Raw genomic sequence first — 64,370 nt, forward strand, 5'->3', positions numbered from 1 at the left:
TTCTTCAAGAAACAATGGATCAACAATCAAATAATTTAAATGCCCACTGAACAGACACCCAGACTGCTTCTTCAAGAAACAAAGTGAAGCAATGTTTAATAACCACTCATGAGATTAAATACGTACACCAGTTTTATTGACAAGCTACAATAGTTACACAACAAGTCAAACGTATTTTACAGCAACAAATACCTTCAAAGTAATTCACTATAACATGAAACATTTGCAGTTAGGATGCTGACACCAGAGTAGCATTTCTGGTTTCAATTGACAGTTTGAAGGATTAAACAGGTTCTTATGGAGCACACGGAGGGATAGCTCTTTCCACATGATTCATCGTTCCAGCCGTTTTCATCTTAAGAGGAAACACGAAATAGAAATTACCTCTCGATGTACACGAAAATAGAAAAGTAGGTCACATTTATTTGTTAAACTTGCTCAAAAAAAGTTTAATTTGATGAATGATAATGTACCTCCAAAGTTGATCTGAATACATGGCTCTCTGGCACCATTGTGGTTATTCGGCTCCCCTTCAGCCCAGCTCTCGTGATCAAATTTGGAGCCGTCACTCCAGAACCATAGCCTGTCCTGTGTGGAAGTAGTGAGATCTCAGTATCAAATGTTACATGTATTTTAGAAATTGTTCAGCAAGCACAACACTCATGGTCTTTCCTCCAACAAAACGGTAAAAGCCACCACTACCAAAACGTGCAGACCGACAATGGAACTGTTGGGTGAAAAAAATACACAAGTGTTGATACTACAACCACATTTCTAGAAATCCCAAAAATAGAAAAAGACAGCTAGTAAGTTGTTTCTGCGCCATAGCAAAGAGGAAGAGGCGAAGCGAGAAGGGTAACTAAGCCCAAAATCTGCCTTCTCAAGCGGGTAGCGTTTTTCCTGGTCACCAAGCAACTCGTTTTTGTATGGCCGTCAATAAGATGTCGAATTTCATTAACGAAAAACATAATGGCTTATTTGAGCAAATATACGTTTTGTAATGCTTAGGTTGTTACAAGTACTGATACAAGTAGCACACATGACATGCCAGAAACTGAGAAAACCATTTCTCTCGGAATTGTGTCTGTCCCTCGAATCTGCCCGACATTGCAGACTCTTCACATCGTTAGAGGCCAATGGAGTATCTGGTTCATCTAATGGATCATCTGTGGCAATTGCTCTGGATATTTCGAGATGATCAACTCAAATCTAGACCTACAACCAACAGTATTTATTTTGCTTTTGACAATGACTTCACATGCCTAAATACTTAAAATCACATATCAGTTTAAAGACATGACATTGGGCCATGTTTACTTGAATTATGTTTGGTTAAAAGGTAGGCAAGTAACTTCATGCCTACTGTGCCAAAGCAATTTACAGTTATTAAAATGGGAGTGTGGATATAATGGTAATATCCAAATTCCACGTAGAACTCGAGTTGCGAATGTCAATCTTTCCTCTGCGGTACCTCAAACTGTGGTCATTACCAGCTGAGAAACTGGCGAGTTGATTACTCCTGGCACAGAGTTGTCTGACCAGTGTCTTAACACCTACTCTGAGCTGATGGTTTTATTAGTCTTAAGTATTAAGGCATCTTCACTTTGGGTACCTTTTCCACCTTTGCTTGAACAGCATCAAATCCACCAATCCAGGTAAGAGGGAAACTGCCAGTCGCGATCAACACCACCGCCTGTAGAAATTGGAACTCTTCATAGCTGTGCACAGATGCCAGGTTTGCGCCAAGGTACTTTACAGTGTTGTACACAGGCTTCAGTTTTTCTCCAAGTAACTGACAGTGGCGCTAGAGCAAGCAGTACACAGAGACAAAGACATGTCATAATGGAAGTATTAGTCAGTTGTCCAGTCTGAGAATTTGTCTTCTGGACTCTCAAATATAGGAATTAGTTCATCTCAGTCTTAACCCATGCCTTGAGGGTTCTAATATACAAGAGGGCCCAACTCCACACAATATTGAAAAGCCTATAGAAAATTGCAATTACAGCATATTAAGGGGAGGTTCAGTATTTTACATGAGGCGCCTGTTAAAATAAGGCCAAAGCACCTTTAACTCAAAAAACTAAGTTGACTTCAATTGTAGAAGGTAAGCATTATACCTCTGCATTGGGCCATGTCCTTGCAGTTTTGACAAACATGAAGCAGCGTGAATTAAATTGGAACCAGCCTCTGGGGCATGGGTTTCTTTGGTCTGCTGCAAATCTCACCAAATCATCTGAAAGGAGAAGACAGGGAGGGTTCCGAAATTGCAGCAGACTTTAAAGGATAGTCCAGACTGACCCTTGCATCAAAAATAACATTTGGAGATCAGTCATGCCACACTACAACAAAACATACACAATCAATGATGTAAAGCACAAACTCATTCCACAGAGCGTCTACAGGTTTTCGCTCCTCCCTCGATTGATCAATTTAGGTCACTAATTAGTAAGGAACTCCCCTCACCTGGTTGTCTAGGTCTTCATTGAAAGGTAAGCCAACTGCAGATGCAAGACACTCCGTGGAATGAGTTTGACACTCGTGATTTAAAGTGTGAGGCTGACTCTTACTTGCTATGTTCAAAGTCATTCTGTCACCCAGTGTAAAGGCAGCGCTGAGAAGCAGTAGAAGGGTCAACGTCGCCATGGTGATAGTCTCCTGAGAGACACACACGAGATAAGCCATCAGTGTTTCCCCAACCTCTCCTCAAGTACCCCAGCAAGTCCACTTAACACATTCAACTAATGAAGGGCTAAGGAATACCAGGAATCATCTCTTCCACCACAGAGTAGATTAGCCTGGCACACGGGAATAAGGAGAAGTCTATGCTCTTGGGTTCTCCCCAAAACAGCACCCTAGCTAACTAACCCCGATGCATGGCACACCTAGTAAGTCACCTTTTTGCAAATGAAATTGGCTGGTAAAGTACATTTTTCTAGAGCAGGAGACTCAACTTGCCTGGCATGAGCTACCTTTTTTTAATACACACGTCGCAAGCGACTTCTTTCAAATAGGCTCATTCTTCTCTGCCCTTACAACTCTTCAGTGTACCGTTCTGGCAAAAGACACAGTAAAATGGGTAATAAACTACTAAAGGGGCCCTATAAAAAAAAGCTGTGATTTTAAACCCCAAATTACAGCCATTTTCATAAATGTTCTCAGTTCAATTTCCTGGTTTGCCACTCAATTACAATTGGTAATGGAGAACAAAATGTAATGTTCTGAGTCCATGGCAGTGCTTAAATCACATCAGAATATCATTTATTTTATGTCTGGAAGAAAAGTAACACATGAGAAAGCAATGCGTGGTCGAATGTGCCAGTCTAGCGATGGTTCTGTATTGCCAATTGCTGCTCATTTCATGGCAAGGTTTGCAAATAACAATAGATACAATTTCTATACTTTTGACAAGTATACCTTGCAGTTAATACTTAGTCGTGAAAGAATCTGGCAACCCACTAGGCATCAACTGGCTACACAGGGAGTGAGCGACAGACAGGGCAATATTGCTGGAAATTAATTGGCAGATATGGTTTTAAATGTGACGTTTTAAGCCAATAGTTGACTAACCAGAGGTGGGATAACGTCAAGTCGCGTTGATTTAGTAACTTGCAGTGTCTGATACTTGAGATTTGTTTGACAGTTGTTTGACACGTGAAAAAATCTATTTTAAAAATCTGAATTGTTTGGCAAACTACCATGACCTGTTGGAGACCCCTGTCCTATGTAACGCACTACATTTGAATAGGGTCACATATGCCCAATGGGTACTGGTCATAAGTTACCATTTGGGATGAAAGCAGATACAGTACTAGATGACTATGTTGAACTCTCACCTGTAGTCTGGTCATGTCAGCGCTCTGTTTGTGAGTTGAGTTCTACTGCTTCCTGCTCTCCTTTTTTAAGGACCCATCCAGTCAGACCCCTCCCACTCTCATCCTTTAACCGGTCAAATAATCAACTAATCATCAAGCTTTTATCATTTGAATCAGCTGTGTTGTGTTAGGGCAGAAACCAAAACGTATAGCCACGGGAAGAAGTTTGTTGGTGCAGGGTACTTTTAATGAATGTTATTTTCAATTGGGGTGCTGGAAAAATATATTTGCCTGTGCTACAGGCGCTCTATTGGTCCACTATTATAGCACAACTTTTGTGAAAATGTAACAAATCTATAAAAAGTTAACATATATACATATATACAGTACCAGTCAAAAGTTTGGACACACCTACTCATTCAAGGCTTTTTCTTTATTTTTACTATTTTCTTTGTAGAATAATAGTGAAGACCTCAAAACTGTGAAATAACACATATGGAATCATGAGGTAACCAAAAAAAGTGTTACACGAAACCAAATATATGTTAGATTCTTCAAAGTAGCCACCTTTAAACTTGATGACAGCTTTGTACACCCTTCTCTCAACCAGCTTCACCTGGTATGCTTTTCCAACATTCTTAAAGGAATTCCCACATATGTTGAGCACTTGTTTGCTGCTTTTCCTTAACTCTGCGGTCCAACTCATCCCAAACCATCTCAATTGGGTTGAGGTTGGGTGATTGTGGAGGCCAGGGCGGTCTGATGCAACACTACATCCCTCTACCTTATTGGTCAAACAGCCTGGAGGTATGTTGGGTCGTTGTCCTGTTGAAAAACAAATGATAGTCCCACTAAGCGCAAACCAGATGGGATGGTGTATCGCTGCAGAATGCTGTGGTAGCCATGCTGGTTAAGCGTGCCTTGAATTCTAAATAAAACACAGACAGTGTTACCAGCAAAGCACCATCACACCTCCTACTCCATGCTTCACGGTGGGAACCACACATGCGGAGATCATTCGTTCACCTACTCTGCATCTCACAAAGACACACTAATCAGACCAAAGGACAGATTTCCACCGGTCTAATGTCCATTGCTCGTGTTTCTTGGCCCAAGCAAGTCTCTTGTTCTTATCGGTGTCCTTTAGGAGTGGTTTCTTTGCAGCAGTTTGACATGAAGGCCTGATTCACGCAGTCTCCTCTGAACAGTTGATGTTGAGATGTGTCTGTTACTTCAACTCTGTGAAGCATTTATTTGGGCTGCAATTTCTGAGGCTGGTAACTCTAATGAACTTATCCTCTGCAGCAGAGGTAACTCTGGGTCTTCCTTTCCTGTGGCGGTCCTCGGGAGAGCCAGTTTCATCATAGCGCTTGATGGTTTTTGCGACTGCAATTGAAGAAACTTTCAAAGTTCTTGAAATGTTCCGCATTGACTGACCTTCATGTCTTAAAGCAATGATGGACTGTCATTTCTCTTTGCTTATTTGAGCTGTTCTTGTCAAATAAATGGACTTGGTCTTTTACCAAACAGGGCTATCTACTTTATACCTCCCCTACCTTGCCACAACACAACCTCATGAATCTGGATAAGAGAATGCCAAGAGTGTGCAAAGCTGTCATCAAGGCAAAGGGTGGCTACTTTGAAGAATCTCAAATATAACATAGCTTTTGATTTGTTTAACACTTTTCTGGTTACTACATGATTCCATATGTGTTATGTCATAGTTTTGATGTCGTCATTATTCTACAATGTAGAAAATAGTAGAGAATAAAGAAAAACCCTGGAATGAGTAGGCGTGTCCAAACTTTTGACTGGATATCACCTGCAGGAATAGCCATTTTTGTTAAGCTCATTCCTACCCTGCTCCTGTATTCTTTTCAAACATCGACCAGTAGCATCGATAGTGCCTCTCTCTCTCTTTGCCAGAGTCTACCCCATTATAAGAACCCCAACAATAATTGCTAAAAGCCTATGTAAGCCTGTTGGCTGATTGGCATGTATGAGATGATGGAATTTGCTTTTGGAAAAAAGTTGAGGCTTTTTGACACTGGCTTGAGCGGGTCTTAGCAGAGCATGTGTATGTGAGCATCAACAAGCCTTGTTACCATATACCCTTTGAGAATGAATGAACAAATAGTTACTTCACACAAACATATGTACCAGATTCCTTTTGGGAAATTCATTTGGGTTGTTTTCTTTGCACATTGGAGGACCCCTGCAAAACCAAGCGTGAGGTAATGGCAATGATGTCATGTGTGCTATCCACATCTTGGTGCTCAACTGTGAAACATCATGCGGTGCTGAACAATTTGAATCAGCTTGGCTCGTCTTGTGGAATACTCTGATCAAAACTGATACATTAATGAAATCGTTGCACTAAATGAATTATTTGGAAACTAGAATCTGATTAAGGGAAAGTTACACTTTTCTGTGAGCGCAATCAACCTATTTGTGCATGCCCAACGGAATGAACATTGTGGTGCGGGGACTGCCATATTGTGTTATCATTTTGCCATAAGGTGTAGAGAAATTTTTGCGGTTTTAAAGCCAAATTCCAGTAATTGTACACATTTTGCTATATGAGTGAGAGACTAATACATTCAATGGGGCCCTGTCATGCCAAATACTGTCTCCCTGTGTCACAATGGGATTCGAACAAGTATTAGCGTTCATTGCTATATCGATTAGAATTTGAGATCAGCCTACATTGTGTTCTTTTCTTCGTCGCTATGCAAACAAGGCTGATTTCTGCGACCATTTCTGTTTAAACAAGCTTGGTTTAGCTTGTAACATGGAAACGTACATTCAAACTACTTTTTGGGGTACCTCGTCAACATTACATGAAATCCATGTCTTAAACATTGCTACGTTTCGGGAAATGGCAAAGAAAACGTGTATTCTGCTTGACACATTAAAGTGACTTACCTTACAGATCAAAGTAAGCTGATGTCCACTCCATTCAGATGTAAATCCTTTTGATTCAGTCACTGGCTTGTCTGGCTGTCATGTTTCTTTTAACCTGCCCTCATCTACACTGAAATAATATCCTTTCAGGAGGCCTCTATTATGATTCACCCCCCCCCTCTCATTAATACACCCTTGTGGTTGAATATATATAGTTTTATGTACATATGTGAACTTGTTAGATATTACTGCATGGTTAGAACTAGAAGCACAAGCATTTCTCTACACTCGCATTAGCATCTGCTAACCATGTGTACGTGACAAATAAAATTGGATAGGGAACAGATGGGGTAGGGAAATGTAACACTTAAAATTCACAGAGTGCTCTGACAACAGCATGATCATTTTCTACTTATTTTAAAGCTATATACACACACACTGTTCGTTTACGTTAATGTTTGTGGAGTAAGACAACTTTTTGGGTCCTAAGAGAATTCTATTCTTCAAGAAACAATGGATCAACAATCAAATAATTTAAATGCCCACTGAACAGACACCCAGACTGCTTCTTCAAGAAACAAAGTGAAGCAATGTTTAATAACCACTCATGAGATTAAATACGTACACCAGTTTTATTGACAAGCTACAATAGTTACACAACAAGTCAAACGTATTTTACAGCAACAAATACCTTCAAAGTAATTCACTATAACATGAAACATTTGCAGTTAGGATGCTGACACCAGAGTAGCATTTCTGGTTTCAATTGACAGTTTGAAGGATTAAACAGGTTCTTATGGAGCACACGGAGGGATAGCTCTTTCCACATGATTCATCGTTCCAGCCGTTTTCATCTTAAGAGGAAACACGAAATAGAAATTACCTCTCGATGTACACGAAAATAGAAAAGTAGGTCACATTTATTTGTTAAACTTGCTCAAAAAAAGTTTAATTTGATGAATGATAATGTACCTCCAAAGTTGATCTGAATACATGGCTCTCTGGCACCATTGTGGTTATTCGGCTCCCCTTCAGCCCAGCTCTCGTGATCAAATTTGGAGCCGTCACTCCAGAACCATAGCCTGTCCTGTGTGGAAGTAGTGAGATCTCAGTATCAAATGTTACATGTATTTTAGAAATTGTTCAGCAAGCACAACACTCATGGTCTTTCCTCCAACAAAACGGTAAAAGCCACCACTACCAAAACGTGCAGACCGACAATGGAACTGTTGGGTGAAAAAAATACACAAGTGTTGATACTACAACCACATTTCTAGAAATCCCAAAAATAGAAAAAGACAGCTAGTAAGTTGTTTCTGCGCCATAGCAAAGAGGAAGAGGCGAAGCGAGAAGGGTAACTAAGCCCAAAATCTGCCTTCTCAAGCGGGTAGCGTTTTTCCTGGTCACCAAGCAACTCGTTTTTGTATGGCCGTCAATAAGATGTCGAATTTCATTAACGAAAAACATAATGGCTTATTTGAGCAAATATACGTTTTGTAATGCTTAGGTTGTTACAAGTACTGATACAAGTAGCACACATGACATGCCAGAAACTGAGAAAACCATTTCTCTCGGAATTGTGTCTGTCCCTCGAATCTGCCCGACATTGCAGACTCTTCACATCGTTAGAGGCCAATGGAGTATCTGGTTCATCTAATGGGTCATCTGTGGCAATTGCTCTGGATATTTCGAGATGATCAACTCAAATCTAGACCTACAACCAACAGTATTTATTTTGCTTTTGACAATGACTTCACATGCCTAAATACTTAAAATCACATATCAGTTTAAAGACATGACATTGGGCCATGTTTACTTGAATTATGTTTGGTTAAAAGGTAGGCAAGTAACTTCATGCCTACTGTGCCAAAGCAATTTACAGTTATTAAAATGGGAGTGTGGATATAATGGTAATATCCAAATTCCACGTAGAACTCGAGTTGCGAATGTCAATCTTTCCTCTGCGGTACCTCAAACTGTGGTCATTACCAGCTGAGAAACTGGCGAGTTGATTACTCCTGGCACAGAGTTGTCTGACCAGTGTCTTAACACCTACTCTGAGCTGATGGTTTTATTAGTCTTAAGTATTAAGGCATCTTCACTTTGGGTACCTTTTCCACCTTTGCTTGAACAGCATCAAATCCACCAATCCAGGTAAGAGGGAAACTGCCAGTCGCGATCAACACCACCGCCTGTAGAAATTGGAACTCTTCATAGCTGTGCACAGATGCCAGGTTTGCGCCAAGGTACTTTACAGTGTTGTACACAGGCTTCAGTTTTTCTCCAAGTAACTGACAGTGGCGCTAGAGCAAGCAGTACACAGAGACAAAGACATGTCATAATGGAAGTATTAGTCAGTTGTCCAGTCTGAGAATTTGTCTTCTGGACTCTCAAATATAGGAATTAGTTCATCTCAGTCTTAACCCATGCCTTGAGGGTTCTAATATACAAGAGGGCCCAACTCCACACAATATTGAAAAGCCTATAGAAAATTGCAATTACAGCATATTAAGGGGAGGTTCAGTATTTTACATGAGGCGCCTGTTAAAATAAGGCCAAAGCACCTTTAACTCAAAAAACTAAGTTGACTTCAATTGTAGAAGGTAAGCATTATACCTCTGCATTGGGCCATGTCCTTGCAGTTTTGACAAACATGAAGCAGCGTGAATTAAATTGGAACCAGCCTCTGGGGCATGGGTTTCTTTGGTCTGCTGCAAATCTCACCAAATCATCTGAAAGGAGAAGACAGGGAGGGTTCCGAAATTGCAGCAGACTTTAAAGGATAGTCCAGACTGACCCTTGCATCAAAAATAACATTTGGAGATCAGTCATGCCACACTACAACAAAACATACACAATCAATGATGTAAAGCACAAACTCATTCCACAGAGCGTCTACAGGTTTTCGCTCCTCCCTCGATTGATCAATTTAGGTCACTAATTAGTAAGGAACTCCCCTCACCTGGTTGTCTAGGTCTTCATTGAAAGGTAAGCCAACTGCAGATGCAAGACACTCCGTGGAATGAGTTTGACACTCGTGATTTAAAGTGTGAGGCTGACTCTTACTTGCTATGTTCAAAGTCATTCTGTCACCCAGTGTAAAGGCAGCGCTGAGAAGCAGTAGAAGGGTCAACGTCGCCATGGTGATAGTCTCCTGAGAGACACACGAGATAAGCCATCAGTGTTTCCCCAACCTCTCCTCAAGTACCCCAGCAAGTCCACTTAACACATTCAACTAATGAAGGGCTAAGGAATACCAGGAATCATCTCTTCCACCACAGAGTAGATTAGCCTGGCACACGGGAATAAGGAGAAGTCTATGCTCTTGGGTTCTCCCCAAAACAGCACCCTAGCTAACTAACCCCGATGCATGGCACACCTAGTAAGTCACCTTTTTGCAAATGAAATTGGCTGGTAAAGTACATTTTTCTAGAGCAGGAGACTCAACTTGCCTGGCATGAGCTACCTTTTTTTAATACACACGTCGCAAGCGACTTCTTTCAAATAGGCTCATTCTTCTCTGCCCTTACAACTCTTCAGTGTACCGTTCTGGCAAAAGACACAGTAAAATGGGTAATAAACTACTAAAGGGGCCCTATAAAAAAAAGCTGTGATTTTAAACCCCAAATTACAGCCATTTTCATAAATGTTCTCAGTTCAATTTCCTGGTTTGCCACTCAATTACAATTGGTAATGGAGAACAACATGTAATGTTCTGAGTCCATGGCAGTGCTTAAATCACATCAGAATATCATTTATTTTATGTCTGGAAGAAAAGTAACACATGAGAAAGCAATGCGTGGTCGAATGTGCCAGTCTAGCGATGGTTCTGTATTGCCAATTGCTGCTCATTTCATGGCAAGGTTTGCAAATAACAATAGATACAATTTCTATACTTTTGACAAGTATACCTTGCAGTTAATACTTAGTCGTGAAAGAATCTGGCAACCCACTAGGCATCAACTGGCTACACAGGGAGTGAGCGACAGACAGGGCAATATTGCTGGAAATTAATTGGCAGATATGGTTTTAAATGTGACGTTTTAAGCCAATAGTTGACTAACCAGAGGTGGGATAACGTCAAGTCGCGTTGATTTAGTAACTTGCAGTGTCTGATACTTGAGATTTGTTTGACAGTTGTTTGACACGTGAAAAAATCTATTTTAAAAATCTGAATTGTTTGGCAAACTACCATGACCTGTTGGAGACCCCTGTCCTATGTAACGCACTACATTTGAATAGGGTCACATATGCCCGATGGGTACTGGTCATAAGTTACCATTTGGGATGAAAGCAGATACAGTACTAGATGACTATGTTGAACTCTCACCTGTAGTCTGGTCATGTCAGCGCTCTGTTTGTGAGTTGAGTTCTACTGCTTCCTGCTCTCCTTTTTTAAGGACCCATCCAGTCAGACCCCTCCCACTCTCATCCTTTAACCGGTCAAATAATCAACTAATCATCAAGCTTTTATCATTTGAATCAGCTGTGTTGTGTTAGGGCAGAAACCAAAACGTATAGCCACGGGAAGAAGTTTGTTGGTGCAGGGTACTTTTAATGAATGTTATTTTCAATTGGGGTGCTGGAAAAATATCTTTGCCTGTGCTACAGGCGCTCTATTGGTCCACTATTATAGCACAACTTTTGTGAAAATGTAACAAATCTATAAAAAGTTAACATATATACATATATACAGTACCAGTCAAAAGTTTGGACACACCTACTCATTCAAGGCTTTTTCTTTATTTTTACTATTTTCTTTGTAGAATAATAGTGAAGACCTCAAAACTGTGAAATAACACATATGGAATCATGAGGTAACCAAAAAAAGTGTTACACGAAACCAAATATATGTTAGATTCTTCAAAGTAGCCACCTTTAAACTTGATGACAGCTTTGTACACCCTTCTCTCAACCAGCTTCACCTGGTATGCTTTTCCAACATTCTTAAAGGAATTCCCACATATGTTGAGCACTTGTTTGCTGCTTTTCCTTAACTCTGCGGTCCAACTCATCCCAAACCATCTCAATTGGGTTGAGGTTGGGTGATTGTGGAGGCCAGGGCGGTCTGATGCAACACTACATCCCTCTACCTTATTGGTCAAACAGCCTGGAGGTATGTTGGGTCGTTGTCCTGTTGAAAAACAAATGATAGTCCCACTAAGCGCAAACCAGATGGGATGGTGTATCGCTGCAGAATGCTGTGGTAGCCATGCTGGTTAAGCGTGCCTTGAATTCTAAATAAAACACAGACAGTGTTACCAGCAAAGCACCATCACACCTCCTACTCCATGCTTCACGGTGGGAACCACACATGCGGAGATCATTCGTTCACCTACTCTGCATCTCACAAAGACACACTAATCAGACCAAAGGACAGATTTCCACCGGTCTAATGTCCATTGCTCGTGTTTCTTGGCCCAAGCAAGTCTCTTGTTCTTATCGGTGTCCTTTAGGAGTGGTTTCTTTGCAGCAGTTTGACATGAAGGCCTGATTCACGCAGTCTCCTCTGAACAGTTGATGTTGAGATGTGTCTGTTACTTCAACTCTGTGAAGCATTTATTTGGGCTGCAATTTCTGAGGCTGGTAACTCTAATGAACTTATCCTCTGCAGCAGAGGTAACTCTGGGTCTTCCTTTCCTGTGGCGGTCCTCGGGAGAGCCAGTTTCATCATAGCGCTTGATGGTTTTTGCGACTGCAATTGAAGAAACTTTCAAAGTTCTTGAAAAGCAATGATGGACTGTCATTTCTCTTTGCTTATTTGAGCTGTTCTTGTCAAATAAATGGACTTGGTCTTTTACCAAACAGGGCTATCTACTTTATACCTCCCCTACCTTGCCACAACACAACCTCATGAATCTGGATAAGAGAATGCCAAGAGTGTGCAAAGCTGTCATCAAGGCAAAGGGTGGCTACTTTGAAGAATCTCAAATATAACATAGCTTTTGATTTGTTTAACACTTTTCTGGTTACTACATGATTCCATATGTGTTATGTCATAGTTTTGATGTCGTCATTATTCTACAATGTAGAAAATAGTAGAGAATAAAGAAAAACCCTGGAATGAGTAGGCGTGTCCAAACTTTTGACTGGATATCACCTGCAGGAATAGCCATTTTTGTTAAGCTCATTCCTACCCTGCTCCTGTATTCTTTTCAAACATCGACCAGTAGCATCGATAGTGCCTCTCTCTCTCTTTGCCAGAGTCTACCCCATTATAAGAACCCCAACAATAATTGCTAAAAGCCTATGTAAGCCTGTTGGCTGATTGGCATGTATGAGATGATGGAATTTGCTTTTGGAAAAAAGTTGAGGCTTTTTGACACTGGCTTGAGCGGGTCTTAGCAGAGCATGTGTATGTGAGCATCAACAAGCCTTGTTACCATATACCCTTTGAGAATGAATGAACAAATAGTTACTTCACACAAACATATGTACCAGATTCCTTTTGGGAAATTCATTTGGGTTGTTTTCTTTGCACATTGGAGGACCCCTGCAAAACCAAGCGTGAGGTAATGGCAATGATGTCATGTGTGCTATCCACATCTTGGTGCTCAACTGTGAAACATCATGCGGTGCTGAACAATTTGAATCAGCTTGGCTCGTCTTGTGGAATACTCTGATCAAAACTGATACATTAATGAAATCGTTGCACTAAATGAATTATTTGGAAACTAGAATCTGATTAAGGGAAAGTTACACTTTTCTGTGAGCGCAATCAACCTATTTGTGCATGCCCAACGGAATGAACATTGTGGTGCGGGGACTGCCATATTGTGTTATCATTTTGCCATAAGGTGTAGAGAAATTTTTGCGGTTTTAAAGCCAAATTCCAGTAATTGTACACATTTTGCTATATGAGTGAGAGACTAATACATTCAATGGGGCCCTGTCATGCCAAATACTGTCTCCCTGTGTCACAATGGGATTCGAACAAGTATTAGCGTTCATTGCTATATCGATTAGAATTTGAGATCAGCCTACATTGTGTTCTTTTCTTCGTCGCTATGCAAACAAGGCTGATTTCTGCGACCATTTCTGTTTAAACAAGCTTGGTTTAGCTTGTAACATGGAAACGTACATTCAAACTACTTTTTGGGGTACCTCGTCAACATTACATGAAATCCATGTCTTAAACATTGCTACGTTTCGGGAAATGGCAAAGAAAACGTGTATTCTGCTTGACACATTAAAGTGACTTACCTTACAGATCAAAGTAAGCTGATGTCCACTCCATTCAGATGTAAATCCTTTTGATTCAGTCACTGGCTTGTCTGGCTGTCATGTTTTTCTTTTAACCTGCCCTAATCTACACTGAAATAATATCCTTTCAGGTGGCCTCTATTATGTTTCACCCCCCCCCCCCCCCCCCTCTCATTAATACACCCTTGTGGTTGAATATATATCGTTTTATGTACATATGTGAACTTGTTAGATATTACTGCATGGTTAGAACTAGAAGCACAAGCATTTCTCTACACTCGCATTAGCATCTGCTAACCATGTGTACGTGACAAATAAAATTGGATAGGGAACAGATGGGGTAGGGAAATGTAACACTTAAAATTCACAGAGTGCTCTGACAACAGCATGATCATTTTCTACTTATTTTAAAGCTATATACACACACACTGTTCGTTTACGTTAATGTTTGTGGAGTAAGACAACTTTTTGGGTCCTAAGAGAATTCTATTCTTCAAGAAACAATGGATCAACAATCAAATAATTTAAATGCCCACTGAACAGACACCCAGACTGCTTCTTCAAGAAACAAAGTGAAGCAATGTTTAATAACCACTCATGAGATTAAATACGTACACCAGTTTTATTGACAAGCTACAATAGTTACACAACAAGTCAAACGTATTTTACAGCAACAAATACCTTCAAAGTAATTCACTATAACATGAAACATTTGCAGTTAGGATGCTGACACCAGAGTAGCATTTCTGGTTTCAATTGACAGTTTGAAGGATTAAACAGGTTCTTATGGAGCACACGGAGGGATAGCTCTTTCCACATGATTCATCGTTCCAGCCGTTTTCATCTTAAGAGGAAACACGAAATAGAAATTACCTCTCGATGTACACGAAAATAGAAAAGTAGGTCACATTTATTTGTTAAACTTGCTCAAAAAAAGTTTAATTTGATGAATGATAATGTACCTCCAAAGTTGATCTGAATACATGGCTCTCTGGCACCATTGTGGTTATTCGGCTCCCCTTCAGCCCAGCTCTCGTGATCAAATTTGGAGCCGTCACTCCAGAACCATAGCCTGTCCTGTGTGGAAGTAGTGAGATCTCAGTATCAAATGTTACATGTATTTTAGAAATTGTTCAGCAAGCACAACACTCATGGTCTTTCCTCCAACAAAACGGTAAAAGCCACCACTACCAAAACGTGCAGACCGACAATGGAACTGTTGGGTGAAAAAAATACACAAGTGTTGATACTACAACCACATTTCTAGAAATCCCAAAAATAGAAAAAGACAGCTAGTAAGTTGTTTCTGCGCCATAGCAAAGAGGAAGAGGCGAAGCGAGAAGGGTAACTAAGCCCAAAATCTGCCTTCTCAAGCGGGTAGCGTTTTTCCTGGTCACCAAGCAACTCGTTTTTGTATGGCCGTCAATAAGATGTCGAATTTCATTAACGAAAAACATAATGGCTTATTTGAGCAAATATACGTTTTGTAATGCTTAGGTTGTTACAAGTACTGATACAAGTAGCACACATGACATGCCAGAAACTGAGAAAACCATTTCTCTCGGAATTGTGTCTGTCCCTCGAATCTGCCCGACATTGCAGACTCTTCACATCGTTAGAGGCCAATGGAGTATCTGGTTCATCTAATGGATCATCTGTGGCAATTGCTCTGGATATTTCGAGATGATCAACTCAAATCTAGACCTACAACCAACAGTATTTATTTTGCTTTTGACAATGACTTCACATGCCTAAATACTTAAAATCACATATCAGTTTAAAGACATGACATTGGGCCATGTTTACTTGAATTATGTTTGGTTAAAAGGTAGGCAAGTAACTTCATGCCTACTGTGCCAAAGCAATTTACAGTTATTAAAATGGGAGTGTGGATATAATGGTAATATCCAAATTCCACGTAGAACTCGAGTTGCGAATGTCAATCTTTCCTCTGCGGTACCTCAAACTGTGGTCATTACCAGCTGAGAAACTGGCGAGTTGATTACTCCTGGCACAGAGTTGTCTGACCAGGTTCTTAACACCTACTCTGAGCTGATGGTTTTATTAGTCTTAAGTATTAAGGCATCTTCACTTTGGGTACCTTTTCCACCTTTGCTTGAACAGCATCAAATCCACCAATCCAGGTAAGAGGGAAACTGCCAGTCGCGATCAACACCACCGCCTGTAGAAATTGGAACTCTTCATAGCTGTGCACAGATGCCAGGTTTGCGCCAAGGTACTTTACAGTGTTGTACACAGGCTTCAGTTTTTCTCCAAGTAACTGACAGTGGCGCTAGAGCAAGCAGTACACAGAGACAAAGACATGTCATAATGGAAGTATTAGTCAGTTGTCCAGTCTGAGAATTTGTCTTCTGGACTCTCAAATATAGGAATTAGTTCATCTCAGTCTTAACCCATGCCTTGAGGGTTCTAATATACAAGAGGGCCCAACTCCACACAATATTGAAAAGCCTATAGAAAATTGCAATTACAGCATATTAAGGGGAGGTTCAGTATTTTACATGAGGCGCCTGTTAAAATAAGGCCAAAGCACCTTTAACTCAAAAAACTAAGTTGACTTCAATTGTAGAAGGTAAGCATTATACCTCTGCATTGGGCCATGTCCTTGCAGTTTTGACAAACATGAAGCAGCGTGAATTAAATTGGAACCAGCCTCTGGGGCATGGGTTTCTTTGGTCTGCTGCAAATCTCACCAAATCATCTGAAAGGAGAAGACAGGGAGGGTTCCGAAATTGCAGCAGACTTTAAAGGATAGTCCAGACTGACCCTTGCATCAAAAATAACATTTGGAGATCAGTCATGCCACACTACAACAAAACATACACAATCAATGATGTAAAGCACAAACTCATTCCACAGAGCGTCTACAGGTTTTCGCTCCTCCCTCGATTGATCAATTTAGGTCACTAATTAGTAAGGAACTCCCCTCACCTGGTTGTCTAGGTCTTCATTGAAAGGTAAGCCAACTGCAGATGCAAGACACTCCGTGGAATGAGTTTGACACTCGTGATTTAAAGTGTGAGGCTGACTCTTACTTGCTATGTTCAAAGTCATTCTGTCACCCAGTGTAAAGGCAGCGCTGAGAAGCAGTAGAAGGGTCAACGTCGCCATGGTGATAGTCTCCTGAGAGACACACACGAGATAAGCCATCAGTGTTTCCCCAACCTCTCCTCAAGTACCCCAGCAAGTCCACTTAACACATTCAACTAATGAAGGGCTAAGGAATACCAGGAATCATCTCTTCCACCACAGAGTAGATTAGCCTGGCACACGGGAATAAGGAGAAGTCTATGCTCTTGGGTTCTCCCCAAAACAGCACCCTAGCTAACTAACCCCGATGCATGGCACACCTAGTAAGTCACCTTTTTGCAAATGAAATTGGCTGGTAAAGTACATTTTTCTAGAGCAGGAGACTCAACTTGCCTGGCATGAGCTACCTTTTTTTAATACACACGTCGCAAGCGACTTCTTTCAAATAGGCTCATTCTTCTCTGCCCTTACAACTCTTCAGTGTACCGTTCTGGCAAAAGACACAGTAAAATGGGTAATAAACTACTAAAGGGGCCCTATAAAAAAAAGCTGTGATTTTAAACCCCAAATTACAGCCATTTTCATAAATGTTCTCAGTTCAATTTCCTGGTTTGCCACTCAATTACAATTGGTAATGGAGAACAACATGTAATGTTCTGAGTCCATGGCAGTGCTTAAATCACATCAGAATATCATTTATTTTATGTCTGGAAGAAAAGTAACACATGAGAAAGCAATGCGTGGTCGAATGTGCCAGTCTAGCGATGGTTCTGTATTGCCAATTGCTGCTCATTTCATGGCAAGGTTTGCAAATAACAATAGATACAATTTCTATACTTTTGACAAGTATACCTTGCAGTTAATACTTAGTCGTGAAAGAATCTGGCAACCCACTAGGCATCAACTGGCTACACAGGGAGTGAGCGACAGACAGGGCAATATTGCTGGAAATTAATTGGCAGATATGGTTTTAAATGTGACGTTTTAAGCCAATAGTTGACTAACCAGAGGTGGGATAACGTCAAGTCGCGTTGATTTAGTAACTTGCAGTGTCTGATACTTGAGATTTGTTTGACAGTTGTTTGACACGTGAAAAAATCTATTTTAAAAATCTGAATTGTTTGGCAAACTACCATGACCTGTTGGAGACCCCTGTCCTATGTAACGCACTACATTTGAATAGGGTCACATATGCCCGATGGGTACTGGTCATAAGTTACCATTTGGGATGAAAGCAGATACAGTACTAGATGACTATGTTGAACTCTCACCTGTAGTCTGGTCATGTCAGCGCTCTGTTTGTGAGTTGAGTTCTACTGCTTCCTGCTCTCCTTTTTTAAGGACCCATCCAGTCAGACCCCTCCCACTCTCATCCTTTAACCGGTCAAATAATCAACTAATCATCAAGCTTTTATCATTTGAATCAGCTGTGTTGTGTTAGGGCAGAAACCAAAACGTATAGCCACGGGAAGAAGTTTGTTGGTGCAGGGTACTTTTAATGAATGTTATTTTCAATTGGGGTGCTGGAAAAATATCTTTGCCTGTGCTACAGGCGCTCTATTGGTCCACTATTATAGCACAACTTTTGTGAAAATGTAACAAATCTATAAAAAGTTAACATATATACATATATACAGTACCAGTCAAAAGTTTGGACACACCTACTCATTCAAGGCTTTTTCTTTATTTTTACTATTTTCTTTGTAGAATAATAGTGAAGACCTCAAAACTGTGAAATAACACATATGGAATCATGAGGTAACCAAAAAAAGTGTTACACGAAACCAAATATATGTTAGATTCTTCAAAGTAGCCACCTTTAAACTTGATGACAGCTTTGTACACCCTTCTCTCAACCAGCTTCACCTGGTATGCTTTTCCAACATTCTTAAAGGAATTCCCACATATGTTGAGCACTTGTTTGCTGCTTTTCCTTAACTCTGCGGTCCAACTCATCCCAAACCATCTCAATTGGGTTGAGGTTGGGTGATTGTGGAGGCCAGGGCGGTCTGATGCAACACTACATCCCTCTACCTTATTGGTCAAACAGCCTGGAGGTATGTTGGGTCGTTGTCCTGTTGAAAAACAAATGATAGTCCCACTAAGCGCAAACCAGATGGGATGGTGTATCGCTGCAGAATGCTGTGGTAGCCATGCTGGTTAAGCGTGCCTTGAATTCTAAATAAAACACAGACAGTGTTACCAGCAAAGCACCATCACACCTCCTACTCCATGCTTCACGGTGGGAACCACACATGCGGAGATCATTCGTTCACCTACTCTGCATCTCACAAAGACACACTAATCAGACCAAAGGACAGATTTCCACCGGTCTAATGTCCATTGCTCGTGTTTCTTGGCCCAAGCAAGTCTCTTGTTCTTATCGGTGTCCTTTAGGAGTGGTTTCTTTGCAGCAGTTTGACATGAAGGCCTGATTCACGCAGTCTCCTCTGAACAGTTGATGTTGAGATGTGTCTGTTACTTCAACTCTGTGAAGCATTTATTTGGGCTGCAATTTCTGAGGCTGGTAACTCTAATGAACTTATCCTCTGCAGCAGAGGTAACTCTGGGTCTTCCTTTCCTGTGGCGGTCCTCGGGAGAGCCAGTTTCATCATAGCGCTTGATGGTTTTTGCGACTGCAATTGAAGAAACTTTCAAAGTTCTTGAAATGTTCCGCATTGACTGACCTTCATGTCTTAAAGCAATGATGGACTGTCATTTCTCTTTGCTTATTTGAGCTGTTCTTGTCAAATAAATGGACTTGGTCTTTTACCAAACAGGGCTATCTACTTTATACCTCCCCTACCTTGCCACAACACAACCTCATGAATCTGGATAAGAGAATGCCAAGAGTGTGCAAAGCTGTCATCAAGGCAAAGGGTGGCTACTTTGAAGAATCTCAAATATAACATAGCTTTTGATTTGTTTAACACTTTTCTGGTTACTACATGATTCCATATGTGTTATGTCATAGTTTTGATGTCGTCATTATTCTACAATGTAGAAAATAGTAGAGAATAAAGAAAAACCCTGGAATGAGTAGGCGTGTCCAAACTTTTGACTGGATATCACCTGCAGGAATAGCCATTTTTGTTAAGCTCATTCCTACCCTGCTCCTGTATTCTTTTCAAACATCGACCAGTAGCATCGATAGTGCCTCTCTCTCTCTTTGCCAGAGTCTACCCCATTATAAGAACCCCAACAATAATTGCTAAAAGCCTATGTAAGCCTGTTGGCTGATTGGCATGTATGAGATGATGGAATTTGCTTTTGGAAAAAAGTTGAGGCTTTTTGACACTGGCTTGAGCGGGTCTTAGCAGAGCATGTGTATGTGAGCATCAACAAGCCTTGTTACCATATACCCTTTGAGAATGAATGAACAAATAGTTACTTCACACAAACATATGTACCAGATTCCTTTTGGGAAATTCATTTGGGTTGTTTTCTTTGCACATTGGAGGACCCCTGCAAAACCAAGCGTGAGGTAATGGCAATGATGTCATGTGTGCTATCCACATCTTGGTGCTCAACTGTGAAACATCATGCGGTGCTGAACAATTTGAATCAGCTTGGCTCGTCTTGTGGAATACTCTGATCAAAACTGATACATTAATGAAATCGTTGCACTAAATGAATTATTTGGAAACTAGAATCTGATTAAGGGAAAGTTACACTTTTCTGTGAGCGCAATCAACCTATTTGTGCATGCCCAACGGAATGAACATTGTGGTGCGGGGACTGCCATATTGTGTTATCATTTTGCCATAAGGTGTAGAGAAATTTTTGCGGTTTTAAAGCCAAATTCCAGTAATTGTACACATTTTGCTATATGAGTGAGAGACTAATACATTCAATGGGGCCCTGTCATGCCAAATACTGTCTCCCTGTGTCACAATGGGATTCGAACAAGTATTAGCGTTCATTGCTATATCGATTAGAATTTGAGATCAGCCTACATTGTGTTCTTTTCTTCGTCGCTATGCAAACAAGGCTGATTTCTGCGACCATTTCTGTTTAAACAAGCTTGGTTTAGCTTGTAACATGGAAACGTACATTCAAACTACTTTTTGGGGTACCTCGTCAACATTACATGAAATCCATGTCTTAAACATTGCTACGTTTCGGGAAATGGCAAAGAAAACGTGTATTCTGCTTGACACATTAAAGTGACTTACCTTACAGATCAAAGTAAGCTGATGTCCACTCCATTCAGATGTAAATCCTTTTGATTCAGTCACTGGCTTGTCTGGCTGTCATGTTTCTTTTAACCTGCCCTCATCTACACTGAAATAATATCCTTTCAGGAGGCCTCTATTATGATTCACCCCCCCCCTCTCATTAATACACCCTTGTGGTTGAATATATATCGTTTTATGTACATATGTGAACTTGTTAGATATTACTGCATGGTTAGAACTAGAAGCACAAGCATTTCTCTACACTCGCATTAGCATCTGCTAACCATGTGTACGTGACAAATAAAATTGGATAGGGAACAGATGGGGTAGGGAAATGTAACACTTAAAATTCACAGAGTGCTCTGACAACAGCATGATCATTTTCTACTTATTTTAAAGCTATATACACACACACTGTTCGTTTACGTTAATGTTTGTGGAGTAAGACAACTTTTTGGGTCCTAAGAGAATTCTATTCTTCAAGAAACAATGGATCAACAATCAAATAATTTAAATGCCCACTGAACAGACACCCAGACTGCTTCTTCAAGAAACAAAGTGAAGCAATGTTTAATAACCACTCATGAGATTAAATACGTACACCAGTTTTATTGACAAGCTACAATAGTTACACAACAAGTCAAACGTATTTTACAGCAACAAATACCTTCAAAGTAATTCACTATAACATGAAACATTTGCAGTTAGGATGCTGACACCAGAGTAGCATTTCTGGTTTCAATTGACAGTTTGAAGGATTAAACAGGTTCTTATGGAGCACACGGAGGGATAGCTCTTTCCACATGATTCATCGTTCCAGCCGTTTTCATCTTAAGAGGAAACACGAAATAGAAATTACCTCTCGATGTACACGAAAATAGAAAAGTAGGTCACATTTATTTGTTAAACTTGCTCAAAAAAAGTTTAATTTGATGAATGATAATGTACCTCCAAAGTTGATCTGAATACATGGCTCTCTGGCACCATTGTGGTTATTCGGCTCCCCTTCAGCCCAGCTCTCGTGATCAAATTTGGAGCCGTCACTCCAGAACCATAGCCTGTCCTGTGTGGAAGTAGTGAGATCTCAGTATCAAATGTTACATGTATTTTAGAAATTGTTCAGCAAGCACAACACTCATGGTCTTTCCTCCAACAAAACGGTAAAAGCCACCACTACCAAAACGTGCAGACCGACAATGGAACTGTTGGGTGAAAAAAATACACAAGTGTTGATACTACAACCACATTTCTAGAAATCCCAAAAATAGAAAAAGACAGCTAGTAAGTTGTTTCTGCGCCATAGCAAAGAGGAAGAGGCGAAGCGAGAAGGGTAACTAAGCCCAAAATCTGCCTTCTCAAGCGGGTAGCGTTTTTCCTGGTCACCAAGCAACTCGTTTTTGTATGGCCGTCAATAAGATGTCGAATTTCATTAACGAAAAACATAATGGCTTATTTGAGCAAATATACGTTTTGTAATGCTTAGGTTGTTACAAGTACTGATACAAGTAGCACACATGACATGCCAGAAACTGAGAAAACCATTTCTCTCGGAATTGTGTCTGTCCCTCGAATCTGCCCGACATTGCAGACTCTTCACATCGTTAGAGGCCAATGGAGTATCTGGTTCATCTAATGGGTCATCTGTGGCAATTGCTCTGGATATTTCGAGATGATCAACTCAAATCTAGACCTACAACCAACAGTATTTATTTTGCTTTTGACAATGACTTCACATGCCTAAATACTTAAAATCACATATCAGTTTAAAGACATGACATTGGGCCATGTTTACTTGAATTATGTTTGGTTAAAAGGTAGGCAAGTAACTTCATGCCTACTGTGCCAAAGCAATTTACAGTTATTAAAATGGGAGTGTGGATATAATGGTAATATCCAAATTCCACGTAGAACTCGAGTTGCGAATGTCAATCTTTCCTCTGCGGTACCTCAAACTGTGGTCATTACCAGCTGAGAAACTGGCGAGTTGATTACTCCTGGCACAGAGTTGTCTGACCAGTGTCTTAACACCTACTCTGAGCTGATGGTTTTATTAGTCTTAAGTATTAAGGCATCTTCACTTTGGGTACCTTTTCCACCTTTGCTTGAACAGCATCAAATCCACCAATCCAGGTAAGAGGGAAACTGCCAGTCGCGATCAACACCACCGCCTGTAGAAATTGGAACTCTTCATAGCTGTGCACAGATGCCAGGTTTGCGCCAAGGTACTTTACAGTGTTGTACACAGGCTTCAGTTTTTCTCCAAGTAACTGACAGTGGCGCTAGAGCAAGCAGTACACAGAGACAAAGACATGTCATAATGGAAGTATTAGTCAGTTGTCCAGTCTGAGAATTTGTCTTCTGGACTCTCAAATATAGGAATTAGTTCATCTCAGTCTTAACCCATGCCTTGAGGGTTCTAATATACAAGAGGGCCCAACTCCACACAATATTGAAAAGCCTATAGAAAATTGCAATTACAGCATATTAAGGGGAGGTTCAGTATTTTACATGAGGCGCCTGTTAAAATAAGGCCAAAGCACCTTTAACTCAAAAAACTAAGTTGACTTCAATTGTAGAAGGTAAGCATTATACCTCTGCATTGGGCCATGTCCTTGCAGTTTTGACAAACATGAAGCAGCGTGAATTAAATTGGAACCAGCCTCTGGGGCATGGGTTTCTTTGGTCTGCTGCAAATCTCACCAAATCATCTGAAAGGAGAAGACAGGGAGGGTTCCGAAATTGCAGCAGACTTTAAAGGATAGTCCAGACTGACCCTTGCATCAAAAATAACATTTGGAGATCAGTCATGCCACACTACAACAAAACATACACAATCAATGATGTAAAGCACAAACTCATTCCACAGAGCGTCTACAGGTTTTCGCTCCTCCCTCGATTGATCAATTTAGGTCACTAATTAGTAAGGAACTCCCCTCACCTGGTTGTCTAGGTCTTCATTGAAAGGTAAGCCAACTGCAGATGCAAGACACTCCGTGGAATGAGTTTGACACTCGTGATTTAAAGTGTGAGGCTGACTCTTACTTGCTATGTTCAAAGTCATTCTGTCACCCAGTGTAAAGGCAGCGCTGAGAAGCAGTAGAAGGGTCAACGTCGCCATGGTGATAGTCTCCTGAGAGACACACGAGATAAGCCATCAGTGTTTCCCCAACCTCTCCTCAAGTACCCCAGCAAGTCCACTTAACACATTCAACTAATGAAGGGCTAAGGAATACCAGGAATCATCTCTTCCACCACAGAGTAGATTAGCCTGGCACACGGGAATAAGGAGAAGTCTATGCTCTTGGGTTCTCCCCAAAACAGCACCCTAGCTAACTAACCCCGATGCATGGCACACCTAGTAAGTCACCTTTTTGCAAATGAAATTGGCTGGTAAAGTACATTTTTCTAGAGCAGGAGACTCAACTTGCCTGGCATGAGCTACCTTTTTTTAATACACACGTCGCAAGCGACTTCTTTCAAATAGGCTCATTCTTCTCTGCCCTTACAACTCTTCAGTGTACCGTTCTGGCAAAAGACACAGTAAAATGGGTAATAAACTACTAAAGGGGCCCTATAAAAAAAAGCTGTGATTTTAAACCCCAAATTACAGCCATTTTCATAAATGTTCTCAGTTCAATTTCCTGGTTTGCCACTCAATTACAATTGGTAATGGAGAACAACATGTAATGTTCTGAGTCCATGGCAGTGCTTAAATCACATCAGAATATCATTTATTTTATGTCTGGAAGAAAAGTAACACATGAGAAAGCAATGCGTGGTCGAATGTGCCAGTCTAGCGATGGTTCTGTATTGCCAATTGCTGCTCATTTCATGGCAAGGTTTGCAAATAACAATAGATACAATTTCTATACTTTTGACAAGTATACCTTGCAGTTAATACTTAGTCGTGAAAGAATCTGGCAACCCACTAGGCATCAACTGGCTACACAGGGAGTGAGCGACAGACAGGGCAATATTGCTGGAAATTAATTGGCAGATATGGTTTTAAATGTGACGTTTTAAGCCAATAGTTGACTAACCAGAGGTGGGATAACGTCAAGTCGCGTTGATTTAGTAACTTGCAGTGTCTGATACTTGAGATTTGTTTGACAGTTGTTTGACACGTGAAAAAATCTATTTTAAAAATCTGAATTGTTTGGCAAACTACCATGACCTGTTGGAGACCCCTGTCCTATGTAACGCACTACATTTGAATAGGGTCACATATGCCCGATGGGTACTGGTCATAAGTTACCATTTGGGATGAAAGCAGATACAGTACTAGATGACTATGTTGAACTCTCACCTGTAGTCTGGTCATGTCAGCGCTCTGTTTGTGAGTTGAGTTCTACTGCTTCCTGCTCTCCTTTTTTAAGGACCCATCCAGTCAGACCCCTCCCACTCTCATCCTTTAACCGGTCAAATAATCAACTAATCATCAAGCTTTTATCATTTGAATCAGCTGTGTTGTGTTAGGGCAGAAACCAAAACGTATAGCCACGGGAAGAAGTTTGTTGGTGCAGGGTACTTTTAATGAATGTTATTTTCAATTGGGGTGCTGGAAAAATATCTTTGCCTGTGCTACAGGCGCTCTATTGGTCCACTATTATAGCACAACTTTTGTGAAAATGTAACAAATCTATAAAAAGTTAACATATATACATATATACAGTACCAGTCAAAAGTTTGGACACACCTACTCATTCAAGGCTTTTTCTTTATTTTTACTATTTTCTTTGTAGAATAATAGTGAAGACCTCAAAACTGTGAAATAACACATATGGAATCATGAGGTAACCAAAAAAAGTGTTACACGAAACCAAATATATGTTAGATTCTTCAAAGTAGCCACCTTTAAACTTGATGACAGCTTTGTACACCCTTCTCTCAACCAGCTTCACCTGGTATGCTTTTCCAACATTCTTAAAGGAATTCCCACATATGTTGAGCACTTGTTTGCTGCTTTTCCTTAACTCTGCGGTCCAACTCATCCCAAACCATCTCAATTGGGTTGAGGTTGGGTGATTGTGGAGGCCAGGGCGGTCTGATGCAACACTACATCCCTCTACCTTATTGGTCAAACAGCCTGGAGGTATGTTGGGTCGTTGTCCTGTTGAAAAACAAATGATAGTCCCACTAAGCGCAAACCAGATGGGATGGTGTATCGCTGCAGAATGCTGTGGTAGCCATGCTGGTTAAGCGTGCCTTGAATTCTAAATAAAACACAGACAGTGTTACCAGCAAAGCACCATCACACCTCCTACTCCATGCTTCACGGTGGGAACCACACATGCGGAGATCATTCGTTCACCTACTCTGCATCTCACAAAGACACACTAATCAGACCAAAGGACAGATTTCCACCGGTCTAATGTCCATTGCTCGTGTTTCTTGGCCCAAGCAAGTCTCTTGTTCTTATCGGTGTCCTTTAGGAGTGGTTTCTTTGCAGCAGTTTGACATGAAGGCCTGATTCACGCAGTCTCCTCTGAACAGTTGATGTTGAGATGTGTCTGTTACTTCAACTCTGTGAAGCATTTATTTGGGCTGCAATTTCTGAGGCTGGTAACTCTAATGAACTTATCCTCTGCAGCAGAGGTAACTCTGGGTCTTCCTTTCCTGTGGCGGTCCTCGGGAGAGCCAGTTTCATCATAGCGCTTGATGGTTTTTGCGACTGCAATTGAAGAAACTTTCAAAGTTCTTGAAATGTTCCGCATTGACTGACCTTCATGTCTTAAAGCAATGATGGACTGTCATTTCTCTTTGCTTATTTGAGCTGTTCTTGTCAAATAAATGGACTTGGTCTTTTACCAAACAGGGCTATCTACTTTATACCTCCCCTACCTTGCCACAACACAACCTCATGAATCTGGATAAGAGAATGCCAAGAGTGTGCAAAGCTGTCATCAAGGCAAAGGGTGGCTACTTTGAAGAATCTCAAATATAACATAGCTTTTGATTTGTTTAACACTTTTCTGGTTACTACATGATTCCATATGTGTTATGTCATAGTTTTGATGTCGTCATTATTCTACAATGTAGAAAATAGTAGAGAATAAAGAAAAACCCTGGAATGAGTAGGCGTGTCCAAACTTTTGACTGGATATCACCTGCAGGAATAGCCATTTTTGTTAAGCTCATTCCTACCCTGCTCCTGTATTCTTTTCAAACATCGACCAGTAGCATCGATAGTGCCTCTCTCTCTCTTTGCCAGAGTCTACCCCATTATAAGAACCCCAACAATAATTGCTAAAAGCCTATGTAAGCCTGTTGGCTGATTGGCATGTATGAGATGATGGAATTTGCTTTTGGAAAAAAGTTGAGGCTTTTTGACACTGGCTTGAGCGGGTCTTAGCAGAGCATGTGTATGTGAGCATCAACAAGCCTTGTTACCATATACCCTTTGAGAATGAATGAACAAATAGTTACTTCACACAAACATATGTACCAGATTCCTTTTGGGAAATTCATTTGGGTTGTTTTCTTTGCACATTGGAGGACCCCTGCAAAACCAAGCGTGAGGTAATGGCAATGATGTCATGTGTGCTATCCACATCTTGGTGCTCAACTGTGAAACATCATGCGGTGCTGAACAATTTGAATCAGCTTGGCTCGTCTTGTGGAATACTCTGATCAAAACTGATACATTAATGAAATCGTTGCACTAAATGAATTATTTGGAAACTAGAATCTGATTAAGGGAAAGTTACACTTTTCTGTGAGCGCAATCAACCTATTTGTGCATGCCCAACGGAATGAACATTGTGGTGCGGGGACTGCCATATTGTGTTATCATTTTGCCATAAGGTGTAGAGAAATTTTTGCGGTTTTAAAGCCAAATTCCAGTAATTGTACACATTTTGCTATATGAGTGAGAGACTAATACATTCAATGGGGCCCTGTCATGCCAAATACTGTCTCCCTGTGTCACAATGGGATTCGAACAAGTATTAGCGTTCATTGCTATATCGATTAGAATTTGAGATCAGCCTACATTGTGTTCTTTTCTTCGTCGCTATGCAAACAAGGCTGATTTCTGCGACCATTTCTGTTTAAACAAGCTTGGTTTAGCTTGTAACATGGAAACGTACATTCAAACTACTTTTTGGGGTACCTCGTCAACATTACATGAAATCCATGTCTTAAACATTGCTACGTTTCGGGAAATGGCAAAGAAAACGTGTATTCTGCTTGACACATTAAAGTGACTTACCTTACAGATCAAAGTAAGCTGATGTCCACTCCATTCAGATGTAAATCCTTTTGATTCAGTCACTGGCTTGTCTGGCTGTCATGTTTCTTTTAACCTGCCCTCATCTACACTGAAATAATATCCTTTCAGGAGGCCTCTATTATGATTCACCCCCCCCCTCTCATTAATACACCCTTGTGGTTGAATATATATCGTTTTATGTACATATGTGAACTTGTTAGATATTACTGCATGGTTAGAACTAGAAGCACAAGCATTTCTCTACACTCGCATTAGCATCTGCTAACCATGTGTACGTGACAAATAAAATTGGATAGGGAACAGATGGGGTAGGGAAATGTAACACTTAAAATTCACAGAGTGCTCTGACAACAGCATGATCATTTTCTACTTATTTTAAAGCTATATACACACACACTGTTCGTTTACGTTAATGTTTGTGGAGTAAGACAACTTTTTGGGTCCTAAGAGAATTCTATTCTTCAAGAAACAATGGATCAACAATCAAATAATTTAAATGCCCACTGAACAGACACCCAGACTGCTTCTTCAAGAAACAAAGTGAAGCAATGTTTAATAACCACTCATGAGATTAAATACGTACACCAGTTTTATTGACAAGCTACAATAGTTACACAACAAGTCAAACGTATTTTACAGCAACAAATACCTTCAAAGTAATTCACTATAACATGAAACATTTGCAGTTAGGATGCTGACACCAGAGTAGCATTTCTGGTTTCAATTGACAGTTTGAAGGATTAAACAGGTTCTTATGGAGCACACGGAGGGATAGCTCTTTCCACATGATTCATCGTTCCAGCCGTTTTCATCTTAAGAGGAAACACGAAATAGAAATTACCTCTCGATGTACACGAAAATAGAAAAGTAGGTCACATTTATTTGTTAAACTTGCTCAAAAAAAGTTTAATTTGATGAATGATAATGTACCTCCAAAGTTGATCTGAATACATGGCTCTCTGGCACCATTGTGGTTATTCGGCTCCCCTTCAGCCCAGCTCTCGTGATCAAATTTGGAGCCGTCACTCCAGAACCATAGCCTGTCCTGTGTGGAAGTAGTGAGATCTCAGTATCAAATGTTACATGTATTTTAGAAATTGTTCAGCAAGCACAACACTCATGGTCTTTCCTCCAACAAAACGGTAAAAGCCACCACTACCAAAACGTGCAGACCGACAATGGAACTGTTGGGTGAAAAAAATACACAAGTGTTGATACTACAACCACATTTCTAGAAATCCCAAAAATAGAAAAAGACAGCTAGTAAGTTGTTTCTGCGCCATAGCAAAGAGGAAGAGGCGAAGCGAGAAGGGTAACTAAGCCCAAAATCTGCCTTCTCAAGCGGGTAGCGTTTTTCCTGGTCACCAAGCAACTCGTTTTTGTATGGCCGTCAATAAGATGTCGAATTTCATTAACGAAAAACATAATGGCTTATTTGAGCAAATATACGTTTTGTAATGCTTAGGTTGTTACAAGTACTGATACAAGTAGCACACATGACATGCCAGAAACTGAGAAAACCATTTCTCTCGGAATTGTGTCTGTCCCTCGAATCTGCCCGACATTGCAGACTCTTCACATCGTTAGAGGCCAATGGAGTATCTGGTTCATCTAATGGATCATCTGTGGCAATTGCTCTGGATATTTCGAGATGATCAACTCAAATCTAGACCTACAACCAACAGTATTTATTTTGCTTTTGACAATGACTTCACATGCCTAAATACTTAAAATCACATATCAGTTTAAAGACATGACATTGGGCCATGTTTACTTGAATTATGTTTGGTTAAAAGGTAGGCAAGTAACTTCATGCCTACTGTGCCAAAGCAATTTACAGTTATTAAAATGGGAGTGTGGATATAATGGTAATATCCAAATTCCACGTAGAACTCGAGTTGCGAATGTCAATCTTTCCTCTGCGGTACCTCAAACTGTGGTCATTACCAGCTGAGAAACTGGCGAGTTGATTACTCCTGGCACAGAGTTGTCTGACCAGGTTCTTAACACCTACTCTGAGCTGATGGTTTTATTAGTCTTAAGTATTAAGGCATCTTCACTTTGGGTACCTTTTCCACCTTTGCTTGAACAGCATCAAATCCACCAATCCAGGTAAGAGGGAAACTGCCAGTCGCGATCAACACCACCGCCTGTAGAAATTGGAACTCTTCATAGCTGTGCACAGATGCCAGGTTTGCCAAGGTACTTTACAGTGTTGTACACAGGCTTCAGTTTTTCTCCAAGTAACTGACAGTGGCGCTAGAGCAAGCAGTACACAGAGACAAAGACATGTCATAATGGAAGTATTAGTCAGTTGTCCAGTCTGAGAATTTGTCTTCTGGACTCTCAAATATAGGAATTAGTTCATCTCAGTCTTAACCCATGCCTTGAGGGTTCTAATATACAAGAGGGCCCAACTCCACACAATATTGAAAAGCCTATAGAAAATTGCAATTACAGCATATTAAGGGGAGGTTCAGTATTTTACATGAGGCGCCTGTTAAAATAAGGCCAAAGCACCTTTAACTCAAAAAACTAAGTTGACTTCAATTGTAGAAGGTAAGCATTATACCTCTGCATTGGGCCATGTCCTTGCAGTTTTGACAAACATGAAGCAGCGTGAATTAAATTGGAACCAGCCTCTGGGGCATGGGTTTCTTTGGTCTGCTGCAAATCTCACCAAATCATCTGAAAGGAGAAGACAGGGAGGGTTCCGAAATTGCAGCAGACTTTAAAGGATAGTCCAGACTGACCCTTGCATCAAAAATAACATTTGGAGATCAGTCATGCCACACTACAACAAAACATACACAATCAATGATGTAAAGCACAAACTCATTCCACAGAGCGTCTACAGGTTTTCGCTCCTCCCTCGATTGATCAATTTAGGTCACTAATTAGTAAGGAACTCCCCTCACCTGGTTGTCTAGGTCTTCATTGAAAGGTAAGCCAACTGCAGATGCAAGACACTCCGTGGAATGAGTTTGACACTCGTGATTTAAAGTGTGAGGCTGACTCTTACTTGCTATGTTCAAAGTCATTCTGTCACCCAGTGTAAAGGCAGCGCTGAGAAGCAGTAGAAGGGTCAACGTCGCCATGGTGATAGTCTCCTGAGAGACACACACGAGATAAGCCATCAGTGTTTCCCCAACCTCTCCTCAAGTACCCCAGCAAGTCCACTTAACACATTCAACTAATGAAGGGCTAAGGAATACCAGGAATCATCTCTTCCACCACAGAGTAGATTAGCCTGGCACACGGGAATAAGGAGAAGTCTATGCTCTTGGGTTCTCCCCAAAACAGCACCCTAGCTAACTAACCCTGATGCATGGCACACCTAGTAAGTCACCTTTTTGCAAATGAAATTGGCTGGTAAAGTACATTTTTCTAGAGCAGGAGACTCAACTTGCCTGGCATGAGCTACCTTTTTTTAATACACACGTCGCAAGCGACTTCTTTCAAATAGGCTCATTCTTCTCTGCCCTTACAACTCTTCAGTGTACCGTTCTGGCAAAAGACACAGTAAAATGGGTAATAAACTACTAAAGGGGCCCTATAAAAAAAGCTGTGATTTTAAACCCCAAATTACAGCCATTTTCATAAATGTTCTCAGTTCAATTTCCTGGTTTGCCACTCAATTACAATTGGTAATGGAGAACAAAATGTAATGTTCTGAGTCCATGGCAGTGCTTAAATCACATCAGAATATCATTTATTTTATGTCTGGAAGAAAAGTAACACATGAGAAAGCAATGCGTGGTCGAATGTGCCAGTCTAGCGATGGTTCTGTATTGCCAATTGCTGCTCATTTCATGGCAAGGTTTGCAAATAACAATAGATACAATTTCTATACTTTTGACAAGTATACCTTGCAGTTAATACTTAGTCGTGAAAGAATCTGGCAACCCACTAGGCATCAACTGGCTACACAGGGAGTGAGCGACAGACAGGGCAATATTGCTGGAAATTAATTGGCAGATATGGTTTTAAATGTGACGTTTTAAGCCAATAGTTGACTAACCAGAGGTGGGATAACGTCAAGTCGCGTTGATTTAGTAACTTGCAGTGTCTGATACTTGAGATTTGTTTGACAGTTGTTTGACACGTGAAAAAAATCTATTTTAAAAATCTGAATTGTTTGGCAAACTACCATGACCTGTTGGAGACCCCTGTCCTATGTAACGCACTACATTTGAATAGGGTCACATATGCCCGATGGGTACTGGTCATAAGTTACCATTTGGGATGAAAGCAGATACAGTACTAGATGACTATGTTGAACTCTCACCTGTAGTCTGGTCATGTCAGCGCTCTGTTTGTGAGTTGAGTTCTACTGCTTCCTGCTCTCCTTTTTTAAGGACCCATCCAGTCAGACCCCTCCCACTCTCATCCTTTAACCGGTCAAATAATCAACTAATCATCAAGCTTTTATCATTTGAATCAGCTGTGTTGTGTTAGGGCACGGGAAGAAGTTTGTTGGTGCAGGGTACTTTTAATGAATGTTATTTTCAATTGGGGTGCTGGAAAAATATCTTTGCCTGTGCTACAGGCGCTCTATTGGTCCACTATTATAGCACAACTTTTGTGAAAATGTAACAAATCTATAAAAAGTTAACATATATACATATATACAGTACCAGTCAAAAGTTTGGACACACCTACTCATTCAAGGCTTTTTCTTTATTTTTACTATTTTCTTTGTAGAATAATAGTGAAGACCTCAAAACTGTGAAATAACACATATGGAATCATGAGGTAACCAAAAAAAGTGTTACACGAAACCAAATATATGTTAGATTCTTCAAAGTAGCCACCTTTAAACTTGATGACAGCTTTGTACACCCTTCTCTCAACCAGCTTCACCTGGTATGCTTTTCCAACATTCTTAAAGGAATTCCCACATATGTTGAGCACTTGTTTGCTGCTTTTCCTTAACTCTGCGGTCCAACTCATCCCAAACCATCTCAATTGGGTTGAGGTTGGGTGATTGTGGAGGCCAGGGCGGTCTGATGCAACACTACATCACTCTACCTTATTGGTCAAACAGCCTGGAGGTATGTTGGGTCGTTGTCCTGTTGAAAAACAAATGATAGTCCCACTAAGCGCAAACCAGATGGGATGGTGTATCGCTGCAGAATGCTGTGGTAGCCATGCTGGTTAAGCGTGCCTTGAATTCTAAATAAAACACAGACAGTGTTACCAGCAAAGCACCATCACACCTCCTACTCCATGCTTCACGGTGGGAACCACACATGCGGAGATCATTCGTTCACCTACTCTGCGTCTCACAAAGACACACTAATCAGACCAAAGGACAGATTTCCACCGGTCTAATGTCCATTGCTCGTGTTTCTTGGCCCAAGCAAGTCTCTTGTTCTTATCGGTGTCCTTTAGGAGTGGTTTCTTTGCAGCAGTTTGACATGAAGGCCTGATTCACGCAGTCTCCTATGAACAGTTGATGTTGAGATGTGTCTGTTACTTCAACTCTGTGAAGCATTTATTTGGGCTGCAATTTCTGAGGCTGGTAACTCTAATGAACTTATCCTCTGCAGCAGAGGTAACTCTGGGTCTTCCTTTCCTGTGGCGGTCCTCGGGAGAGCCAGTTTCATCGTAGCGCTTGATGGTTTTTGCGACTGCAATTGAAGAAACTTTCAAAGTTCTTGAAATGTTCCGCATTGACTGACCTTCATGTCTTAAAGCAATGATGGACTGTCATTTCTCTTTGCTTATTTGAGCTGTTCTTGTCAAATAAATGGACTTGGTCTTTTACCAAACAGGGCTATCTACTTTATACCTCCCCTACCTTGCCACAACACAACCTCATGAATCTGGATAAGAGAATGCCAAGAGTGTGCAAAGCTGTCATCAAGGCAAAGGGTGGCTACTTTGAAGAATCTCAAATATAACATAGATTTTGATTTGTTTAACACTTTTCTGGTTACTACATGATTCCATATGTGTTATGTCATAGTTTTGATGTCGTCATTATTCTACAATGTAGAAAATAGTAGAGAATAAAGAAAAACCCTGGAATGAGTAGGTGTGTCCAAACTTTTGACTGGATATCACCTGCAGGAATAGCCATTTTTGTTAAGCTCATTCCTACCCTGCTCCTGTATTCTTTTCAAACATCGACCAGTAGCATCGATAGTGCCTCTCTCTCTCTTTGCCAGAGTCTACCCCATTATAAGAACCCCAACAATAATTGCTAAAAGCCTATGTAAGGCTGTTGGCTGATTGGCATGTATGAGATGATGGAATTTGCTTTTGGAAAAAAGTTGAGGCTTTTTGACGCTGGCTTGAGCGGGTCTTAGCAGAGCATGTGTATGTGAGCATCAACAAGCCTTGTTACCATATACCCTTTGAGAATGAATGAACAAATAGTTACTTCACACAAACATATGTACCAGATTCCTTTTGGGAAATTCATTTGGGTTGTTTTCTTTGCACATTGGAGGACCCCTGCAAAACCAAGCGTGAGGTAATGGCAATGATGTCATGTGTGCTATCCACATCTTGGTGCTCAACTGTGAAACATCATGCGGTGCTGAACAATTTGAATCAGCTTGGCTCGTCTTGTGGAATACTCTGATCAAAACTGATACATTAATGAAATCGTTGCACTAAATGAATTATTTGGAAACTAGAATCTGATTAAGGGAAAGTTACACTTTTCTGTGAGCGCAATCAACCTATTTGTGCATGCCCAACGGAATGAACATTGTGGTGCGGGGACTGCCATATTGTGTTATCATTTTGCCATAAGGTGTAGAGAAATTTTTGCGGTTTTAAAGCCAAATTCCAGTAATTGTACACATTTTGCTATATGAGTGAGAGACTAATACATTCAATGGGGCCCTGTCATGCCAAATACTGTCTCCCTGTGTCACAATGGGATTGAACAAGTATTAGCGTTCATTGCTATATCGATTAGAATTTGAGATCACAGCCTACATTGTGTTCTTTTCTTCGTCGCTATGCAAACAAGGCTGATTTCTGCGACAATTTCTGTTTAAACAAGCTTGGTTTAGCTTGTAACATGGAAACGTACATTCAAACTACTTTTTGGGGTACCTCGTCAACATTACAACATGAAATCCATGTCTTAAACGTTGCTATGTTTCGGGAAATGGCAAAGAAAACGTGTATTCTGCTTGACACATTAAAGTGACTTACCTTACAGATCACAAAGTAAGCTGATGTCCACTCCTTTCAGATGTAAATCCTTTTGATTCAGTCACTGGCTTGTCTGGCTGTCATGTTTTTCTTTTAACCTGCCCTCATCTACACTGAAATAATATCCTTTCAGTAGGCCTCTATTATGATTCACCCCCCCCCCCCCCCTCTCATTAATACACCCTTGTGGTTGAATATATATATATATATATAATCTAGTGTAGGTCCAAGGATACAACAATGAATAACCTGGAACAAATAAATGCCATCAAAGGATACCTTACAGCTTCCAATAATGAACACCTTGTGAAACCCAACCTGTCAATATATTTTCATACATAAACTTGAATCGTTTTTGGTACAGTTGTGTCATGAATTTTTTTCCACTGATTTTCTGTACACTCTGTACACATTCTGGTTTGTGGAATATAGAGGAGGTGGTTGCTGTGTGGGTGGGAGGTTCTGCCTGTCCCTTGTTCTCAACAGGCAGCCAGTTTCAGAAGGGGGACTGCAAAGTCCAGGCACTGCTGTTCTCTTGAGAACAGGAGCAGAGTTAAAGGGAACAGGGTAGGAGACAGACACATAAACAAGCAAACACACAGGTTACACTGAGAAAATGTAATGGATTGGTGCAGTGTTAGAAATGGGAGATATGTACTTCAACACTTTTGGAAGGTATAGCCTAACTGGTCCCACTCAGAGCACAGCAAACCAAACTGATCCGAACTCACTGGTTCTGGTGGATGGGATACCTCCTGGGGGACTCGGCCAGTCGATGGTCCTAAAGTCATTTGTAGAGGTAAATTGAAGAGGTACATTTTTATACGCTTAGCATAACTACAATTTCTTGCTTTTCTCAAATGTCAACCAAAACTTTACGTAGTTTGTCTATCGAGCTTCCCTGTAGGGCGTCAGGGCTACACTTCAGATCAGCATTAGGGAAACTAAAAGTAACTTCAGGTTGTTTTGTATGCAAATAGTAAAAACGCTAAATAGTATAAAGTGAATATAAATATTCACTTTAACAGATGGTGACCCCAGCTAGGAGCAAAAGAGCAGAGAGGTTTTCCCCAGGTCTCGCCTTCCTTTCATCCTTTTCTCCTTCTGTTTCTCCGGCGCCTTGTCAAGTCTCACCTTGATTGATAACAGGAATAAATACAATCATATACATTTCATAGGAAGGTGGTCCTCGAAGGCGTTCTGATCTGGTTCAAAAACTTCCACCACATCAGGTGGGGTTTCAGGGATCTGAAAGTACATTATACAAACATTTGAAAGACTACAGTATATGCAATAACAATTGCATTGTTTACCTCAGTCAACAGCTGCGGCTCCCGTTTGTACTCGGTGGAGGCCTGGATGCTGCTGTTGTGTGCAAAGAGACACTCACCTTCAGGTTGTTCTCACATCCTTCCTGGTACCAATCAAGGGACTTGCCCATGGCGGTCTTGAGGGTCTGGTTGGTCCAGTCCCCAAACCTGGAGGAGGGGGTAGGAAAGCGATATTGAAATATGTCTAATTATGTACCATGGAAAAAACAGAAAGAAATTGTAAAAAAATAACCATTCCAGCGCTCATGACCTCGGTCACTCAAGATGACCGTGGGTGTTGATGTCCACCATCGCCTTGGAGGTGGCCTCGCCAGTCTCGTCCTTGATGGGTATCATACAAAACAAAAATCTATTTTCGGTTCCAAGCACCTTTAATGGTTCACAGGAGGGAATTTAGAGTTAAGCACGTACTCTTCTTTCCCTTACTGACCCTAATGGGTATTGCCTCCACCCACTTGGTAAAGTGACGGCCTTCAGTTTAATACCATGATCACGGTGATGTAATTATACTAGCTAGCTGTGCACGGAGGGAGTAAACACGTCACACTGCGCATCAACGGATTCCATATGGAATGCATTTCTAAAGCCCTTTTTAGGTCAGATTTCACACAAAGTGCTTCTACAGAAAACCAGCCTAGAACCCCAAACAGCAAGCAATACAGATGTAGAAGCCCGGTGATCCGCAGGCAGAACAGTTGAAACCAGTCTAATACATTTGGCTCTAATAAATTCCATCTTGTACTCACACGTCTATACCCAGCGAGAGTTTGGAAACGCAAAGCTACATTCTGGGATTCGAACCACCAAACGGCTGCCCCACTACTTGGTATGTGTTATTTCTTACATTGTTACCCCAGGAAATCTTAAGTTTAATTACATGCAGCGGGGAGGAACTATTGGATATAAGAGCAACGTCAACTCCCCAACATTACGACTTTCCCGAAACGGCTCCTCTGTTTGGTCCACCACTCAGGACAATGGATCGGATCCCAGCCGGCGACCCAAAACAACGGCGCCGTAGCGGAGCGGTCTTCTGGTCAAATCGCGCACCGCTCCCGAGCATACTACTCGCCAATGTCCAGTCTCTTGACAACATGGACAGCAAGAGTCGGTACAGCCACCTGGTTTCTTCACGCATCGCGCCGACAGAAACAAACATCTCTCTGGCAAGAAGGGCGGGGGTGTATGCCTTATGATTAACGAGACATGGTGTGATCATAACATACAGGAACTCAAGTCCTTTTGTTCACCTGACTTAGAATTCCTTACAATCAAATGCCAACCGCATTATCTACCAAGAGAATTCTCTTCGATACCCCACCCAAGCAGACACATCGACGGCCTTGAAAGAACTTCATTGGACTCTATGTAAACTGGAAACCACATATCCTGAGGCTGCATTTATTGTTGCTGGGGATTTTAACAAGGCTAATCTGAAACCAAGGCTCCCTAAATGCTATCAGCATATCAAATGCGCGACCCGGGCTGGCAAAACCCTGGATCATTTCTATTCTAACTTCCGCGACGCATACAAAGCCCTCCCCCGCCCTCATTTTGGAAAATCTGACCACGACTCCATTTTGTTGCTGCCAGCCTATAGACAGAAACACCCGTGCTCAGGTCTGTTCAAAGCTGGTCCGACCAATCAGATTCCAAACTTCAAGATTGCTTCGATCACGTGGACTGGGATATGTTCCGCATAGCGTCGGACAACAACATTGATGAATATGCTGATTCGGTGTGCGAGTTTATTAGCAAGTGCATAGGTGATGTTGTACCCACAGTGTCTATTAAAACCTTCCAACCAGAAACCGTGGATTGATGGCAGCATTCGTGCAAAACTGAAAGCGCGAACCACTGCTTTTAAATCTGGGCAAGGCGACCGGAAACATGACCGAATACAGTGTAGCTATTCCCGCCGCAAGGCAAACAAACAAGCTAAGCGTCAGTATAGAGACAAAGTAGTCGCAATTCAACGGCTCAGACACAAGAGGTATGTGGCAGGGGCTACAGTCAATCACGGACTGCAAAAACAAAACCGGCTCCGTCGCGAACCACGATGTCTTGCTCCCAGACAAACAACTTCTTTGCTCGCTTTGAGGACAATACAGTGCCACCGACACGGCCCGCTCCCAAAACCTGCGGGCTCTCCTTCACCGCAGCCAACGTGAATAAAACACTTAAACGTATTACCGGGCCAGATGGCATCCCTAGCCGCATCCTCAGAGCATGCGCAGACCAGCTGGCTAGTGTGTTCACGGACATATTCAAGCAATCCTTTCCATGTCTGCTGTGCCCACATGCTTCAAGAGGGCCACCATTGTTTCTGTTCCCAAGAAAGCTAAGGTAACTGAGCTAAATGTCTATCGCCCCGTAGCACTCACTTGCGTCATCAGCTTTGAGAGACTAGTCAACGACCATATCACCTCCACCCTATCCCCACTCCAATAGGTTCACAGACGCAATCGCACTGCCCTAACCCATCTGGACAAGAGGAATACCTATGTAAGAATGCTGTTCATCGACTACAGCTCAGCATTTAACACCATAGTACCCTCCAAACTTGTCATTAAGCGCGAGACCCTGGGCCTCGACCCCACCCTGTGCAACTGGGTCCTGGACTTCCTGACGGGCTGCCCCCAGGTGGTGAGGGTAGGAAACATTTTCTCCACCCCTCAACACTGGGGCCCCACAAGGGTGCGTTCTCAGCCCTCTCCTGTTGACTGCGTGGCCATGCACTCAAACTCAAGTTTGTAGACAACACTACAGTGGTAGCCTTGATTACCAACAACGAGACTGCCTACAGGAAGGTGGTGAGGGCCCTCCGAGTGTGGTGTCAGGAAAATAACCTCAAACTCAATGTCAAAACAAAGGAGATGCTTGTGGACATCAGGAAACAAAAGAGGGAGCAGCCCCCTATCCACAGCGACGGAACAGTAGTGGAAAGTTCCTCGGTGGACACATTACGGACAAACTGAAATCCACCCACACAACAGCGCCTCTTCAACCTCGGGAGGCTGAAGAAACTCGGCTTGTCACCAGAAACTCACACAGACGCACAATCGACAGCATCCTGTATCATCGCATGGTACGGCAACTGCGCCGCCCACAACCGTAAGGCTCTCCAGAGGGTAGTGAGGTCTGCACAACGCATCACCGGGGGCAACCTACCTGCCCTCCAGGACACCTACACCACCCCATGTCACAGGAAGGCCAAAAAGATCAAGGACAACCTGTTCACCCCACTATCATCCAGAAGGCGAGGTCAGTACAGGTGCATCAAAGCGGGGACAGAGACCGAAAACCAGCTTCTCTCAAGGCCATCACTGTTAAACAGCCATCTCTAGCCACTTTATATAATGTTTACACCCGACATTACTCATAGGTATATACACTGTACTCTAAACCATTTTCTGCATCTTGCCTATGCCGGTCGGCCACCCATATTGTTTTATGTACATATGTGAACTTGTTAGATATTACTGCATGGTCAGAACTAGAAGCACAAGCATTTCTCTACACTCGCATTAGCATCTGCTAACCATGTGTATGTGACAAATAAAATTGGATAGGGAACAGATGGGGTAGGGAAATGTAACACTTAAAATTCACAGAGTGCTCTAACAGCATGATCATTTTCTACTTATTTAAAGCACACTCTTCGTTTACGTTAATGTTTGTGGAGTAAGACAACTTTTTGGGTCCTAAGAGAATTCTATTCTTCAAGAAACAATGGATCAAAGAATTTAAATGCCCACTGAACAGACACCCAGACTGGATCTTCAAGAAACAAAGTGAAGCAAAGTTTAATAACCACTCATGAGATTAAATAAGTACACCAGTTTTATTGACAACAAGCTACAATAGTTACACAACAAGCCAAACGTATTTTACAGCAACAAATACCTTCAAAGTAATTCACTATAACATGAAACATTTGCAGTTAGGATGCTGACACCAGAGTAGCATTTCTGGTTTCAATTGACAGTTTGAAGGATTAAACAGGTTCTTATGGAGCACACGGAGGGATAGCTCTTTCCACATGATTCATCGTTCCAGCCGTTTTCAGCTTAAGAGGAAACACGAAATAGAAATTACCTCTCGATGTACACACGAAAATATAAAAGTAGGTCACATTTATTTGTTAAACTTGCTCAAAAAAAGTTTAATTTGATGAATGATAATGTACCTCCAAAGTTGATCTGAATACATGGCTCTCTGGCACCATTGTGGTTATTCGGCTCCCCTTCAGCCCAGCTCTCGTGATCAAATTTGGAGCCGTCACTCCAGAACCATAGCCTGTCCTGTGTGGAAGTAGTGAGAACTCAGTATCAAATGTTACATGTATTTTAGAAATTGTTCAGCAAGCACAACTCATGGTCTTTCCTCCAACAAAACGGTAAAAGCCACCACTACCAAAACATGCAGACTGACAATGGAACTGTTGGGTGAAAAAAATACACAAGTGTTGATACTACAACCACATTTCTAGAAATCCCAAAAATAGAAAAAGACAGCTAGTAAGTTGTTTCTGCGCCATAGCAAAGAGGAAGAGGCGAAGCGAGAAGGGTAACTAAGCCCAAAATCTGCCTTCTCAAGCGGGTAGCGTTTTTCCTGGTCACCAAGCAACTCGTTTTTGTATGGCCGTCAATAAGATGTCGAATTTCATTAACGAAAAACATAATGGCTTATTTGAGCAAATATACGTTTTGTAATGCTTAGGTTGTTACAAGTACTGATACAAGTAGCACACATGACATGCCAGAAACTGAGAAAACCATTTCTCTCGGAATTGTGTCTGTCCCTCGAATCTGCCCGACATTGCAGACTCTTCACATCGTTAGAGGCCAATGGAGTATCTGGTTCATCTAATGGGTCATCTGTGGCAATTGCTCTGGATATTTCGAGATGATCAACTCAAATCTAGACCTACAACCAACAGTATTTATTTTGCTTTTGACAATGACTTCACATGCCTAAATACTTAAAATCACATATCAGTTTAAAGACATGACATTGGGCCATGTTTACTTGAATTATGTTTGGTTAAAAGGTAGGCAAGTAACTTCATGCCTACTGTGCCAAAGCAATTTACAGTTATTAAAATGGGAGTGTGGATATAATGGTAATATCCGAATTCCACGTAGAACTCGAGTTGCGAATGTCAATCTTTCCTCTGCGGTACCTCAAACTGTGGTCATTACCAGCTGAGAAACTGGCGAGTTGATTACTCCTGGCACAGAGTTGTCTGACCAGTGTCTTAACACCTACTCTGAGCTGATGGTTTTATTAGTCTTAAGTATTAAGGCATCTTCACTTTGGGTACCTTTTCCACCTTTGCTTGAACAGCATCAAATCCACCAATCCAGGTAAGAGGGAAACTGCCAGTCGCGATCAACACCACCGCCTGTAGAAATTGGAACTCTTCATAGCTGTGCACAGATGCCAGGTTTGCGCCAAGGTACTTTACAGTGTTGTACACAGGCTTCAGTTTTTCTCCAAGTAACTGACAGTGGCGCTAGAGCAAGCAGTACACAGAGACAAAGACAAGTCATAATGGAAGTATTAGTCAGTTGTCCAGTCTGAGAATTTGTCTTCTGGACTCTCAAATATAGGAATTAGTTCATCTCAGTCTTAACCCATGCCTTGAGGGTTCTAATATACAAGAGGGCCCAACTCCACACAATATTGAAAAGCCTATAGAAAATTGCAATTACAGCATATTAAGGGGAGGTTCAGTATTTTACATGAGGCGCCTGTTAAAATAAGGCCAAAGCACCTTTAACTCAAAAAACTAAGTTGACTTCAATTGTAGAAGGTAAGCATTATACCTCTGCATTGGGCCATGTCCTTGCAGTTTTGACAAACATGAAGCAGCGTGAATTAAATTGGAACCAGCCTCTGGGGCATGGGTTTCTTTGGTCTGCTGCAAATCTCACCAAATCATCTGAAAGGAGAAGACAGGGAGGGTTCCGAAATTGCAGCAGACTTTAAAGGATAGTCCAGACTGACCCTTGCATCAAAAATAACATTTGGAGATCAGTCATGCCACACTACAACAAAACATACACAATCAATGATGTAAAGCACAAACTCATTCCACAGAGCGTCTACAGGTTTTCGCTCCTCCCTCGATTGATCAATTTAGGTCACTAATTAGTAAGGAACTCCCCTCACCTGGTTGTCTAGGTCTTCATTGAAAGGTAAGCCAACTGCAGATGCAAGACACTCCGTGGAATGAGTTTGACACTCGTGATTTAAAGTGTGAGGCTGACTCTTACTTGCTATGTTCAAAGTCATTCTGTCACCCAGTGTAAAGGCAGCGCTGAGAAGCAGTAGAAGGGTCAACGTCGCCATGGTGATAGTCTCCTGAGAGACACACACGAGATAAGCCATCAGTGTTTCCCCAACCTCTCCTCAAGTACCCCAGCAAGTCCACTTAACACATTCAACTAATGAAGGGCTAAGGAATACCAGGAATCATCTCTTCCACCACAGAGTAGATTAGCCTGGCACACGGGAATAAGGAGAAGTCTATGCTCTTGGGTTCTCCCCAAAACAGCACCCTAGCTAACTAACCCCGATGCATGGCACACCTAGTAAGTCACCTTTTTGCAAATGAAATTGGCTTGGTAAAGTACATTTTTCTAGAGCAGGAGACTCAACTTGCCTGGCATGAGCTACCTTTTTTTAATACACACGTCGCAAGCGACTTCTTTCAAATAGGCTCATTCTTCTCTGCCCTTACAACTCTTCAGTGTACCGTTCTGGCAAAAGACACAGTAAAATGGGTAATAAACTACTAAAGGGGCCCTATAAAAAAAGCTGTGATTTTAAACCCCAAATTACAGCCATTTTCATAAATGTTCTCAGTTCAATTTCCTGGTTTGCCACTCAATTGCAATTGGTAATGGAGAACAAAATGTAATGTTCTGAGTCCATGGCAGTGCTTAAATCACATCAGAATACCATTTATTTTATGTCTGGAAGAAAAGTAACACATGAGAAAGCAATGCGTGGTCTAATGTGCCAGTCTGGTTCTGTATTGCCAATTGCTGCTCATTTCATGGCAAGGTTTGAAAATAACAATAGATACAATTTCTATACTTTTGACAAGTATACCTTGCAGTTAATACTTAGTCGTGAAAGAATCTGGCAACCCACTAGGCATCAACTGGCTACACAGGGAGTGAGCGACAAGGCAATATTGCTGGAAATTAATTGGCAGATATGGTTTTAAATTAGACATTTTAAGCCAATAGTTGACTAACCAGAGGTGGGATAACGTCAAGTCGCGTTGATTTAGTGACTTGCAGTGTCTGATACTTGAGATTTGTTTGACAGTTGAACACGTGAAAAAAAAAATTGTTTGGCGAACTACAACAACCTGTTGGAGACCCCTGCCCTATGTAACGCACTACATTTGAATAGGGTCACATATGCCCGATGGGTACTGGTCATAAGTTACCATTTGGGATGAAAGCAGATACAGTACTAGATGACTATGTTGAACTCTCACCTGTAGTCTGGTCATGTCAGCGCTCTGTTTGTGAGTTGAGTTCTACTGCTTCCTGCTCTCCTTTTTTAAGGACCCATCCAGTCAGACCCCTCCCTCTCTCATCCTTTAACCAGTCAAATAATCAACTAATCATCAAGCTTTTATCATTTGAATCAGCTGTGTTGTGTTAGGGCAGAATCCAAAAACGGTTTGCCACAGGAAGAAGTTTGGTTGTGCAGGGTACTTTTAATGAATGTTATTTTCAACTTTAATGAATGTTATTTTCAATTGCCTGTAGCCCATATCTTTGCCTGGGCTACAGGTGCTCTATTGGTCCACTATTATAGCACAACTTTTGTGAAAATGTAACAAATCTATAAATAGTTAACATATATACATATATACAGTACCAGTCAAAAGTTTGGACACACCTACTCATTCAAGGCTTTTTCTTTATTTTTACTATTTTCTTTGTAGAATAACAGTGAAGACATCAAAACTGTGAAATAACCCATATGGAATAATGAGGTAACCAAAAAAAGTGTTACACAAAACCAAATATATGTTAGATTCTTCAAAGTAGCCACCTTTTAACTTGATGACAGCTTTGTACACTCTTGGCCTTCTCTCAACCAGCTTCAACTGGTATGCTTTTCCAACATTCTTAAAGGAATTCCTACATATGCTGAGCACTTGTTTGCTGCTTTTCCTTTACTCTGCGGTCCAACTCATCCCTAACCATCTCAATTAGGTTGAGGTTGGGTGATTGTGGAGGCCAGGTCGGTCTGATGCAGCACTACATCACTCTACCTTATTGGTCGAATAGCCCGTACACAGCCTGGAGGTATGTTGGGTCATTGTCCTTTTGAAAAACAAATGATAGTCCCACTAAGCGCAAACCAGATGGGATGGTGTATCGCTGCAGAATGCTGTGGTAGCCATGCTGGTTAAGCGTGCCTTGAATTCTAAATAAAACACAGACCTCATGAATCTGGATAAGAGAATGCCAAGAGCGTGCGAAGCTGTCATCAAGGCAAAGGGTGGCTACTTTGAAGAATCTCAAATATAACATAGATTTTGATTTGTTTAACACTTTTTTGGTTACTACATGATTCCATATGTGTTATGTCATAGTTTTGATGTCGTCATTATTCTACAATGTAGAAAATAGTAGAGAATAAAGAAAAACCCTGGAATGAGTAGGTGTGTCCAAACTTTTGACTGGATATCACCTGCAGGAATAGCCATTTTTGTTAAGCTCATTCCTACCCTGCTCCTGTATTCTTTTCAAACATCGACCAGTAGCATCGATAGTCCCTCTCTCTCTCTCTGCCAGAGTCTACCCCATTATAAGAACCCCAACAATAATTGCAAAAAGCCTATGTAAGCCTGTTGGCATGTATGAGATGATGGAATTTGCTTTTGGAAAAAGTTGAGGCTTTTTGACACTGGCTTGAGCTGGTCTTAGCAGAGCATGTGTATATGAACATCAACAAGCCTGGTTACCATATACCCTTTGAGAATGAATGAACAAATTGTTCATTCACACAAACATATGTACCAGATTCCTTTTGGGAAATTAATTTGGGTAGTTTTCTTTGCACATTGGAGGACCCCTGCAAAACCAAGCGTGAGGTAATGGCAATGATGTCATGTGTGCTATCCACATCCTGGTGCTGAACTGTGAAACATCATGCGGTGCTGAACAATTTGAATCAGCTTGGCTCGTGTCTTGTGGAATACTCTTTGATCAAAACTGATACATTAATGAAATCGTTGCACTAATGAATTATTTGAAACTAGAATCTGATTAAGGGAAAGTTACGCACTTTTTTCTGTGAGTGCAATCAACAACCTATTTGTGCATGCCCAACGGAATGAACATTGTGGTGCGGGGACTGCCATATTGTGTTATCATTTTGCCATAAGGTGTAGAGAAATTTTTGCGGTTTTAAAGCCAATTTCCAGTAATTGTACACATTTTACTATATGAGTGAGAGACTAATATATTCAATGGGGGCCTGTCATGCCAAATACTGTCCCCCCACAATGGGATTCGAACAAGTATTAGCGTTCATTGCTATATCGATTAGAATTTGAGATCACAGCCTACATTGTGTTCTTTTCTTCGTCGCTATGCAAACAAGGCTGATTTCTGCGACAATTGCGCTGTTTAAACAAACTCTGTTTAGCTTGTAACATGGAAACGTTCATTCAAACTACTTTTTGGGGTACCTCGTCAACATTACAACATGAAATCCATGTCTTAAACGTTGCTGCGTTTCGGGAAATGGAAAAGAAAACGTGTATTCTGCTTGACACATTAAAGTGACTTACCTTACAGATCAAAGTAAGCTGATGTCCACTCCATTCAGATGTAAATCCTTTTGATTCAGTCACTGGCTTGTCTGGCTGTCATGTTTTTATTTTAAAATGCCCTCATCTACACTGAAATAATATCATTTCAGTAGTCCTCTATTATGATTCATCCCCCCCTCTCATTAATACACCCTTGTGGTTGAATATATATATATATATATATATATATAATCTAGTGTAGGTCCAAGGATACAACAATGAATAACCTGGAACAAATAAATACCATCAAAGGATACCTTACAGCTTCCAATAATGAACACCTTGTGAAACCCAACCTGTCAATATATTTTCATACATTAACTCAAATCAAATCAAATCAAATTTTATTTGTCACATACACATGGTTAGCAGATGTTAATGCGAGTGTAGCGAAATGCTTGTGCTTCTAGTTCCGACAATGCAGTAATAACAAGTAATCTAACTAACAATTCCAAAACTACTGTCTTGTACACAGTGTAAGGGGATAAAGAATATGTACATAAGGATATATGAATGAGTGATGGTACAGAGCAGCATAGGCAAGATACAGTAGATGGTATCGGGTACAGTATGTACAAATGAGATGAGTATGTAAACAAAGTGGCATAGTATAGTATAAAGTGGCTAGTGATACATGTATTACATAAGGATACCGTCGATGATATAGAGTACAGTATATACGTATGCGTATGAGATGAATAATGTAGGGTAAGTAACATTTATATAAGGTAGCATTGTTTAAAGTGGCTAGTGATATATTTACATCATTTCCCATCAATTCCCATTATTAAAGTGGCTGGAGTTGAGTCAGTGTCAGTGTGTTGGCAGCAGCCACTCAGTGTTAGTGGTGGCTGTTTAACAGTCTGATGGCCTTGAGATAGAAGCTGTTTTTCAGTCTCTCGGTCCCAGCTTTGATGCACCTGTACTGACCTCGCCTTCTGGATGATAGCGGGGTGAACAGGCAGTGGCTCGGGTGGTTGATGTCCTTGATGATCTTTATGGCCTTCCTGTGACATCGGGTGGTGTAGGTGTCCTGGAGGGCAGGTAGTTTGCCCCCGGTGATGTGTTGTGCAGACCTCACTACCCTCTGGAGAGCCTTACGGTTGAGGGCGGTGCAGTTGCCATACCAGGCGGTGATACAGCCCGCCAGGATGCTCTCGATTGTGCATCTGTAGAAGTTTGTGAGTGCTTTTGGTGACAAGCCAAATTTCTTCAGCCTCCTGAGGTTGAAGAGGCGCTGCTGCGCCTTCTTCACGATGCTGTCTGTGTGAGTGGACCAATTCAGTTTGTCTGTGATGTGTATGCCGAGGAACTTAAAACTTGCTACCCTCTCCACTACTGTTCCATCGATGTGGATAGGGGGGTGTTCCCTCTGCTGTTTCCTGAAGTCCACAATCATCTCCTTAGTTTTGTTGACGTTGAGTGTGAGGTTATTTTCCTGACACCACACTCACTCCTCCCTGTAGGCCGTCTCGTCGTTGTTGGTAATCAAGCCTACCACTGTTGTGTCGTCCGCAAACTTGATGATGGAGTTAGTCTCTCAAAGCACTTCATGATGACGGATGTGAGTGCTACGTGGCGGTAGTCGTTTAGCTCAGTTACCTTAGCTTTCTTGGGAACAGGAACAATGGTGGCCCTCTTGAAGCATGTGGGAACAGCAGACTGGTATAGGGATTGATTGAATATGTCCGTAAACACACCGGCCAGCTGGTCTGCGCATGCTCTGAGGGCGCGGCTGGGGATGCCGTCTGGGCCTGCAGCCTTGCGAGGGTTAACACGTTTAAATGTCTTACTCACCTCGGCTGCAGTGAAGGAGAGACCGCATGTTTTCGTTGCAGGCCGTGTCAGTGGCACTGTATTGTCCTCAAAGCGGGCAAAAAAGTTATTTAGTCTGCCTGGGAGCAAGACATTCTGGTCCGTGACTGGGCTGGATTTCTTCCTGTAGTCCGTGATTGACTGTAGACCCTGCCACATGCCTCTTGTGTCTGAGCCGTTGAATTGAGATTCTACTTTGTCTCTGTACTGGCGCTTAGCTTGTTTGATAGCCTTGCGGAGGGAATAGCTGCACTGTTTGTATTCGGTCATGTTACCAGACACCTTGCCCTGATTAAAAGCAGTGGTTCGCGCTTTCAGTTTCACACGAATGCTGCCATCAATCCACGGTTTCTGGTTAGGGAATGTTTTAATCGTTGCTATGGGAACGACATCTTCAACGCACGTTCTAATGAACTCGCACACCGAATCAGCGTATTCGTCAATGTTGTTATCTGACGCAATACGTAACATCTCCCAGTCCACGTGATGGAAGCAGTCTTGGAGTGTGGAGTCAGCTTGGTCGGACCAGCGTTGGACAGACCTCAGCGTGGGAGCCTCTTGTTTTAGTTTCTGTCTGTAGGCAGGGATCAACAAAATGGAGTCGTGGTCAGCTTTTCCGAAAGGGGGGCGGGGCAGGGCTTTATATGCGTTGCGGAAGTTAGAGTAACAATGATCCAAGGTCTTTCCTCCCCTGGTTGCGCAATCAATATGCTGATAAAATTTGGGGAGTCTTGTTTTCAGATTAGCCTTGTTAAAATCCCCAGCTACAATGAATGCAGCCTCCGGATAAATCGTTTCCAGTTTGCAGAGAGTTAAATAAAGTTCGTTCAGAGCCATCGATGTGTCTGCTTGGGGGGGGATATATACAGCTGTGATTATAATCGAAGAGAATTCTCTTGGTAGATAATGCGGTCTACATTTGATTGTGAGGAATTCTAAATCAGGTGAACAGAAGGATTTGAGTTCCTGTATGTTTCTTTCATCACACCATGTCACGTTGGCCATGAGGCATACGCCCCCGCCCCTCTTCTTACCAGAAAGATGTTTGTTTCTGTCAGCGCGATGAATGGAGAAACCCGTTGGCTGCACCGCTTCGGATAGAGTCTCTCCAGTGAGCCATGTTTCAGTGAAGCAAAGGACGTTACAGTCTCTGATGTCCCTCTGGAATGCTACCCTTGCTCGGATTTCATCAACCTTGTTGTCAAGAGACTGGACATTGGCAAGAAGAATGCTAGGGAGTGGTGTGCGCTGTGCCCGTCTCCGGAGTCTGACCAGAAGACCGCCTCGTTTCCCTCTCTTTCGGAGTCGTTTTTTTGGGTCGCTGCATAGGATCCACTCCGTTGTCCTGTTTGTAAGGCAGAACACAGGGTCCGCGTCGCAAAAAACATATTCTTGGTCGTACTGATGGTGAGTTGACGCTGATCTTATATTCAGTAGTTCTTCTCGACTGTATGTAATGAAACCTAAGATGACCTGGGGTACTAATGTAAGAAATAACACGTAAAAAAACAAAAAACTGCATAGTTTCTAGGAACGCGAAGCGAGGCGGCCATCTCTGATCGTTTTTGGTACAGTTGTGCCATGATTTTTTCCCCCACAGATTTTCTGTACCCTGAAATGGCAATCATAGACTAAAATACTGAATTCTGGTTTGTGGAATATAGAGGAGGTGGTTGCTGTGTGGGTGGGAGGTTCTGCCTGTCCCTTGTTCTCAACAGGCAGCCAGTCTCGGAAGGGGGACTGCAAAGTCCAGGCACTGCTGCTCTCTTGAGAACAGTAGCAGAGTTAAAGGGAACAGGGTAGGAGACACATAAACATAAACAGGGTAGGAGACACATAAACAAGCAAACACACAGGTTACACTGAGAAAATGTAATGGATTGGTGCAGTGTTAGAAATGGGAGATATGTACTTCAACACTTTTGGAAGGTATCAGCGTTAGGGAAACTAAAAGTAGCTTCAGGTTGTTTTGTATGCAAATTGTTGAGATTTTAAATATTCACTTTAACGGATGGTGACCCCAGCTAGGAGCGAAAGGGCAGCGAGGTTTTCCCCAGGTCTTGCCTTCCTTTCGTCCTTCTTCCAAACCAAGTCATTTGCCCAGACGTCGTAGCACTTGGTCCCCTTCTCGATTCTGTTCCTGTAGCTCTCCTCCTGCGCCTTATCCAGTCTCACCTTGATTGAGAACAGGAATAAATACAATTATATTTCCTAGGAAGGTGGTCCTCCATGGCGTTCTGATCTGGTTCGAACACATCAGGTGGAGTTTTAGTGATCAGAAAGTACGTTATACAAAAATTTGAAAGACTACAGTGTGTGCAAAAACAACTACATTGTTTACCTCAGTCAACAGCTGCGGCTCTCGTCTGTACTCGGTGGAGGCCTGGATGCTGCTGTTGTGTGCAAAGAGACTTACCTTCAGGTTGTTCTCCCATCCTTCCTGGTACCAATCACGGGACTTGCCCAAGGTAGTCTTGAGGGTCTGGTTGGTCCATTCACCAAACCCGGAGCAGGGGTTAGGAAAGCGATATCCATTGACAATGTAACATATTGAAATATTTACCATGGAAAAACAAAGAAATTGTGAAAAAAACAAAACAAAAAAACATTCCAGCGTTCATGACCTCAGTCTCTCAAGGATGACCGTGGGTGTTGATGTCCACCATTGTCTTGGAGGTGGCCTCGCCAGTCTCGTCCTTGATGGGTATGATACAAAACTCAAATCAATTTTCGGTTCCAAGCATCTTTAATGGTTTACATTAGGGAATTGAGTTAACTTCTTGACCATACTTGAGACGCAGACGTCTCAAGTAGGCACCTGGAAATGCAAATGCGCTACGCTAAATGCTAAATGTACTCGTTACAACTCAAACCTTGATCAAAATTCACAAGCAGGGTATTGAATTAAAGCTACACTCGTTGTGAACCTAGCCAGCAAGTCAGATTTTTAAAATGCTTTTCGGCGAAAGCATGAGAAGCTATTATCTGATAGCATGCACCCCCCAAAATGCCAGCACGACACGTAAACAACAGATTTTGCGGTAGCCGGCGCTACCCAAAACGCAGAAATAAAATATAAAACATTCATTACCTTTGACGAGCTTCTTTCTTGGCACTCCTATATGCCCCATAAACATCACTATTGGGTCTTTTTTTCGTTTAAATCTGGAGACTGGGAAAATGGATGCCAGATAGATGGATTTTCCAACAATTAATTCAATTGAAAATGACGACAATGGCGACATCGTGTGGAATTTGTATGAATTGCAGGCAGGTCGATATTACATTTTGTTCTCTTTTAACAACTCGTGGAAGTGACTTATGGAAATTATTTTTAGCTTTCAGAGAGCAGTTTTTCTTGCGTTTTTCAATGAAACACACGATCTGTTATAGTCACAGCCGTGATTTAACCAGTTTTAGAAACTTCAGAGTGTTTTCTATCCACACATACTAATCATATGCATATACTATATTCCTGGCATGAGTAGCAGGACGCTGAAAAGTTGCGCGATTTTTAACAGAATGTTCGAAAAAGGAGGGGGTAGAAGTAAGAGGTTTTAAGCATGTACTCTTCCTTCCCTTACTGATCCTAATGGGTATTGCCTACACCCACTTGGTAAAGTGATGGCCTTCAGTTCAATACCATGATCATGGTGATGAAATTATACTAGCTAGCTGTGCACGGAGGGAGTAAACACGTCACACTGAGCATCATGGGATTCCATATTAAATGCATTTCTAAAACCCTTTTTACATCAGAAGATTTCACAAAGTGCTTATACAGAAACCCAGCCTAGAACCCCAAACAGCAAGCAATGCAGATGTTGAAGCATGATTGGCTAGGAAAAAAACTCCCTAGAAAGGCAGGAACCTAGAGAGTACATGAGGGGTGGCCAGTTCTCTTCTGGCTGTGCCGGGTGGAGATTAGAGTACATGGCCATTAAGGCCAGATCGTTCAAGCTGTTATTATTTGACCAGCATTATTTATTGTATATTATTCATTATTATTATATTATTTGACCAACGTCAGTTGGCTTTTCATAGCCGAGCATCGAGGTCGAGAGAGAGAGTCGAAAACAGCACGTCCGATGAACAGGTTCCATAGCTGCAGGCAGAACAGTTGAAACCAGTCTAATACAGTTGGCTCTAATAAACACAAAGCTACATTCTGAGATTCTAAAAACCAAACGACTGCCCCACAGGGAACGGATGGGGTAGGGAAATGTAACACTAATATTCACAGACAGCGCTCTGACATCCACATGAAAGTTTTCCATTTATTTTAAAGCTATATACACAGACTGTTCGTTTACGTTAATGTTTGTGGAGTAAGACAACTTTTTGGGTCCTAAGAGAATTCTATTCTTCAAGAAACAATGGATCAATAATGTCAATTAATTCAAATGCCCACTAAACAGACACCCAGACTGCATCTTCAAGAAACAAAGTGAATCAATTATGGTAATATCATTGATGTTTAATAACGATTCATGAGATTAAATACGTACATCCGTTTTGACAACAAGCCACAATAATTACACAACAATTACACAACATGTATGTATTACAAGTCAAACATATTTTACATAAACAAATACCTTCAAAGTAATTCACTATAACATGAAACATTTGCAGTTAGGATGCTGACACCAGAGTAGCATTTCTGGTTTCAATTGACAGTTTGAAGGATTAAACAGGTTCTTATGGAGCACACGGAGGGATAGCTCTTTCCACATGATTCATCGTTCCAGCCGTTTTAATTGGCTCGAACGATGAATTGCGTCACGCAGCATGGTTAAAACAAACAAAAAATAGGAGTAACTTATTTGTTATATGTCGCAAACGGATGGATCACCAGGATTCCAGATTTAAACTCCATACAAACTTCAAACATGGCCAGACCAATATGGAATAAGTACCAGCTTCATCTGGAATGCTTTTCCAATCATCTTGAAGGAGTTCCCACATATGCTGAGTACTTGTTGGCTGCTTTTCCTTAACTCTGTGGTCCAACTCATCCAAAACCAAGTCAATTGGGTTGAGGTCGGGGGATTGTGGAAGCCAGGTCATCTGATGCAGCACTCCATCACTCTCCTTTTTGATCAAATAGACCTTACACAGCATTGAAGTGCGTTTGGTCATTGTCCTGTTGAAAAACAAATGATAGTCCCATCGGATTGAATGGTGTATCGCTGCAGAATGCTGTGGTAGCCATGCTCTTTAAGTGTGCCTTGGATTCTAAATAAATCAGTGTCACCCGCAAAGCACCCCCACCCCATCACCCCTCCATGCTTCACGGTGGGAACCACACATGCGGAGACCGTTCACCTACTCTGCGTGTCATTGAGCGAATGTCCATGACTTGTAGACAATGACACTGAAACAAACGATTGTTTGAATTAAGAATCTTTATTGTATCTCTTCAAAGTAAAATCAAGAATCCTGAAACCAAAAAGCGAATGTTGGATTGAGTAGCGCATTCCATTTGCCAACAATACTTTGACAAGTCCAGTGTTTGTTGCACACTAGTTACTAAAACAATGTATCTACCGTGTATAAATCTGCCCATTTAAACGTACATGCTCTAGCAATGTGAATATAAATATTATTAGAATAACGATCAAAGTATTGGTTGAGTATAATCATATGATTTAATCTTTCTCTGTGTTTGTCTGAAGCGCCGCGCTGTCTGTTCCCGCCGTGCTGGTGTGCATTACGCATGAGGTAAATTAGTCTACGAGTCATCGAGGAACATGTATTGGTTGACAGGAATAACCAAAGTGTAGGCTGGGCAGGTAACAGGTTGGCTAGAGTAGAGTTTTGGCAAAGAGTAGCTGCCCAAACAGTCTATACTGATTTATTTCAAGTCTTTGTCAATGCCCCGTTTTCTGTACATAGTTTATAGGCTAATTAGTCCTGCACCTGTTAATATTGTAAATAAAACCCTCTAAGAAAGGTGAGCACCAGAACATTCAGTCTGTCTCCTCACTGTCTGATCTGCCGCTTGGGTTAGTGATTCACAATGGGTATGACAAAGACATGGCGGTTGGAACCAAAAATCTAAAATTTGGACTCATCAGACCAAAGGACAGATTTTCACCGGTCTAATGTCCATTGCTATTGTTATTTGAGCTGTTCTTGCCATAATATGTACTTGGTCTTTCACCAAATAGGGTTACCTTCTGTATACCACCCCTACCTTGTCACAACACAACTGATCGCCTTTAACACATTAAGAAGGAAAGAAATTCCACCAATCAATTTTTGGACAAGGCACACCTGTTAATTGAAATTCATCCCAGATTGTTGAGAGAATTACAAGAGTGTGCAAAGCTGTCAAGGCAAAGATGGGAACACTTTTTTGGTAACTAGATTATTCCATATGTGTTATTTCATAGTTTTGATGTCTTCACTATTATTCTACAATATAGTAAAAAAAAAAAAAAAAAAAACATGGAATGAGGTGTGTTCTAACCTTTGACATTCAGATTTTTCAGGTGATGCTGCAGCACCTTCAGCATGAATTCTTCCCAGGTTTCCATTTAAAAAATGGATATAATTTGTTATTAAAAAAAAATAAACATGGGTTGCATGTTGCGCCACATTGTTTATGAAGATTCTCTTGAGCACTGGTGCACGATTAAACGTTGTACTTAATTCCAATTGAAACTAATGAAGATTGTCTAAAGTGGATTATAGTGGCTTGGAAACATGATGACATTTCAGAAGGAAACAAATAATTAGTAGGAAAACCTTTGTCATCATTGTGATGTCATTAGATTGACTTTAGATGCAGTATAACTGCTGAACAAAAATATAAAGGCAACATGTAAAAGCATTGCATGTTTCATGACCTGAAATAAAATATCCCATTTTCCATAAACCCAAGTTTATTTCTCAAATTTTTGCACACATTTCTTTACATTTCCGTTTATGAGCGTTTCTCCTTTGCCAAGAAAATCCATCCACCTGACCGGTGTGGTATATCAATAAGCTGATTAAACAGCATGATCATTACACAGGTGCAGCTTGTGCTGTTGACAATGAAAGGCCACTCTCTAAAATGTGAAGTTTTGTCACACAATACAATGCCACAGATGTCTCAAGTTTTGAGGGAGCGTGCAATTGGCATGCTGACTGCAGGAATGTCCACCAGAGCTGTTGCCAGAGAATTGAATGTTAATGTAAAGCCGGGTGGCCTCACTACCGCAGACCACGTGTAACCACCCCAGCCCAGGACCTCCACATCCGTCTTCATCACCTCCGGGATCGTCGGAGCCCAGCCACCGGAGAGCTGATGAAACTGTGTGTTTGTACAAACACAGAATTTCAGTACAAACTGTCTGAAACCGTCTCAGGGAAGCTCATCTGCATGCTCGTCGTCCTTACCAGGGTCTTGACCTGACTGTAGTTTGGCATCGTAACCGACTTCAGTGGCCAAATGCTCACCTTCGATAGCCGCTGGCACACTGGAGAAGTGTGCTCTTCACGGAAGAATCTTGGTTTCAACTGTACCGGGCAGATGGCAGACAGCGTGTATGGCGTTTGTGTGGGCGAGTGGTTGGCGGATGTCAATGTTGTCAACAGAGTGGACCATGGTGGCGTTGGGGTTATGAACACAATTGCATTTTATCGATGGCAATTTGCAAAGAGATACCGTAATGAGATCCTGAGGCCCATTTCCAAGATGGCGTAGCAGTCAGACGTCTTTTGTCCTTCGTCTTGTCGTGTCCCATGTATTTACCTTTTTTATATATTTTTCTAAATCTCGAATTCAAAACACTCAACCCGCCTTACCCAATGTGGTGCGGATCTGTTTTAAAGTATTTTTGTAACCTCGAATCCGGAATCCCCCAACAGAAGCTAGCCAGCTCACTAGCTACTAGCTAGTAGTCAGCTAACCACTGCTAGCGGTCATCAGCTAACCATTAGCTCTGAAAACTCTCGCCAGTTTGTTCAACGCGACTCAAACCAGAGCATACCGGACCTATTTTCTCTCCATATCCCCGGATTCCTACTGCAAGCTCTGGACATTTTCCCCTGGATCATCGCAGCGAGCTATTTGCCCTCCGAGTGACTACTGGCTAACGTTGGTCCCGGAGCAAGCACCAATTAGCCTGGAGCTAGCTGCTAGCCGCGGCCCCCTAGCCGCTGCCCGCAATCTGTCTAGAGCACATATGTCAGAGTCAAGGCCCGCGGGCCACATCCGGCCCGCAAGAAGGTTTTTTACGGCCCCTGGGATGATCTTGATTTATTATTAGAACCGGCCCGCAGCAAGCCGGCAGCCCGCAGATCTTTTACACGCACCAATACTACATTTCCCACAATGCAAAGGTGACGCACCGAGCAGTAGGCTGCTTCATTTCAATATTTATTGGCACAGCAGTCGTCAGCATCACAGTAAAATTAACTTTCAGATACCCATCAAAAATGGCAAAACGGAAGGTGGATACTGAGAACCGGGGGTTTCAAACAAGGTGGGAGTCGGAGTATATGTTCACGAAGGTAGCTGGAAAACCTGTGTGTCTTCTGTGTGGAGAAAGTGTGGCGGTACTGAAAGAGTATAATCTGAGACGACATTATGAAACGAAACACGCGGACACACACGCGGACGCAACTGTCAAGGCCAGTTTTATTTTGGCAGAAGAGATCGCTAAATCAGCCCGGCCATTTACGGAGGGGGATTTCATCAAAAACTGCATGATTAAAGTTTGTGACGAAGTTTGCCCAGAAAAAAGGCAACTCTTTTTAAATGTGAGTCTGAGCAGAAACACCATTGCCGAGAGAGTAGACCAGTTGTCCATCAATCTAAAAGAGCAGCTTGTGAAAAAGGGAAAAGATTTTATTGCATATTCCTTGGCTGTGGATGAGAGCACCGACATTTCTGACATTGCCCAGTTGTCAATTTTCATCCGCGGAGTGGACTCCAACCTAAGCGTGACAGAGGAGTTTTTGGCTTTACGTCCTATGCATGGCACAACTACGGGGCATGATTTGTATGAAGAGGTGTCAAGATGTGTAAATGAGATGGAGCTGCCTTGGGAAAAACTCGTGGGTTTGACAACCGACGGAGCACCTGCGATGTGTGGACACAGGAGCGGACTGGTGGCGAAGATAAGGGAAAAGATGCAAGAGGAAAACGCGACAGGTGAGCTGACAGCTTATCATTGTATCATACACCAGGAAGCGTTGTGCGGTAAAGCCTTGAAAATGGAGCATGTAATGAGCATCATCACGCGCACAGTTAACTTTATCAGAGCCAAAGGTTTGAATCACCGCCAGTTCAAGGCATTTCTGACGGAGTTAGAAACGGAGCATGGTGATTTGCCTTATCACACAGAGGTGCGATGGCTAAGCCAGGGAAAGGTGCTTCAAAGATGTTTCGAGCTTCGTGAGGAGATTTGTCTGTTCTTGGACAGCAAAGGGAAAGACACAACACAACTCCGAGACGAAATGTTTCTGTGTGAAATGGCTTTTCTGTGTGACATTACGAGTCATCTGAATGCAATAAACTTGCAGCTGCAGGGTCGGGATCGTGTCATCTCTGATATGTACAGTACAGTGAAGGCATTTAAAACCAAACTGACTCTGTGGGAGACGCAGATGCGGAAAGAAAATTTGAGCCACTTTCCCAGCTGCCAGACCATGAAAGAGAAGCTCTCTACCAGTGCGTTCCCGAGCACACAGTTGGCTGATAAAATAGGTATGCTTGCCGCTGACTTTCGACGCCGATTTGCTGACTTTGAAGCACAAAAAAGCAGGTTGGAACTGCTCGGTAACCCATTTGCTGTTGACGTGGAAAGCTCACCACCAAACCTCCAAATGGAGTTGATTGACCTCCAATGCAATGATGCACTGAGGGCAAAATATGCGGCAGTGGGTGCTGCGGAGTTCGCCCGTTTCCTCCCCGGCACAATGCCCCAGCTGCGCATCCAGGCTGCTCAAACGTTGTCTATGTTTGGCAGCACATACCTGTGTGAACAACTGTTTTCTTTGATGAACCTGAACAAAACATCACACAGAAGTCGACTTACTGCTGAACACCTCCACTCAATTCTGAGGATTTCTTCAGCTCAGAGCCTTACCCCGAACATTGATGAACTTGTGGAAAAGATGGGACACCACCAAGTATCACCCTCAACCTCAAACAAGTGAACATTACTGTGCAATCACATATTTAGAGTTTTTACTCAGTTCAAGTTTAAAAGTTAAAATTTAATATTTGTTTTCACTGCATGTTACTTCTCCTTAAACAAAGTGTTGTTTTTGATTAATAGATTTTTGCACTTTATTTTTTTGTATTTCAATCCAATTATATTTTAAAAATATTTCAGTTGAGTGGATGATAGAAAATTGCTATTATTGTTTTTTCTTTGAAGTAAATTTAGCCCACTTTTGCTAAAATAGAAAATATAGTCTACTGATGGTGCCTTGAATACCGGTTTCTTTCATTTAATGTTCATGTTATGGGGATATTTATATAAAGGAAATTTGTCTTTTGTGTCTGTTGAAAATTAAAGATTACTGACAGAGCCATAAGAAAATATTGCTTTATTTATCTGATCATATTGTAATATATTTGTTAGGTTTTCAGTAGGTTCAATTAGGTTCACTAGACTATATGCGTCATTTAAAAAATTTTCAATGAACATTCGAACAGTCCGGCCCTCGTCTTGTAGCTGATTTTTTTATTTGGCCTTCCGTCCATTTGACTTTGACACCCCTGGTCTAGAGCATATTGGACTGTTAGCTGTATAGATAGGCCAATTTCTTGGGCCACTATACCCATTTTTCCAATTGGACTTGGACCCCTCTGCTACTCGGAACCCTACTAATCCATCACGAAGGGTCTATCAACGTCACCGCACACGGAGGCTAAAACAGACGTTCCTCCGTCGAGACGTCCCTCTAAGGCCCTTCTGATAGCTTGATAGCCCTGGCCTGCTAGCTGTCTGAATCACTGTCTCCAGCCAGCCCAACCACTCACTGGACCCCTATTGATCACCCGGCTACGCATGCCTCTCCCTAATATCAATATGCCTTGTCCATTACTGTCCTGGCTAGTGATGATTGTCTTATTTCACTGTAGAGCCTCTAGCCCTGCTCAATATGCCTTAACCTACCATTTAGTTCCACCTCCCACATATGCAGTGACATCACCTGGTTTAAACCTCTCTAGAGACTATATATCTCTCATCGTTACTCAATGCCTAGGTTTACCTCCAATGTTTTCACATCCTACCATACCTCGGTCTGTACATTATGCCTTGAATCTATTCTATTACGCCCAGAAACCTGCTCCTTTTACTCTCTGCTCTGAACGCACTAGACAACCAGTCCTGATAGCCTTTAGCCGTACACTTATCCTACTCCTCCTCTGTTCCTCTAGTGATGTAGAGGTTAATCCAGGTCCTGCAGTGCCTAGCTCCACCCCTACTCCCCAGGTGCTCTCATTTGTTGATTTCTGTAAACGTAAAAGCCTTGCTTTCATACATGTTAACATTAGAAGCCTCCTGTTCACTACTTTAGCACACTTGCCAACGGATGTCCTAGCTGTGTGTGAATCGGATGTCCTAGCCGTGTGTGAATCCTGGTTTAGGAAGACCACCAAAACCCCTGAAATTTCCATCCCTAAATATAACATTATTGACAAGATAGAACTGCTAAAGGGGCCAATGTTTCAATCTACTGCAGAGATAGCCTGCAGAGTTCTGTCTTACTAGCCAGGTCTGTACCCAAACAATTCAAGCTTCCACTTTTAAAAATCCACCTTTCCAGAAACCAGTCTCTCACCGTTGCCGCTTGCTATAGACCACCCTCTGCCCCCAGCTGTGCCCTGGACACCATATGTGAATTGATTGCCCCTATCTATCTTTGGAGCTCATTCTGCTAGGTGACCTAAACTGTGACATGCTTAACACCCCGGCAATCCTACAATCTAAGCTTGATGCCCTCAATCTCACACAAATTATCAATGAACCCACCAGGTACAACCTCAAATCTGTAAACACGGGCACCCTCATAGATATCATCCTAACCAACTTGCCCTCCAAATACACCTCTGTTGTTTTCAACCAAGATCTCAGTGATCATTGCCTGCATCCGTAATGGGTCTGCGGTCAAACGACCACCCCTCATCACTGTCAAACACTCCCTAAAACACTTCAGCAAGCAGGCCTTTCTAATCGACCTGGCCCGGGTATCCTGGAAGGATATTGACCTCATCCCGTCAGTAGAGGATGCCTGGTTATTCTTTAAAAGTGCCTTCCTCACCATCTTAAATAAGCATGCCCCATTCCAAAAAAATTGAACCAGGAACAGATATAGCCCTTGGTTCTCTCCAGACCTGACTGCCCTTGACCAGCACAAAAACATCCTGTGGTGTTCTGCATTAGCATCGAACAGCCCCCGTGATATGCAACTTTTCAGGGAAGTTAGGAACAATTATACACAGGCAGTTAAGTTAGGAAAGCTAAGGCTAGCTTTTTCAAGCAGAAATTTGCATCCTGTAGCACAAACTCAAAAAGGTTCTGGGACACTGTAAAGTCCATGGAGAATAAGAGCACCTCCTCCCAGCTGCCCACTGCACTGAGGCTAGGAAACACTGTCACCACCAATGAATCCATTATGATTGAGAATTTCAAGAAGCATTTTTCTACGGCTAGCCATGCTTTCCATCTGGCTATCCCTACCCTGATCAACAGCCCTCCACCCCCCACAGCAACTCGCCCAAGCCTCCCCCACTTCTCCTTCACCCAAATCCAGATAGCTGATGTTCTGAAAGAGATGCAAAATCTGGACCCCTACAAATCATCTGGGCTAGACAATCTGGACCCTCAATTTCTAAAATGATCTTCCGAAATTGTTGCAACCCCGATTACTAGCCTGTTCAACCTCTCATTCGTATCGTCTGAGATTCCCATAGATTGGAAGGTTGCCGAGGTCATCCCCCTCTTCAAAGGGGAGACACTCTAGTCCCAAACTGCTACAGACCTATATCTATTCTACACTGCCTTTCTAAGGTCTTCGATAGCCAAGTTAACAAACAGATTACCGACCATTGGGTGTACCCCTGCCACACTCAATGTCCTAAACGATATCATAACCGCCATCGATAAGAGACATTACTGTGCAGCCGTATCATCGACCTGGCTAAGGCTTTCGGCTCTGTCAATCACAACATTCTTATTAGCAGACTCAACAGCCTTGGTTTCTCAAATGATTGCCTTGCCTGGTTCACTAACTACTTCTCAGATAGAGTTCAGTGTGTCAAATCGGAGATCCTGCATTCCGGATCTCTGGCAGTCTCTATAGGGGTGCCACAGGATTCAATTCTAGGGCTGACTCTTTTCTCTGTATACATCAATGATGTTGCTCTTGCTGCTGGTGAGTCTTTGATCCACCTCTATTCAGACGACACCATTCTGTATACCTCTGGCCCTTCTTTGGACACTGTGTTAACTAACCTCCAGGCGATCTCCAACGCTATACAACTCTCCTTCCGTGGCATCCAACTGCTCTTAAATGCAAGTAAAACTAAATGCATGCTCTTCAACCGATCGCTGACCGCACCTGCCCGCCCGTCCAGCATCACTACTCTGGACTAGAGGTCGACCAATTAATCGGAATGGTCGATTAATTAGGGCCGATTTTAAAAAAAATATATATTTTTTTACACCTTTATTTAATCTTTATTTAACTAGGCAAGTCAGTTTACAACACATTCTTATTTTCAATGACGGCCTAGGAACGGTGGGTTAACTGCCTCGTTCAGGGGCAGAAAGACAGATTTTCACCTTGCCAGCTCGGGTGATCCAAACTTGCAACCTTACAGTTAACTAGTCCAACGCAATAACGACCTGCCTCTCTCTCTCTCTCTCGTTGCACTCCACAAGGAGTGTTACGCAAATACAGTAAGCCAAGGTAAGTTGCTAGCTAGCATTAAACTTATCTTGTAAAAAACAATCAATCATAATCACTAGTTAACTACACATGGTTGATGATATTAATAGATATTATCTAGCGTGTCCTGTGTTGCATATAATCTGACTGAGCATACAAGCATACAAGTATCTAAGTATCTGACTGAGCGGTGGTAGGCAGAAGCAGGCGAGTAAACATTCATTCAAACAGCACTTTCGTGCGTTTTGCCAGCAGCTCTTCCTTGTGCGTCAAGCATTGCTCTGTTTATGACTTCAAACCTATCAACTCCCGAGATGAGGCTGGTGTAACCGAAGTGAAATGGCTGGCTAGTTAGCAGCACTAATAGCGTTTCAAACTTCACTCGCTCTGAGCTTTGGGGTGGTTGTTTCCCTTGCTCTGCGTGGGTAACGCTGCTCCGCTGTGGTGGCTGTTGTCGTTGTGTTGCTGGTTCGAGCCCAGGGAGGAGCGAGGAGAGGGACGGAAGCTATACTGTTACACTGGCAATACTAAAGTGCATATAAGAACATTCAATAGTCAAAGATTAATGAAATACAAATGGTATAGAGGGAAATAGTCCTATAATAACTACAACCTAAAACTTCTTACCTGGGAATATTGAAGACTCATGTTAAAAGGAACCACCAGCTTTTATATGTTCTCATGTTCTGAGCAAGGAACTGAAACGTTAGCTTTCTTACATAGCACATATTGCACTTTTACGTTCTTCTCCAACACTTTGTTTTTGCATTTAAACCAAATTGAACATGTTTCATTATCTACTTGAGGCTAAATAGATTTTATTGATGTATTATATTAAGTTAAAATAAGTGTTAATTCAGTATTGTTGTAATTGGCATTATTACAAATACAATACAATTTTTTAAAATTTCTTTTTAAATCGGCCGATTAATCGCTATCGGCTTTTTGGCCATCCAATAATCGGTATCAGCGTTGAAAAATCATAATCGGTCGACCTCTCCTCTGGACGGTTCTGACTTAGAATATGTGGACAACTACAAAAACCTAGGTGTCTGATTAGACTGTAAACTCTCCTTCCAGACTCATATTAAACATCTCCAATCCAAAATGAAATCTAGAATCGGCTTCCTATTTCGCAACAAAGCATCCTTCACTCACGCTGCCAAACATACCCTCGTAAAACTGACCATCCTACCGATCCTCGACTTCGGCGGTGTCATTTACAAAATCGCCTCCAACACTCTACTCAACAAATTGGATGCAGTCTATCACAGTGCCATCCATTTTGTCACCGAAGCCCCATATACTACCCACTACTGCGACCTGTACGCTCTCGTTGGCTGGCCCTCACTTCATATTCGTCGCCAAACCCACTGGCTCCAGGTCATCTACAAGTCTCTGCTAGGTAAAGCCCCGCTTTATCTCAGCTCACTGGTCACCATAGCAGCACCCACCCACAGCACATGCTCCAGCAGGTATATCTCTCTAGTCACCCCCAAAACCAATTATTTATTTGGCCGCCTCTTACCTCCCTCACAAGCTTTAAGCACCAGCCGTCAGAGCAGCTCACAGATCACTGCACATAGCCCATCCAATCTACTTCATCCCCATACTGTATTTATTTATCTTGCTCCTTTGCACCCCAGTATCTCAATTTGCACATTCATCTTCTGCACACTCTACCATTCCAGTGTTTAATTGCTATATTGTAATTACTTTGCCACCATGGCCTATTTATTGCCTTACCTCCCTTATTCTACCTCATTTGCACATGCTGTATGTTTGTTTATTCCATGTGTAACTGTGTTGTATGTGTCAAACTGCTTTGCTTTATCTTGGCCAGGTTGCAGTTGCAAATGAGAACTTGTTTCTCAATTAGCCTATCTGGTTATATAAAGGTGAAATAAAAAA

The 64,370-nt window shown here is 41.8% G+C and overlaps 5 protein-coding genes and 1 pseudogene across 5 annotated transcripts; all 6 read right to left on the reverse strand.

Moving 5' to 3' along the window:
- Positions 1-263: 263 nt before the first annotated feature.
- On the reverse strand, positions 264-2,650 carry LOC139387203 (ladderlectin-like). The gene is made up of 5 exons (XM_071133277.1): positions 2,568-2,650; positions 2,118-2,233; positions 1,613-1,804; positions 474-588; positions 264-355 (listed from the first exon to the last, which is right to left on the reverse strand). The coding sequence occupies exons 1-5, from the start codon at positions 2,641-2,643 to the stop codon at positions 264-266; spliced, it is 591 nt and encodes a 196-aa protein (XP_070989378.1). The 5' UTR covers positions 2,644-2,650.
- A 4,828-nt stretch (positions 2,651-7,478) lies between these two features.
- Positions 7,479-9,865, reverse strand: LOC139387204 (ladderlectin-like). The gene is made up of 5 exons (XM_071133278.1): positions 9,783-9,865; positions 9,333-9,448; positions 8,828-9,019; positions 7,689-7,803; positions 7,479-7,570 (listed from the first exon to the last, which is right to left on the reverse strand). The coding sequence occupies exons 1-5, from the start codon at positions 9,856-9,858 to the stop codon at positions 7,479-7,481; spliced, it is 591 nt and encodes a 196-aa protein (XP_070989379.1). The 5' UTR covers positions 9,859-9,865.
- A 4,806-nt stretch (positions 9,866-14,671) lies between these two features.
- Positions 14,672-17,058, reverse strand: LOC139387205 (ladderlectin-like). The gene is made up of 5 exons (XM_071133279.1): positions 16,976-17,058; positions 16,526-16,641; positions 16,021-16,212; positions 14,882-14,996; positions 14,672-14,763 (listed from the first exon to the last, which is right to left on the reverse strand). Exons 1-5 carry the CDS (start codon positions 17,049-17,051, stop codon positions 14,672-14,674), a joined length of 591 nt encoding a protein of 196 aa, XP_070989380.1. The 5' UTR covers positions 17,052-17,058.
- Positions 17,059-21,886: 4,828 nt separating this feature from the next.
- On the reverse strand, positions 21,887-24,273 carry LOC139387207 (ladderlectin-like). The gene is made up of 5 exons (XM_071133282.1): positions 24,191-24,273; positions 23,741-23,856; positions 23,236-23,427; positions 22,097-22,211; positions 21,887-21,978 (listed from the first exon to the last, which is right to left on the reverse strand). The coding sequence occupies exons 1-5, from the start codon at positions 24,264-24,266 to the stop codon at positions 21,887-21,889; spliced, it is 591 nt and encodes a 196-aa protein (XP_070989383.1). The 5' UTR covers positions 24,267-24,273.
- Positions 24,274-29,099: 4,826 nt separating this feature from the next.
- Positions 29,100-31,477, reverse strand: LOC139387235 (ladderlectin-like; annotated as a pseudogene).
- A 9,346-nt stretch (positions 31,478-40,823) lies between these two features.
- LOC139387184 (ladderlectin-like) lies at positions 40,824-43,250 on the reverse strand. The gene is made up of 5 exons (XM_071133248.1): positions 43,168-43,250; positions 42,718-42,833; positions 42,213-42,404; positions 41,076-41,190; positions 40,824-40,955 (listed from the first exon to the last, which is right to left on the reverse strand). The coding sequence occupies exons 1-5, from the start codon at positions 43,241-43,243 to the stop codon at positions 40,864-40,866; spliced, it is 591 nt and encodes a 196-aa protein (XP_070989349.1). The 5' UTR covers positions 43,244-43,250; the 3' UTR covers positions 40,824-40,863.
- Positions 43,251-64,370: the final 21,120 nt, after the last annotated feature.

This window comes from Oncorhynchus clarkii, chromosome 28 (assembly GCF_045791955.1).
Source record: "Oncorhynchus clarkii lewisi isolate Uvic-CL-2024 chromosome 28, UVic_Ocla_1.0, whole genome shotgun sequence".
Lineage (NCBI taxonomy): Eukaryota > Metazoa > Chordata > Actinopteri > Salmoniformes > Salmonidae > Oncorhynchus > Oncorhynchus clarkii.

Excerpts from the sequence above, each read along its gene's own strand:
- LOC139387203 (XM_071133277.1), bottom strand. The coding sequence starts at position 2,643 with ATGGCGACGTTGACCCTTCTACTGCTTCTCAGCGCTGCCTTTACACTG. Across the intron at positions 1,805-2,117 it reads GGACATGGCCCAATGCAGAG|CGCCACTGTCAGTTACTTGG; the intron begins GTATAATGCTTA and ends TGCTTGCTCTAG. Across the intron at positions 589-1,612 it reads TTCAAGCAAAGGTGGAAAAG|GACAGGCTATGGTTCTGGAG; the intron begins GTACCCAAAGTG and ends ACTTCCACACAG.
- LOC139387204 (XM_071133278.1), bottom strand. The coding sequence starts at position 9,858 with ATGGCGACGTTGACCCTTCTACTGCTTCTCAGCGCTGCCTTTACACTG. Across the intron at positions 7,804-8,827 it reads TTCAAGCAAAGGTGGAAAAG|GACAGGCTATGGTTCTGGAG; the intron begins GTACCCAAAGTG and ends ACTTCCACACAG. Across the intron at positions 7,571-7,688 it reads TATTCAGATCAACTTTGGAG|ATGAAAACGGCTGGAACGAT; the intron begins GTACATTATCAT and ends TTTCCTCTTAAG.
- LOC139387205 (XM_071133279.1), bottom strand. The coding sequence starts at position 17,051 with ATGGCGACGTTGACCCTTCTACTGCTTCTCAGCGCTGCCTTTACACTG. Across the intron at positions 14,997-16,020 it reads TTCAAGCAAAGGTGGAAAAG|GACAGGCTATGGTTCTGGAG; the intron begins GTACCCAAAGTG and ends ACTTCCACACAG. Across the intron at positions 14,764-14,881 it reads TATTCAGATCAACTTTGGAG|ATGAAAACGGCTGGAACGAT; the intron begins GTACATTATCAT and ends TTTCCTCTTAAG.
- LOC139387207 (XM_071133282.1), bottom strand. The coding sequence starts at position 24,266 with ATGGCGACGTTGACCCTTCTACTGCTTCTCAGCGCTGCCTTTACACTG. Across the intron at positions 23,857-24,190 it reads AATGACTTTGAACATAGCAA|ATGATTTGGTGAGATTTGCA; the intron begins GTAAGAGTCAGC and ends TTCTCCTTTCAG. Across the intron at positions 22,212-23,235 it reads TTCAAGCAAAGGTGGAAAAG|GACAGGCTATGGTTCTGGAG; the intron begins GTACCCAAAGTG and ends ACTTCCACACAG.
- LOC139387184 (XM_071133248.1), bottom strand. The coding sequence starts at position 43,243 with ATGGCGACGTTGACCCTTCTACTGCTTCTCAGCGCTGCCTTTACACTG. Across the intron at positions 41,191-42,212 it reads TTCAAGCAAAGGTGGAAAAG|GACAGGCTATGGTTCTGGAG; the intron begins GTACCCAAAGTG and ends ACTTCCACACAG. Across the intron at positions 40,956-41,075 it reads TATTCAGATCAACTTTGGAG|CTGAAAACGGCTGGAACGAT; the intron begins GTACATTATCAT and ends TTTCCTCTTAAG.